This window comes from Saccopteryx leptura, chromosome 2, assembly GCF_036850995.1.
Source record: "Saccopteryx leptura isolate mSacLep1 chromosome 2, mSacLep1_pri_phased_curated, whole genome shotgun sequence".
Classification (NCBI taxonomy): Eukaryota; Metazoa; Chordata; class Mammalia; order Chiroptera; family Emballonuridae; genus Saccopteryx; species Saccopteryx leptura.
This window is the reverse complement of record NC_089504.1, coordinates 351,130,452-351,194,260: the sequence shown is the minus strand read 5'-3', so window position 1 is coordinate 351,194,260 and position 63,809 is coordinate 351,130,452. Positions and strand designations below refer to the sequence as shown.

At 50.3% G+C, this 63,809-nt stretch overlaps 2 protein-coding genes and 2 non-coding genes across 5 annotated transcripts; 1 reads left to right on the top strand and 3 right to left on the bottom strand.

Annotated features, from left to right (window-relative positions):
- Positions 1-8,354: 8,354 nt before the first annotated feature.
- On the bottom strand, positions 8,355-8,543 carry LOC136396260 (U2 spliceosomal RNA). Its single transcript, XR_010749646.1, has one exon. It is a non-coding gene; the product is annotated as a U2 spliceosomal RNA (small nuclear RNA).
- Positions 8,544-12,258: 3,715 nt separating this feature from the next.
- TOB1 (transducer of ERBB2, 1) lies at positions 12,259-16,375 on the top strand. Its single transcript, XM_066364584.1, has 2 exons — positions 12,259-12,556; positions 14,440-16,375. Exon 2 carries the CDS (start codon positions 14,587-14,589, stop codon positions 15,610-15,612), a length of 1,026 nt encoding a protein of 341 aa, XP_066220681.1. The 5' UTR covers positions 12,259-12,556; positions 14,440-14,586; the 3' UTR covers positions 15,613-16,375.
- A 17,806-nt stretch (positions 16,376-34,181) lies between these two features.
- On the bottom strand, positions 34,182-45,311 carry WFIKKN2 (WAP, follistatin/kazal, immunoglobulin, kunitz and netrin domain containing 2). 2 transcript variants are annotated; one of them, XM_066364582.1, is made up of 2 exons: positions 45,201-45,311; positions 34,182-37,102 (listed from the first exon to the last, which is right to left on the bottom strand). In XM_066364582.1, the coding sequence occupies exon 2, from the start codon at positions 36,998-37,000 to the stop codon at positions 35,582-35,584; it is 1,419 nt and encodes a 472-aa protein (XP_066220679.1). In that variant the 5' UTR covers positions 37,001-37,102; positions 45,201-45,311; the 3' UTR covers positions 34,182-35,581. The 2 variants fall into 2 exon arrangements, with proteins under 2 accessions (XP_066220679.1, XP_066220677.1); XM_066364580.1 differs by lacking the exon at positions 45,201-45,311 and adding an exon at positions 40,146-40,796.
- A 5,412-nt stretch (positions 45,312-50,723) lies between these two features.
- On the bottom strand, positions 50,724-50,799 carry TRNAT-AGU (transfer RNA threonine (anticodon AGU)). The gene has a single exon. It is a non-coding gene; the product is annotated as a tRNA-Thr (tRNA).
- Positions 50,800-63,809: the final 13,010 nt, after the last annotated feature.

The window sequence follows — 63,809 nt, the reverse complement described above, 5'->3', positions numbered from 1 at the left end:
GGTTTAAACTATACAGGAGGATGGGTGTAAGTTATATGTAAATAGTCTGTCATTTTATATAGGAGACGAGCATCTTGGGATTCTGGTCTCTGAAGAAGGTGCTAAGCAATCCCCCGTGGATACCGAGGGATGACTGTATTAAGACACTGAATGGCTACTGCCTGGCTTTCACGGCAATGCAGACCTCTTGGAGAGACAGGACACATACCAGCGCAATACAGTTAAATAACTAAAAAGGCAGTGTGTGCTTTCATGCCAAAATGAATGGCCCGACAGAGTGCTGCGGCCGTTCTGGGAGTGGGGAGAGGGGGTTGCGGACACAAGATTGCCTGTGTGGAAACCTAACCCCAACTGGCTTGAGCCAAAAAGGAACTTATTATTAGCTCATGAATACCTGACACCTGTTAGGCACTACTTCAGGTTCTCCTGGTCTCACCTTCTCTTTTTCCAGCTGCCTCTGCTGGGCCCAGATCTGCACAAACTCCCGCTGCCTCCACTCGGGCACAGTTCTCCAGCCCCTCGCCTCACACTGTGTCACCTGCCTCCTGTCCCTGACTCCCCAGTTGACACCAAAGTGAAGGACCCTACTTGGCTTCCAAAACCCAAAGCCCCGAAGTGTGGGCGAGTTCATGTCTGATGATGTGAATCCTTTGACCAGTGGGAGACGGGAGTAAGCGGACTCTCCTGGGACGCAGTTTCCGTGGCTTCCTGGAGCACTGCGGGAGTAAGCGGACTCTCCTGGGACGCAGTTTCCGTGGCTTCCTGGAGCACTGCGGGAGTAAGCGGACTCTCCTGGGACGCAGTTTCCGTGGCTTCCTGGAGCACTGCGGGAGTAAGCGGACTCTCCTGGGACGCAGTTTCCGTGGCTTCCTGGAGCACTGGCCCATGGAGTCAAACGATTCCTCTTTGCAGCAGCTGTCTCAGCAATGGCAAACTGAGTGGGTTCTCCCTCCTTCACTGTTTTATTTCCTTTGTTTCTTTGCTCTTTGGGCGACCTGTGCTTGCATATCCTATGGCTAAAAAAGTCCAGGGAGAGGTGATGCGGGTCTCAAGGCTGTTTCCAGACTTGGTTTTCCCCGTGGTTTACCTGGGTTAGCTGTATTCTCCAACAGATCGCTCCCCATGGTACTAAGATGGCCCCAACAATGGATGCTTCCACGGCCGTATTTCACAGGAAGGAGTCCTAATCCTCAACACCACAAACAGGAGTCCCAGGACTGAGAGTTATTGGCTCTGATAAGCCGACATAGGTCAGTGGCCTTCTCTGAACTAATCACGGTGGCCAGGAGAACGCCATGTTTTAGTTGTCTTCAGCTTAGACACTAAGTCCTCAAGGAAGCAATGGATGGAGACTAGGACAGAGAGATGGATGCTCAACAGAGATCAGGGCTGCTGCTGGAAGAAGGGGGGTATTGTCTAAAGTAACAACAAATCTCTGGCACAGACAGAAAGGCAGAGGAAGAATAAACCAATCTTTCTGGAGCCTCAGTAAAATTTTCCACAGAAAGTTTCTAGGTTTTCCAAAAACCAAAACTTCTGGCTTATACCCTCCATAGAATTGTTTCCTTTTCTTTTGTTCCAGGGTGGATAGAGATTGTGGTCCACAGGCTGGGTCTATTTCTAGCCTAAAAAAGAAACCCCAAAAAACTTATTTCATCTTCAGAATAACCACACAATTGAAGAATACTCTGTTGAGTGATGAAAGCAACTGAATGCACACTGACAGGCAATTCCTGTGACGCAGGCACTGTGCTAGGCTTCGGGATTCAGAGCTACATAACATATGTTCCCAAAAGAAGTCCAATAGTATCCTTTCCCTACTGAAAAGTCACTCAACCTCTTCCCATCTATCAAAGGCAACATTGCCAACTTCCTAGCCGAAGGCCCTCAGTAATCTGGCTTCTACCTACCCAGCCTCCTCTCAGGCATCTCACCTTCTGAACCTGTACATGAACCATTGTGAACCACTTAGACTTCCTCAAATTTCTGTGTTCTTTCATTGGATTAGACAAGTACGGAGCAAAGCCATCAATCAGTCAATATTGATTGACTGCAAGGCACTATAGAGCTCATGTGCATTGACAGAAAAAGTGTATAATGTTGTCCCTGGCCTAAAAAAGCTTGGAATCAATCCAACATAGGAGACAGAACATAAGCACATGGAAAATTAGATAACCTAAGAATTAAATAGCAATCTAAAACCACCGAGGCATGAGGTTCTGAGAAACATTTTGAAGGTGAACATGACAGAGTTGGGGACCCTGACTATGAGAGAAGAGAGTGTTAATGATTTTTACTTATGGTTTAAAAGCAATTTCACATATTTTCTTACCTGAGCTGAATAAAATTTCCACCAGATATAAGAAGCAAAGGAGTAGGACAAAGGAAAGGAGGGGAGAGGAGAGACGGGAAGAAGAGGGAATAGGAATGAAGACAATATTAACATCTAAGAGAGGTGTACAGTTCACAGAACATTTCCCAGGCCTCATCTCGTTTGATTCTCACACAGCTCAGAGGGTAGTCAGTGCTTCTATGTAGTTCATCAGGGCCGAGACTCAGGGCGGCCAAACCCTGCGGGATGCAGAGACAACCCTCTAATATCAGGTTTATGCCTTTCCGAGGCTCAGCTGCAGCTGAGATAGTGGGAGCCACGTTGGGTACATACCGTGTCAACACAAGAATGTGCAGAGTCAAGAGGGAATGTTTCTACCAGTTACCAGTACACAGTGTGAAATGTGGCGGAACGATCAAGGAGAAAGAGGACTGAGTAAGGATCATTAGAACTACGTTGTTTTGCCTGTTTCCATTTTGTTGAGTTTTAATTGAATGTAAACTTAAATAACCACATGTGACCAGCAGTTACCAGAAAGCATTCATTGATAACTTTTTTAGTCAGGCTGAATGTTAAAAGTTAAATAGATCAGAAATCAAGGTTCTAGGCATCAAAATCGCATATTTAAAATAGCTTGGCACGTTCTAGAGTAAAGTTTCGACTATTGTCATGTTCAACCACCTATGTGGCACACAACCTGCAAGACGCTCACATGGGTTGAAGAGACAAACACAGAGACTGCTGATAGGAATGCAGAGAAAAGGTGTGGATGGAAAAGTCACTGAAAGAGTAATCCAGGAGCTGATAAATATGGAAAAACATCGTTTATCCTACATATAACTAAAGAAATACACATTAAAACAACAGAGATGCCATTTTACTTATCAAATGAGCAAAAATATTTTAAAAATCAAAACAAAACACAACACCTTATCTTTGACCGAGTAATTTCACTTCTAGAACTATCCCAATGAAGTAACCAGAGAGGGAGTTAAAGGTATATATTAAAATGTTTGTTAAATAGAATTGTTTTTATTATTGAATTTTGTTAAAAATTTCATTTTATTGATTTTAGCGAGAGGAAGGGAAAGAGCAGGAGAGAGACAGTATCTGTTTCTGTATGTGCCCTGACCGGGTATCGAACCAGCAACCTCTATGCTTTGGGAGGATGCTAGCTACTCGGCCAGGGTACGATTGTTTTAAATACAGAAAAATTCTCAATGACTTACATTCTGAGCAATGATCATATAAAATTATTCACGATCATAGAATGCAGTCATTAAAATGATGATTATGATAATGCTTAGTGTCAAGTAAAAATAGGAACAATGTAATGCTAAGTGGACTGCAGGATACAAAACTGCATATAATGTAGAAACTCATTCAGAAAGAAATGGAGCAGATACAATGGTTATCAGTGGGTGGTGAGAGTAATAAGATTTAGATTATTACTACTTTCTGTTTCCCAAATTTTCTACAATGAGCATTTCTAGGTTTTATAATGAATAAGAAGCCCTGATATTTTAATTAATTTTTTTTTATTTGTTCATTTTTAGAGAGAGAAAAAGAGAGAGAAGAGGGGAGGAGCAGGAAGCATCACCTCCCATATGTGCCTTGACCAGGCAAGCCTGAGGTTTTGAACTGGCAACCTCAGCATTCCAGGTTGATACTTTATCTGTTGCACCACCACAGGTCAGGCAAAGCCTGATATTTTAGATGAGAAAAAATGTATTTTGTTTTCTTGTGAATCAAGTTCAGTTTTCCTTAAAAAATGTAACTATATTTTTTGAGAATACATTCAGCTTAAGTTGCGGAGCACTTAATGTGGTTTAAAAAAGACTAGACCTAGGTAGACAGTTATTACTTTTGGTCAGAGCCCTTGTCTCTGTGATTATCTTGTATTTGCCTGTGGTTATTGTTGGGGACAGAAAAGCCAACAGGGTTTTTGCAGTTTAGAGTTTTGGGGGACAGAGGTGTGGGGAACTGGCTGTAAGCTGACAGTCTGCCCAACCCCCCACCTCACTTGCCTGATTAAGTTGCAAAAGGCTAAGGCCTTCCCTACACCTCCCTGTTAGCTGTCATGCTGGATTATTTGTCTCATCCTATCCCCCTTGTTTCCCAGAAAGACTGGAGGCAAGTTTCTTCTTTGTGTGAAGTTAAGATGTTATGTTTGGTTGGGGTTTTCTGCACTTGGTAAAATTCTTGGGTTGCCTTGGAAATGTGATCAGAGATCTCACTGATTTGCTAATGGCCCACTTTGTCCTATAAATAAAGCAAGATGCGGTTTTTGAGCTCGCTCTGTTTTTGCTATCAGCTTTGCAGAGCCCCCCTCCACCCCCCGAATCCATCCTTTGATTCTTTAAGTGTATTTTCCTAATTTTGTGCTGCTCCCCAGGACCTGGAATTACTAGCCACGTTGGTTCACGACAGGTTATAAAGAAGGCTGCCACAGCTCCTGCCAGCACATCCATGTTAAGGCAGGGAAGAGGTGGAAATATTGCAGTGGCAATTTAAAAACATGATTCCAAATTCTTTGACAATCTCCCTTGACAAGTATGTGTGTGTGTGTGTGGGGGGGGGGGTCTATGTGCTTTGCTCTTGAATCTAGGCAGTTTTATGATTACTTCCACCAGTAGAGTATGGCAGAGTGATACTTTGTGACTTTGGAGGCTGGGTCACAAAGGGCCAGGCAGCTTCATTGAGGCTCTCTTAGAATGTTCACTCTCCAGAAACTTCCACTTGAGATGATTCCTCTCAGACGCAGCTGACGTACTTCCAGAAGAGTTCAGAGGCCATGTTTCGATGTTCCAATCAACAGTGCCAGCTGAGCCCAGCCTTTGGTTCATTCTAGCCCAGGTGCTAGACATGCAAGTAAAGAAGCCCTCTGATTCCTGCTGCCCGGTTCAGGAGCTGCTGGCCACGTGTAGTTATTTAAATTTATATTTAATTAAAACACAATAAAATAAACAGCAGTTCCTCAGTCACACTGGCCGCATGTCAAGTGCTCGATAGCCACAGGTAGCTAGTGGCTAATATTGGACAGCAGAGAGATGCAGTGGTGGGATTCAGCCGGTTCAGAACCAATACCTAAGTTTTTGTTGAGTTTGGCGAACCAGTTGTTAAAATGGCACTTGTAATCAAGGTTCTCTCTGAGGTAGGCACCTGGGCAGCCGCCCAATGTGGAAATCACAAATTTACATTCCTTGCTCTTTTTTGACGTTCATCCGTTCAACAGTGTATTCTAAGCACCCGTAGTCATGTTCATTCCGTCCATAGGGGAAAAAAATTGCAAGTGAGGATGGCAATCAAGAAGCAATATGGAAATATCTTAAATAGCCTGACCAGGCGGTGGTGCAGTGGATAGAGCATCGGACTGGGATGCAGAGAACCCAGGTTCAAGACCCCAACGTCGCCAGCTTGAGCACGGGCTCATCTGGCTTGAACAAAAAGCTCACCAGCTTGGACCCAAGGTAGCTGGCTCAAGCAAAGGGTTACTCGGTCTGCTGAAGGCCCGTGGTCAAGGCACATATGAGAAAGCAATCAATGAATAACTAAGGTGTTGCAACAAAAAAACTGATGATTGATGCTTCTCATCTCTCTCCATTCCTGTCTGTCTGTCCCTATCTATCACTCTCTCTGACTCTCTCTCTGTTCTTGTAAAAAAGAAAAAAAAGAAATATCTTAAATAACAGTTTTATTGTTTCTTGTCAGTGTTATTTAATATTTTTATTAATATTATAAAACTCAGAACAGAATTAGTTTTGTGTACCTCTTTTATTGTTCTTATTTAAGTATTAAATTCATGAAATAATAAACTACATTTTGGTATATCATTTTTTTTTTTGTACTTAAAATGGTCATTAGGGCAGGGAACTGGTTACTAAATTATTTGAATCCCACCACTGATATAGCATGTTTTTATCACTGGAGAAAGTTCTGCTTCAGATGACGCGAGTGTGTGAGTCTTCTCAGCCGAAGCTCCAGACATTGTGGAGTGGAGACAAGCCACCTAACCCCCTGTGTCCTGTCTAAATGCTGACCTACAGGATCTGAGAACATAATCAAATGGGTGTTTGCCTGACCTGTGGTGGTGAAGTGGCTGGAGCATCAACCTGGAATGCTGAGGTCTCGGGTTCAAAACCCCAGGCTTGCCTGGTCAAGGCACCTATGAGAAGCAACTATGAGTTGATGCTTCCTGCTCCTCCTCTACTTTCTCTCTTACTGCCTCCTCTCTCTAAAATCAATAAATAAAATCTTTTAAAAAATAATAAATATAATGGATGTTTTATGTCACTAAGCTTTGGATAGTTTGTTATGTGGCTTATAGTACCTGGAACAAACTCCTTTAATAAGAAAAACAAAGCTTTCTCAGAAACCATACAAACTGACTTCTATTTATGTCTCATTGGCAGAACAATGTCACAAGGCCACTCTTACTGCGATGAAAGCTGGGATTTAGCTCTTAGAGGCTCTTCAGTCATGAAGACAAGGGGAAGGAGATGGGGCATGAAAAATAGGTGAGCTAGAAACAGTGTCTGCTACAGTAGGAATATATCTTTATATCTATACATTTATATCTCTGTATAGCTACATCTAGATGTATTCTCTCTATAAATATATATATATATCCAGATTTATATCTATATTATATATCTAATTATATAAATAGATTCAGAATTGCAGGACCATGTATCTATTTTATAAAATAGAATTTGTTATGTATACTGTAATTAAATCAGAGTAAGAAGAACGGCACATAAAAGCTACAATCTATGCCTTAAATTTATTTAAATGTAGCATTACAATAAAGCCCTTTCCATTTTTCTAAAAAATACTGTAGTGTGCAATGGATGAAATCTAGAATTATTTATTTAAATCTAGAATATACTTAAAGTCTCTAAGCCCTGGCCAGTGGTTTGGTGGATAGAGAGTTGGCCTGGCATATGGACATCCCAGGCTTGATTCCTGGTCAGGGCACACAGAAGTAACTATCTGCTTCTCTCCCCTCCTTCTCCCCCTCCCCCCTTCTCCTCATGCAGCCAGTGGCTCAATTGGCTCAAGCATGGTCCTGGGCACTGAGGATTGCTTCATTGGAGTGCATCAGCCTCAGGTGCTAAAAATAGCTTGGTACTCAAGCATCATCCCCAGATGGGTTGCTGGGTGGATCCCTGTCAAGGTACATGCGGGAGTCTGCCTCACTATCTCCCCTCCTCTTATCTAAAAATAAAAATCAAGTACAGTACTCTAATAACATTGCTCACAGAGGCTTTAATGTTCATTGGACTTAGAATGTTATGAACACTGTATCACTTCTAGAATCTGCAACTATAATCTCCAGCTGAGATAAAAATCTTCATCCTTGGTTAATGAAAAGAAATTGCAAGATTTGGTTTGGATTCTTGTTCCTCAGAATAATAGGGATTGGGCAAGCTAAAAGGAGACATTCTGTCAGACCCACTTCCTTCAGTGGAATTGCCTGTTCCAAAGATAAATGGTTTTGTTTAATATACCTACTTATCTTTTAATTGAACAGTCTGTGTTCTTGTTTCTTTTGGAGAATATATGGCCCTCTTTTACTTTCCCATATGAGAAGCCACAGGAAACCACATTGAGGTTTACTCAGTCATAAGTACATCGTGTCCTTTGAGAAATGTTTAGGAAAGAATTGGTTTACTTGGATTTTAATAACTCGGTGATTAGTTTGCAAGTGTTCCTTATCAATGATGTTTAAAATGTGCATCCTATGATTCATGTCACTTAAAAGAAGTAATAGTGATAAGAACAGCATTACCTTTGGATGTTGCCTAATTTTCAAATAAAGATAAAAGATTGATTCCCTAGAAATGGAATGAGCCTTAGTAAATACACATCTTGTGATGTTAATTCTGTAATCCTGTCTAAGTTTACAAGGAAACAGAATGAGAATTAAAAAGTTAAGGACATACTTGTTTCAGAAATCAAGGTGGGGTGTGTGAATGAGGTAATAATTGAGGGTAGTTTCAGGTACTGTAATTTTTTTGTGTGCGTGTGCAACCATTCCTGGAAGTACTGCAATACCAGGTCTATGCGTGGAGTGGACGGAGCAAGTTCCTATTCCATCTCCTAATTCCAAAAATCCATTTAATATATTGTCCTCAGATAGAGGACATATCAGATATTAAACTGATAACAGATACTACACTTGATCCTAGCCAAGAGGCCAAGAAGCGATGGCACTGTAATTTTCAATAATACTAGAACGTATTCCTTTACCGAATAATCATTACCTTTAGTGTAAGGCACCCGCTCCAGGAATGTGGACAGCAGGGGCTGGGATTCCCAGTGACTATCACTTGCCCAGAGAGAGGAATATCTGTTGATTGTGGTATTACCTGGGGACTAATATCAAATTCTTTCTCCCCTATAAATGTAAATAATCATCAAGCAGTCCCACACAATTCCAAAATAAATGTTAAATAGCAATAAGCCATATTAGAAAAAAAAAGCCATATTAGGGGTCCTTTAAAGTATAAAATTTGGATAAAGGGAATTCTATACCCCATGACTGGCAATATTGGAAGGCTATGCATCTGCTTTCTTTTATTTGCAATCTATATTTGAAAAAGAACTACATTATTCGCTTTAGGGACATTGAGTTTTAAATATAGATGCTTTTTTGCCTGACTTGTGGTGGCGCAGTGGATCAAGTGTTGACCTGGAACGCTGAGGTCACCGGTTCAAAACCCTGGGCTTGCCCAGTCAAGGCACATATGGGAGTTGATGCTTCCTGCTCCTCCTCCCCTTCTCTCTCTCTCTCTCTCTCTCTCTCTCTCTCTGTCTCTGTCTCTCTTCTCTAAAATGAATAAATAAATATAAAAAATAATTTAAATATGGATGCTTTTTTTTTTTTTTGCATTTTTCCGAAGCTGGAAACGGGGAGGCAGTCAGACAGACTCCCGCATGTGCTCGATCGGGATCCACCCGGCTTGCCCACCAGGGGGCAATGCTCTGCTCATCTGGGGCATAGCTCTGCGGCAACCAGAGCCATTCTAGCGCCTGAGGCAGAGGCCATGGAGCCATCCTCAGCGCCCGGGCCATCTTTGCTCCAATGGAGCCTCGGCTGTGGGAGGGGAAGAGAGAGACAGAGAGGAAGGAGAGGGGGAGTGGTGGAGAAGCAGATGGGCGCTTCTCCTGTGTGCCCTGGCCGGGAATCGATCCAGGCCAACGCTCTACCACTGAGCCAACTGGCCAGGGCCAGGATGCTTTTTAATTGAGGTTATTTAATCTAACCCTTTTGAAAGATGAGAGAACTGAAACTGATAGAAACAAGTGAAAATCATATATCCCAATCCCTACCATTGGGTACTTTCTCCAGGATGCGATAGGGTCTCAATGTGTGTGTATGGGCTTATATTTATATTTGGTTTGAAACCCTCTCATACCTTGGGACTGAGCAGTAATAATTCAAATTTTGACATCTAAATTTCTGATTTAAACATTCTATTTATGCCATTCATATTTAATCAGCACCTATCAGATGACTGCTCTCAAATTCAAAATTTAGGATTATAGATCCCAGGGGGCATTTGGAAAAGAGCATTTTCATCTTCTCTTTAGAGAATTCTTGAAAAGTATGGATAAACTTGAAAAATTACAATTCATCTATCTTTAGACATTTAATCTCAGCCGAGCCTAATATGCTGTTCTAATTATAGTGATATAGTTTCCAAATTATAAAGCAAGACACATGGCCCAACACATGGTCCTGGAATTCTGAATGTTTGTACCAAACATTCAGAGTAATATTTGCTTAATGGTAAGAGAAATTCTGCTTTGGAGCACAAGAAAAATCAAGTGTTTATCTTGGTAAGCTCTTCCCAAAATAACCTACCTAGTTTCTTGCAATTTCTGTGCTAATCTAATTATAAAATTAAAAATATTTATTTTTTATACCAAATAGGATTAATGTTCATTATAGGAAACAACCAGAAAATATAAATGAGCAAAATAAGAAAACACCTAACAAACAATATATTATAAAATTCTTTGATGCAAAAGAAAGGGCATTTTAATTTAAAATGCTTCCATACTTTCACAATCAAATCCCACTCTTCCTTGTTTGTAGCTTTAAAAAACCCCAGAATTTAAAGAGTCACCGAGTAAAACTTTTGTGTCCTTAAAACACGCTGCCTGAGTTTTAGGAATCTGAACAATAAACATGAAATCGGTCACCTGACCCTACCACCCTCATCTCATTCCACACACCCATCTTCCCTCCCTGCTCACACGCATTGGGACTTCAGAAATATCCTTTTTTTCAGTTCGGTTCTTTCTACAAGGATAGGCGAGATGACAGAAAGGTGCAAGAGTCTGGGCAGAGAAAAAGGCTACATCCAGATTTTGCGTCCATAGAGCGCAAAGCCTCTAGGCCTAACACAAGAGGGTTTGTGCCCAAGCTGCTCTACACAGCCGGCTCCGCGGACACCCCGCTCCTCCTTGGGTTTCAGTTTAACTTCCTTAAGCAGGTTGAGAATGCAGGCCCCACAGTTTTAAGGGCAAGGCGGTGCCCCAACGGGTATTTTTCCCGGATTCTCTCCTTGAGTGCAGAGAGGGGTGTGGGGAAGACTAAGCGATGGGCGTTTCATTCATTGCTCCTCTTCTCTTCCACCCTGTCCTCCCCACAGACTTTCCCCTTTTCCCAGTGCGAGTTTGACGTCGGTATCCAGGATACCAGACAGCCAATCGCTTGGTTGCCAGGGGAGACGCATGGCCAATCAGGCGTCGTTGCTATCTGTAATATTTTTAGCGGAGAGGGACTCTCGGTTCCACTCCCAACGTCAGCTTCGTGTATTTCCCTGGTGCAGGTTGTGAAAAAGGGCGCTCGTCCTCCTCCTTTGAATATCTCTCTCTCTCTCCCCCCCCCCGCTTTCTATTTACCCAGACATATTTCAACCGAAAATGATCTTAAACGCACGTTACAAAAGGCACACTGTTTGTGTGTTTGTGTTAAAAGTAGGCACTTGAAATACACGCATACATACTTAGATACGTTTGCAATTTGGCACGGAGAGCTGGGATGGGACATTTGGAATAAAATGCGAATTTTCTTACAGTCACACCAGCCCCTACAGCCGAGTTGTTACCGGGTTGCACCGGGAGGTCTGACGTGCGATACTGAAGCAGTTAAACTGTCACCTGGGCGAGAGGTGTGGCCTGGTGATCTCCCTTCCCCACCCCCAGCCTGACACGGCAGCTTTGGGTTCTGTAGTTGCCACCCTCTGGATGGCAGTTGGTTTAGGCCCCTGAGGTGATTAATATCCAATTAATCGGATGCACGAGTCCCTGTTATAGTTCGCCCTTTTTCTAGGTTCTTCTGGGTGCACAGGAGGCAGACTTGGTGGCTTGTCCACGAGTGTGATTTTCCTTGGCCACAGTACCATTCGGGTAGGACACTTTCTGTAAACTCTCCCCTCCCTCTTGGGGCCTTGGACTCTCCTCCCTGTTGCCCCCGCCGCCTCGCCACCTGCTTCGCTCCCCTCCCCCTTCTCCTCGGCGCTCTCTGCCTAAACCGAGCGTCAGCCGCCCCACCCCACCTGTCACCTTCAGTGGCACGTCTCTTCCCCAATCACTATCCAAGGTTCTTCTTAATCCCGCCCACAGAGACTCCACATCTTCAGTTTATTGGCCACCTGGAGCCAGAGGGGTGCGGCCTTTCCCACTCCGGCCCTCCACCGCCCTTCAAGACCTGGCAGGCATTACTTGGCCAATGGCGTCGGGGGGCCGGGCAGGGGCGGAGCTAGGCGGCGAGGGTCCGGCGAGCTGGTGGGAGGGCGGGGATTGGTTACACCGCCCCGAGCTGTGTGACGCGAATGGGCGCGCGCGCACCCCTACGGGAGGGGATGGGGGGGCGGGGAAGAGGATATAAAATGAGAGGTGGGGTGCGCGCCGCGGCAGAAGGAGCGAAGCTCTGGCCCGGCGTGGTGTGTGTGCACTCAGGGGACGCTGGGCCGGGCACCGGGCTGCGTGGAGAAGTGAGCGCGCTCGCTTGACCCCGTCCCCGCCACCCAAGTCAGAGGGGCGACCTCTCGAGGCCAGCACCAAGGCCCCGTCCGCGCTCCGCTCCCGGCCACGTCGTCGTGCACTCCGCCGGCTCGCCGCCGCCGAGCCCCGCGTGCCCCCGCCCTGCCGCCCCCTCTCCCCCGCCCAGCGGCGAGGTCTGTGGTCGAAGCAGCCCCGAAGCAGCCCGTAAGTATCTGGGGGAGGAGGAGGGGCTGCAGCGGCGTCGAGCACCGGGCCCTCGGGCGCTCGGGGACCGCGGCGTCGCGCCCCCGGAGCGGAGGGGAGCGGCTCCGAGGGGCCCCGGAGCCGGAGGCGGGGCTGGCTGGCGCGTCGGGCTCGCCTCACCTCGCCTCGGCCCGGGCCGGGTGACCGGGCGGCCGGGCAAGGGCGGCCCGAGGCGAGCTGATGGCAATCGGGGGTTGGGGCTCCCGGAAGGAGCGGCGAGCTCCGGGGAAGCGCTGGGGTCCGCGGGGTCGAAAATGGTGCTGGGGAACCGGTGCTTCCCGGGCTCTGGCCGGGTCCCAGGAGCCGCGGGGCGGGGGGCGGGGAGCTGCGGGTCCGGTTACGGCGGGGGGGAGGGGAGCAGCTGACCCGGGGCCGCCGGCGCCCCGACCTGCCCGGGTGCCCGCCCCAAGTGGTTGCTTTTCCCTTTCTCGTGGCCTTCCTCCTCCCTCCGCTCTCCTCCGAGGGTACTTGTGCTCTCTTCCTCCGCCCCATCCTCCTCCTCCTGCTGCTGCTGCTGCTGCTGCTGCTGCAGCTGCTGCTGCTGTAGCGCTTGGGTTCCGAGGGCTGTGAGCAGAAATCTAATGAGACCCAACTGGCTGTTTATGTAATTCTTCACACTCTTGTCTTAAGGCGTTCCTTTAAAACTACCTTCCGCCGAGCCTGAATTTCTCTTGCCTGCACCTTTAAGCAATTTGGCTCAATCAGCTGCCTTCGTCGACAGTCAGGCTTTTGGCGTGGAAAGTGTTTGTAGTTTGGGGGCAGGCAGGGAGTCTCTTCCCTTTGTCACCACGACTGTGGAAAATGGAACAGATGGATGAATACCAGCTTGAGTTTTTAAATGTCCTTTTAAATTAACCTCAGTGTACAAATAGATCTCCTTTGCAAATATCTTCTGTTTGCCCTTGATCTTTCCTTATCCCCACCCAGTGCTGATCCAGCAAACGTTTAAAGGTCGACCTTATCGTACATGACTCTCCGGCTGTTCTCTTATGGGGAGGGAGGGAGGTGGTTTTGAAAGTCAGAATAAAACTCAGAAACCCTGTCCATTAAACAGATTAATAAATAGAGATTTGAAAGGAATTGTTGCTTTTGTTATACGTGCTGTTGAGGTATTTTCAGATTTAGAAATATATACATTGAAAAGAAAAAGTACAAAGAAGCTCAGTTGTGTCCTCTTACTAAGACCTCAACAGTATAGAATAATTTCTATATAAGAGCATATGAAATAACTATAGTATAATGTATAGGTTCATAATTATCATTCAGTAGAATGGTAATTCATTGAGTATTTAGTACCTTTAATTTTAGCCTAATATACTTTGGAAATTAAAATAATCTCCCTACTTTATCAAATTTCTAAATGTTTAACAATGGAGATTAAAGTACTACAGTATGTTTACAAAATGAACAGAAATACAGAATTCACATCTGAATTAGTGAATAGGAATATTACTGGCTTCTAAAACTGGCATATGTAGGTATGGAGGTAAAGTGGATGGGCATACTGAGTATAGTTTTCAGTAAATATTGTGAGAATTAAAGGAAGTAAAAAAAAGGGATACACTATAATTTTGAGATATTTTTTATTCTTAGAACTCTAGTCAGAAACAAAATTATAGGGTTAAAAATATTTTAACTGTAAATTCTTTTTCCCCTATGATATTTTGAACTTGAATAAATAATTTCCTATTGTATGTTCCTTTATTTTGTGCTGCTTATATTTTTCAGACTTTCTAGCCTGTTAGACTTTTTCAACAGTGAAATTATTCTGGGGGTAAAAACAGGCTATGAGACCTACAGTTATCTTATTTGTACATGTTTGCTTTTGTTTTGTTTTCTTTAAGGAACAAGACCACTCAAGGTGAAGGATAATCCAATACCAGCACTTTGAATGAAAATTTGTTTCTCTGCCACAAACTGAACACTTTTTTTTTGGTGTGTGTGTGCGTGTGGAAGTTGAAACACAAATCTAACTTTGTGGCATAGCAGCTATGCAGCTTGAAATTCAAGTAGCACTAAATTTTATTATTTCATATTTGTACAATAAGCTTCCCAGAAGACGCGTCAACATTTTTGGTGAAGAGCTTGAGAGACTTCTTAAGAAGAAATATGAAGGGCACTGGTATCCTGAAAAGCCATACAAGGGATCAGGGTTTAGATGTATACACATAGGGGAGAAAGTGGACCCCGTGATCGAACAAGCATCCAAAGAGAGTGGTTTGGACATTGACGATGTTCGTGGCAACCTGCCGCAGGATCTTAGTGTTTGGATCGATCCATTTGAGGTTTCCTACCAAATTGGTGAAAAGGGACCAGTGAAGGTGCTTTATGTGGATGATAATAATGAAAATGGATGTGAGTTGGATAAAGAGATCAAAAACAGCTTTAACCCAGAGGCCCAGGTTTTTATGCCCATAAGTGACCCAGCCTCCTCAGTGTCCAGCTCTCCGTCACCTCCCTTTGGTCACTCTGCTGCTGTAAGCCCGACTTTCATGCCCCGGTCCACTCAGCCTTTGACCTTTACCACTGCCACTTTTGCCGCCACCAAGTTCGGCTCTACCAAAATGAAGAATAGTGGCCGCAGCAACAAGGTTGCACGTACTTCTCCCATCAACCTTGGCTTGAATGTGAACGACCTCTTGAAGCAGAAAGCCATCTCCTCCTCAATGCACTCTCTGTACGGGCTCGGCCTGGGTAGCCAGCCGCAGCCACAGCCGCAGCCTTCCCAGCCGCCGCCTCCGCCGCCGCCGCCGCAGCAACAGCAGAAAACCTCTGCCCTTTCTCCTAATGCCAAGGAATTTATTTTTCCTAATATGCAGGGTCAAGGTAGTAGTACCAATGGAATGTTCCCAGGTGACAGCCCCCTTAACCTCAGTCCTCTTCAGTACAGTAATGCCTTTGATGTGTTTGCGGCCTACGGAGGCCTCAATGAGAAGTCTTTTGTAGATGGCTTGAATTTTAGCTTAAATAACATGCAGTATTCTAACCAGCAATTCCAGCCTGTTATGGCTAACTAAAAAAAGGAAAAAAAATGTATCGTACCAGTTAAAAGTACAAGTTAAAATGCTCGGGCCCAAGGAGGATTTTTTTTCACCTCCTTGAGATTTTTTTTTTAAGCTTATAGTAAAGATACATTCAAGCTTGGTTACAAAAATAAAACATGCATCATTTTTCATTTGCCAACCAAGCACAAAGTTATTTTATACTGACTGTATATTTTAAAGTATACTCTCAGATATGGCCTCCTACAGTATTTAAGATATAGCAACGACATGGCTGATTTTTTTTTTTATAAAAAATTGGCACTAATAAGTGGGTTTATTGGTCTTTTCTAATTGTATAATTTAATTTAGTACAAAGTTTGTAAAATATCAGAGGATATATATATTGTTTCTACGACATGGTATTGCATTTATATCTTTTTACTACAGTGATCTGTGACAGCAGCAGCTTCATGTTGTATTTTTTTTACTGAAATTGTAAAATATCCATCTTAAAAACATCAACTATTCTAAAAATTGTGTACAGGATATTCCTTTAGTGGTGGAATTAAAATGTACGAATATTTGCTTTTTCAAAAAATGTATTTTCTGTTAAAGGTTTAAAGATTTTTGCTATATATTATGGAAGAAAATGTAATCGTAAATATTAATTTTGTACCTATATTGTGCAATACTTGAAAAAAATGGTATAAAAGTATTTTGAGTCAGTGTCTTACATGTTAAGAGGGACTGAAATAGTTTATATTAAGTTTGTATTAAAATTCTTTAAAATTAAAAATGCTTTCTGTGGTCTTTTAAGCCTCTGCCAAAGATTTATCTTGATGTTGTAAATGCTAATGATGCAGAAAGGTCTGACTCACTGAATCACAAACACAATGGAAAGCAGTTGCCCTACGGTGCACCAGATAGTAGTTGGCTATCTAGAAAGTAGTCCTATCAGAGCTCCATAGCCTGACCTATGCTTGTGGCCACTTTATAATTTTCAGCAACTCCCTTCAGTCCGTATGCGTCTCCCGTGATAGGGACGGTGTGCTAAGGTTAGTCAACCCTATTTTATAGGAAGTTTTAAAATGTGTCACGCTGACATCCAAGAGAGGTGATAAAATGAAATTCTCGTGTAATCTGAGAGGATTTGGTCCAAGTGTGTGTGGAGAGAGACCACTGGGTCAGTCTTCTGCTTCTGCCTGGGAGAGGGACAGCTTGCAGGGTTGACTCAGACAGAGCAGCTGACCTAACTTACAAAAAAAAAATTAGTTGTTTACTAATCCTTTTACTTAAAGTTCAGCCATTGTATGTGGCTGCATAATTTATGATTGCACTCTGTTCAAGATTGGACAGGTTGCTAAATGTTAGCATTTGTGTACACTTTCCCAGCAAAAAAAGTTTGCAATAGCCAGCCTGCTGGTTGGGGGGGGGGGGGGTGTTAAAGGTTAGTGATGGATAATGTGTCAAATTCTATTGGTTAGGGATGGAATTTTTTTAAACTGATGAGCTGGGAGAGCTACTATTTAAATGATGAGTCATTTCACTGTTTAATTGTCCATTGTTAGTGTTGACATAGTAATCCTGACAAAATTGTCTTGAATGGGAAGAAAAAATACCATTCTCTGTGCTTTTATAGTAAGAAACCAGCACTGTCCGGGTTACTAGGGAAATAAATTTGGTGTCAAATGAGTTTTTTGGACACCAGTCTACAAAAGCCTTTTGTCTGTTACCCATGCAGTTTAGAGCAATAAAAAGTTTTAAGGAAACAAGCACTGAAAATAACAGCGAGGCTGTTCTGTCAGCTCCATGGTGAGGCCTTTGTCCTTCAGTGGACAGAATGAGGCTATGAAGAAGGATTGGGGTAGTGAGGAGGACCGGCTGAGACCCAGTCTGCCGACACTTAACAGTTAGGGGCTTTTGTGATCACAAAGTTGGAATAGCTATAAGAACAACCAGAGTAATGGTTTTAAGTAGAGACTTTTGGTTGAAATTATAGGCTTAACTTAGAAGAAAACTGCCTTTTTATAAAGAAAGGCTCAAGTTAATATTTTCCTGAAAGAATAAGGCAGCAAGTCAGTAGATAGGCAAGAGATTTTGTAAAAATCAAGTTGTAACAATCCGCAGCACTAATATATATACATTTGGATTTTAAATAATAGAACATAACTTAAGTTAAACTATCAGATCTTAAGAATGTGTATATTGACAATCAGGGAAATTTCATATTGGTCTGTATGCTCATGTGGCCCTTGAGAAGGACTAAATTTTATCTTGATTGGTTTCAAGAAAACAATCATTTGATTTGAGCTTGTGTCTGAGGATTTTATGATTTAAAAAAAATTTTTTTCCCTTTCTTTTGAAAAAAAATGGGGGAGAAAGAAAGAGAAGAAGCATCAACTGGTTTCTCTTAGGTCCATTTAGATGTGTCGTCATTGCTCACCTTGCATCCATACCCTAACCAGGGTTTGAACCCTGTCCACTGAACCACCAGCCGGGGCCTATGATTTATTTTTTCTTTTTAAAGAATGAGCAAAGGCTCTGTTTTCATGCCCTTTTTTGCTTATTAGGAATAAATTTTTTAAAGGTGCTTTTGGCTAGCACACCTTATAAAGTTACCTCTTAATCTCAAATCTTTTTCTCTACAGTCTGCCAGCACACTTTGACCCTCTGTGTGATACTGTTTTAGTTGACAGTTTGATGAGTTACATTTTATTAGGTCTTTCCTATCTTTTTACTTCTATAACTATTGATACTGGAGCAGTCTCGGACTGGCCTTAACCTGGTGTCCAAAATGCTGCCTTACAGATTGTGAGCCTCATCAACGAGTGAAGAAGATAGTACTAAAAAGTAGCTCTGGGTTTGGAATATTCCTTACCGCCCATCTTTTACTAAAGTTGGGTGTATTGTTAATCCCCTTTGAATAGCTTTAACCTCTGTTGAAGACTGTAGGCCTTCAATCAAAATGCCCCTTAAAGATGATGGCAATATTTACTATGCTTCTTAGCTTTTGAAGGCGAAGCTAAAGGTACCCTGAGTTTAAAATGTTTTCCTGATGTATGTTGGTATTAATTTCATTCTCATATAGATGGTTTATATACTGGCATTTTAATTGAGAGATTTATTAATCTAGCCAGTCTTTAGGATTGGAGTTATTTTAAAATGTCAGGAACATAGAAAAGAAGTGTCTCTCTGGACACACTTAAGCTAAGGAAGTAAAATGCTGGTTGGAGAGTTTCCTCCACACCCTTTCCCTACACAAACAGCAAATAGCATAGGCATGGCACAGCAAATACAGATGCTTACTTGACTAGAGTGTGTGCTTTCTGTCAGAGGCAGGGTAACAGCCAGTGCAAAATCAGATCAGAGCACAGCCTTGTTAGAAGACAAGTATGTAAAATTGCCATTGCTGAATAAAACCCATTTATATTGTTTAGTATGCCAATCAGAAGATACTACCTTCATGTTTAAAGGACCTAAGTTCAATATCTGTGTATGTTCATTTGGAAAATTAGTACAGCACTTGTGTTGAAGTCTTTTTTTTTTTTTTTTTTAATTTAAAACATTCAGTCACCAAATGCTCATATAGCCTTTACTATCTGCCGGGACATTTCAGTCTAACGCTCTCCCAACTGAGCTATTTCGGCAGCTACCGGGACATTTCTAACCTAGCTGACTGAAGCAGGGCTGAGACACTGCTTAACTCACCACGAGTGCAATGGTCAATTCAAATTCAGAGAGTTGGGTTCCAGAGTTCATGATCGGAAGCTCTATGCTTTGTTTCCTCAGATTGGTGGCTATTCTGATTTGAAGTCAGTGGAATAAGACCATTTTTCCTGCATTAGCCACATGACTTGCAGAATCTCTACAAGAAAGTAAATGGGGGTGCTCAGATGTCATGATGTTTTGAGAGAGATACTTTGTATCTTTGGTGATAGTCACAGGCTATCTGAAAGTATTTTTAGAAATCATTAACAATGCTCTAATTTTCTTGTGTAAATTACTTCTTTCATAACCACAGGATGAGTAAGGACTATAGATTTAGTGGCCCTGCCACTTCTAAGTAAAATTGTAAACATTTGACCTTCTGTAGCTATTTTCACACCATTCCTTACCTGTGTTTATTGATAAACACAATAAGGAAAGGCCAAGTAAGTTACCGAAATAGTTTTCAGCAGTGTGTTTCTAGTACAGGGGTCCCCAAACTTTTTACACAGGGGGCCAGTTCACTGTCCCTCAGACCGTTGGAGGGCTGAACTATAAAAAAAAACTATGAACAAATCCCTATGCACACTGCATATATCTTATTTTAAAGTTAAAAAAACGGGCCTGACAAGGTGGTGGCGCAGTGGATAGAGAGTCGGACTGGGATGCAGAAGGACCCAGGTTTGAGACCGCGAGGTCGCCAGCTTGAGCGCGGGCTCATCTGGCTTGAGCGAAGAGCTCACCAGCTTAGACCCAAGGTCGCTGGCTCCAGCAGGGGGTTACTCGGTCTGCTGAAGGCCTGCGGTCAAGGCACATGTGAGAAAGCAATCAATGAACAACTAAGAAGTCGCAACGCGCAATGAGAAACTGATGATTGATGCTTCTCATCTCTCTCCATTCCTGTCTATCTGTCCCTGTCTATCTCTGCCTCTGTAAAAAAAAACAAAAAACAAAACGGGAACAAATACAATATTTAAAATAAAGAACAAGTAAATTTAAATCAACAAACTGACCAGTATTTCAACGGGAACTATGGGCCTGCTTTTGGCTAATGAAATGGTCAATGTCCGGTTCCATATTTGTCACTGCTAGCCGTAACAAGTGATATGACGCGCTTCCGGAGCTGTGACGCGTACATCCCGTGTCACTGGAAGTAGTACTGTATGTGAGCAACACCACATTTTGCAGCACCGCCACATACAGTACTCCTCTCACTGACCACCAATGAAAGAGGTGCCCCTTCTGGAAGTGCGGCAGGGTGGGATAAATGGCCTCAAGGGGCCACATGCTGACCGGGGGCCATAGTTTGGGGACCCCTGTTCTAGTACCTATGATTTGTTTTGTTACTTTAAAAAACTATCTTTTTTTTTTTGTATTTTTCTGAAGCTGGAAACAGGGAGAGACAGTCAGACAGACTCCCGCATGCGCCCGACCGGGATCCACCTGGCAGGCCCACCAGGGGGGGCGCTCTGCCCACCAGGGGGCGATGCTCTGCCCCTCCGGGGCATCTCGCTCTGCTGCGACCAGAGCCACTCCAGCGCCCGGGGCAGAGGCCAAGGAGCCATCCCCAGCGCCCGGGCCATCTTTGCTCAATGGAGCCTTGGCTGTGGGAGCTGCGGGAGGGGAAGAGAGAGACAGAGAGGAAGGAGGGAGGGGTGGAGAGGCAAATGGGCGCTTCTCCTATGTGCCCTGGCCGGGAATCGAACCCCGGTCCCCCGCACGCCAGGCCGATGCTCTACCGCTGAGCCAACCGGCCAGGGCCTAAAAAACTATCTTAAGGTACACCTTTGTAATACATGATTTCTATATGTATAGATTGTTTGGTTTTTTGCTTTTATTTTAAACATTAAGGAAGCTAAATGACTTCTTGTTTCTTTTTTAATTTTTATTTATTCATTTGAGAGAGAGAGAGGGAGGGAGAGAGAGAGAGAGAGAGACAGGAACATCGATCTGTTCCTGTGTCTGCCCTAACCAGGGGTTGAACGGCAACCTCTGAGCATCCGGATGACACTCTACCAACTGAGCTATCGGGGCAAGGCATGATCTCTTATTTCAAACTAGTTCTGAAAGCCTTTCTTAAAGAAATCAAAGTGTATTTTAGTTTAAAATAAAAACTGGTTACATTTTAGAAGCAAAAGCTATTAGGGATGAGCTTACATTCCCTGTAGCATTGCTCTTAGTTTTGAACATGTTTAAACTGCACAGTGGCCTTGGCCGGGTGGCTCAGTGGATAGAACGTTGTTCCAGCCCACCGAGCAAACAAGTTTGACCTCTGGTCAGGGCACATGTGAGAAGCAACCAGTGAGTGCACAGCTGAAGGGAACAACTAAGTAGAAGAACAAGTTGATGCCTCTCTCTCTCACATCCCCTTTCCTCTCCTCATATCAATGGAAAAATTTAAAAATAAACAAACAAACAAAACTTCACAGTAATCAGAAAAGCCCATTTTAAAAATGGCTCAAGAATTTCTGGAGTTTCTCTATGGATTAAATCATGTTATACTAAATGCCTACTATTTAGCTTTTGGGTTAGTTAGAATTTGATTGGACCAAATATTAATGAACCTTTAGTTGGGCTTTTGGAAGTTTAGATTGGGCTAAAAATCTTGTCATTAATGGTATTTGACTTGTAAACAATAAACTACTACTAACCATTTCTCAATATTTGAGTTTTTAGATTTGTATTTTGGAAGACTTGTTTTATACATATAATCTGTAAGTGGGGCTTTGAGATCACCTCACAATTGGGCAAGACTTAGAAGAAAACAGTTAGCCAGGAGGCAGTTCATGTACAAGCTATTTAAAATTATGGGTCTAGTTTCTTCCTTAAGCATGTTAAGTCATTTGACTGAGATGGCTCAGTTTTTTCATCTGCAAAATGGGTACCCTGATATCGATATACTTCCTCAGGAAACTACCTTGCTATGAAAAGTTGTCATTGAAGTAATGGAACATATTCTTAGGGGCTTACAGTTTTTAGAAGCCATGAAGTTTAGAATTTTGCCCATGTTTATTGCCCTTTGAAATCAAAAAAGTAATTGAAGACCATAACTTTTTATTATATCAATATTCCATTGTCCAGTCTATTATTTGCATCAAGAGACAAATAAAAATTCTACAGTAATATCCTAAAAGCTATTCTATTCAGGTTTCAGTAATAAATGCCACTGAGTCTGTGACTTTAGTTTTGAGGCACTGATGGGGAAACCAGTGTTTCAGCATTCTTTTTCATACAATCAGCAAATTGACTTAAGCCCAGCATACAAGTTGATGCTCCTTTTGGGAGTAGCCAAAAACTTTGGCTAAAGTGCCCATGCTGTCGTGAAAAGTAGTGAAGTGGTTGTTCCTATTTAAATAATCTGGCTCAGGAAGGGGAGTTAAAAATGCAGCTCTGGCAGCAGGTATGTCATATGGAGAACGGTGCCTGCTTTATTTTGGTGCAGGTAGAAAAGAAGAGAGGGTTTGCTTCACCGAAGGGAAAAACATTGAGGACTTGGAAGGAAAAACACATTCCGTCTGGCATTAGGAGTACTTGACTTCACTGATAAAATATGGCCAGTGTGCAGAACAGAGAACAGGTGTAAAATATTTTTAGACAAACCTTGACGTATATTGTAGGTCGCATCCCTTCTCTCTACTGCTCAAGTGTTTCAAAAATAATTGTGGAAAAACCACATTTACAAAATAAACTAGATACTGCTTTGGGGGATTTTTTTTTTTTTTGTACTGAGTGTTAAAGTCAAACATAAACTTCCTTGCCAGCCTCCAGGTTGCAGCTATTTTTAAATGCCGGTTCTCTGCACGCCCTTCCACAGCTCTCGAGTCCCCCTTCCTCTTCCTCCCACGGCGCTGCTGGGAGCTGGGGGGGGGGGGGTGGTGGCAGCACAGCCTCATTCGGAGCATGAAGGCTGGGTGATCATGGCCCCCTAAACCCGATTCAGAGTTTGAACAATTTGTATTCCTTTAAGCTAGAGAGAAATGGGACCAGCATGGGCTTGGCATCAGTCTAGCGTGGTTTCTAGCAAATGGGTATAAGTCGATGACTTCTGGATACCTATAGAAGGGAATGCCGAAGACTCCTACCAGTGTGGTGTAAGAAATCCTAGGGCCCCTTCAGTCCAGAGTCCCGATGGCCTCGGACACAGGTTCCGTACTTCTAGGCACAGGCCTTTTTCTGTTTTGCACTAAATTCAGGCCCTCCTTTCAGATCGCTTTGCTTTGCCACCCGTCCACCACCCGTCAGTTCATTTCTAGTAAGGACAAGGGTTGAACTTCGATTTGTTTTGTAATGAGCATGCCTGCTCCTTTCTCATTCTAGTTGTCCACATCAGCCTGCTACCCTCAGAGCTCTTTGCCCAAAAAGAACACTCCTTGTTTGGTAAACTGCCATTCTCAAGTTCAGTAGAGCCCTGGTGACTTGCTTCCTGCTACCTCTATTTCCAGGAAACATGATGGGGATCTCTAAACCACTTCAATCCAGCACCCAAGATAGCTGCAATCCCTGGGAAGCCTTTCTAGCTACGGAGGTGTCATTAGAGGCCCTTTAACTGAAGCCTTTCTGAAGCCTTTGAGAACAATCCACGATTCACACGGGCTGTAAGGGGTTTTTACCTGAGGCAATTTCATCTTTCTAAATTTTACAAAAGATTGTCAGAAAGGAAGGAAACTTTTTTTGTAACTTAGGAAGAAGTGGTTTTTGTTGTTTGGGGTTTTTTTTTGGGGGGGGGAAGGGGACTCTCGTTAATCATCGGAACCATATCAGTTAAAAAGAACTTTTTAGATTCTCTGTAGAAGGGATGGGGGGGCAGGTGAATTCTCATCTCCCCTGGAGCGTCCTCCAGAGGAGAAGAGTTGGGCAGCAGGTAGAAAAGAAGCCAGGCTGTGCCTCCTGTCTCTGCCCTTCCTTCAGGGCCTGGGGAAGGGACGGTCCTGGAGTTCAGTTGCTCTTGATGGTGGTCTTGCAGAAGTTCTGGGGCCTGGGACAAGCACTCCTCGTCCAGGCACAGCACACTTTTCTGAGGAGTGTGCGTTCCCTTTCGGACTTTGAAGGAGGGCAGGGGAGCTGCACCCGAGCCCTGCATGCTGCCTATTGAATGACCGTGATTTTGATATTATCACAAAGCCATAGGGAGTCCAGAGCCAATAACCAACCTCAGAAGCTCAATAATGATACTTCCCTAGTGTTTACTATTCCTAGATATGGTTCTAAATTACTTACATATTTTTCACTCGCTTGAATTTCCTAAGAACCCACTGAAAGTTATGCTATTTCCCTCATTTACAGATAAAGAAATGGATGCAGAGAGCTTCTGACAAGGTTATAGCCAATAGAGCCAGGATTTGAACTGTGAGGTTTTGTTTCCAAAGCCTGTGGTCCTTAACCATTCTCCATCCTGCTCCTGTGTGGTTGACCTCCATAGGAAGGCTTTACAGAAGACCCGTACTTGTTTATTTAGGAGAAATTATCGAAAATAAACTCTGTGCCAACTCTCTCTCCCTAGAGTGCCCAGCATGGTCCTGTACCTGGTTGTTAACTCAGCCACCCCAAAGTCATTTAAAAATCAGCCTCTGCCCGGCACAAGCAGGAAGGGGAAATTTATTGCAAAACCACGGAGGAACGGGGGAGAAGCGCTTGGGGGCCGCGTGCGTGTTTTATTTATCCGTGTCACCGCTATAGTCTGGCTGCTTGGGTGCCTTGAGGAGACAGCTTCACGTAACTGAACTCTAATTTTAGCAAAAGAGTGATACTGACTTATAGCGGCTCTGGGGTCAGATTCTATCCGGGTCCCTAAGTTATCTCAAACAAAATGAGACCACATTTAAAACAACCCCTGTATTCATTCACTCAGCACATTTATTGAGCATCTACTGGGTTAGGAACTGGTGGTGATGTATGTACACCTTTAGGACCTTCCAAGGAGTTTACATTCTAGCAAAAGATAACATACACACCCAAATAATAGAATACAGGAGAAGGGGAAGGTGTGAGTAAAAAGGAGAGAGATCATGCCCATCTGAGGGGTTCTAGGTCAGGGGGAAGTTATCAAACTCATGAAGAACGGGTCGTCCGGGCAAGCATGGGCCCCCTCAAATTTCCATACCAGTGGAGGAAAAACTTGGTCCGTCCTGGTTCTTTTTCGTCATCTGATGTGTCCACAGTGTGAAGAAGGCAGGCTGCTAGCCCCCGGTGGGAAGGCAGAAGAAATCAGAATTAGAAGATTTACTGCTAGTGCGTCACTCCCAGGAGAAGGTGCCTTTGCCTTTGGCCATTTTAATTTTCTTTCATTGTTCCAAGCTTTGTACAGAAACGTGAAGGAAGTGGTTTAGAACTTTTTAATTCATCTAACGCAGAGTTGGAGTGGAGAGGTCAGGTGAGACATCCAAAGGAAGGCGTGAGGTAGTGACGGAGGGACTGGGGCAGCTGGCTCTAGTTCCCTCTCTCAAGACATTTCAGTTTGATGGTTGTCCTAAAAGCCTCCTCAGGCTAGAAGCTCCCTCTAGGGGTCATCTCATTTGTTTTCCTACCTTTAGAGACAAACTGTTCTTTTCAGTTGTCAGGGTTCACAGCAGATAACGCCCTTCCAGAAGCTTGTGTTGGTAGAATGTGTGTGTTCACAGCACAAACTCAGACACACACACCCCGCTCACTCCCACTTGTCCCCCCCCATACACACACCAGACTGTACTCTTGGCCAGGGTAACGAGTCTGTTCAGAACTCAGTTGTTCCATTTTCCAGTTCGGTTTTTGTGACTGCTCAGATTATCTTTGCATTTTGAGCAAAAATCAAAGAGTGAGGCTTTGGAGGGAAAGCTTTGGAGGGGAAATTAAGCCCAAAATGAACAGCCCCAAATAACTTTTCCCCTGGGCCACTTTCCTTGGGCAATGCCCTTCCCTAGGCTCCCGTAAGTTTCCTCTGTGGCTGAACACTATGTCATCCACTGAAAATACTGCCACAGGCTGGCCAAGCCCCTTCATGTGACCTGGGTGCTCTGGACGTAGCATGGATCTTGCTTTGAAGCAGAAAACACCAGTACTCAATCCTCAGCATCACTAGCAGGAACAGAGGTCTGGGCTCCACAGTTTCCCCTCCAGAGCCCTTGGTAACTGCCAGGAACTAAGTAGGAATGTTCTGCAGCAGTACAGGGGCTCCAACACAGCTCTAACAAAACTGCTTGCAGCAACGCTGTGCAAGAAAGAATATGGACTTCCGGGTCAGCTTTTAAACTGAACCCCACGCTCACCTGTGAACAGGTATGCCCTGTGAAACCTTTTCAGCCTCGGATTTCCTACTGCAAAATCCTTTCTGTCGTGGTTAGTGTGAGGATTATGTGGGGTATATAAAGCATAAAGCACGATGCCCTTTCCCTTAGAGAACTGGGGCTCTATACTTCTGAGAGGGGCTGAGAATTGGACATCTTTATCTTGTCCATCTCTCTATCTCTATCATCTATATCCCTCTATCTCTATCATCTCTCTCTCTCTCTATTTCTATCTATCTCTATCTCTCTATCTCTATCATCTCTATCTCTATCTCTCTATCTCTATCATCTCTATATCTATCTATCTATCTATCTATCTATCTATCTATCTATCTATCTATCTCTGCCTATGGCTTAGATGGAAGGACATGGTCTCAGAACTGGCCTAAATAAAACATGTCTTTTCATGAGAGTCCTAGGTCGTAAAACCTGGTGGATTAGCAGGGAGAAGGAAGGAAGCAAAAGTGAGAGCAAGCCATACGTCACTCTTCTTGACTGCGGTGGGAGACAGCAGACATGTGGTTAAGTGCAAGGGCTTAGGAGTCACATGGAGGGACCTAGGGACCTTTCCTTCTCGGCCAGGGACTTTGGGCAAAGTTTCCAATCTCTCTGAGCCTGTTTCCTCTCTGAACTGGAGAGAATATTAAATGGAGGTGAGTAATATACACCTCACAGGGTTGTAAATGGTTAATGAGATAATGTGTGTTGAGCACGTATTAGGTGCTGTGCGCCATTAGTAATGGAAATGATTAACCCTGCCACCCCGCACCTCATTGGCAAAGGGCGCCCACCTTCTATGAGGCCTGTAGTGGGCGGTGGGGGCGGGTCACCCTCTATGTAAGTCTCTCTGAAGTTGCATTCTGCCCCTTCCAAACACCAGCTTCTCCTCTTACTAGGGCCACAGGGGGAAACAGTTGGTGTGAGGACTGTGAGGGTTGCTTTGAGTCTGAGTTATTGGTTACACCAGGACCCTAAGGCTGTTCCCCCTGTATTCTGTGACCCCTTGAGGTGCAGTGAGATGAGGAGTGGTGCTTGAAATAAGGGGTCACGAAAAACTGCAATCAGTGCTCCGAGTATTGCAGCTGGGAACGATGGGTGGAGAAATGCTCCCAGCGCCTCTGTGGAGGCCCCGGGGTTCCCCATCTCCACCTCAGTACTGCACTTTGTCTCTGCTTGCTGGTCCCCAACCGTGCTCTCCTTGGCTACCCTCACCCCTCTCCCTATCCCTTTCTCTTCTCTCCTCTCTGTGTAACTTCATCCTGGACTCTTTCCTTGTTGACAAAGGAGATTGCATCTGTTCTCACTATGTGGTCCAAGGGCATCTTTGCGGAGAGGGTTCTGTTCTCCACTCCTGGTTCTTATTCTAACTATGGGCAGGGACATGCAACATTTCTTATCCCCAATAACTATGGGTACTGGGTTTTTTGTTTGTTTGTTTGTTTGTTTTTACAGAGTCAGAGAGAGGGATAGATAGGGACAGACAGACAGGAAGAGAGGGAGAGATGAGAAGCATCAATTCTTCATTGCAGCATCTTAGTTGTTCATTGATTGCTTTCTCATATGTGCCTTGACTGGGCACTGCTGCAGAGTGAGTGACCCCTTGCTCAAGCCAGCGACCTTGGGCTCAAGCCAGTGACCTTGGGCTTCAAGCCAGCGACCTTTGGGCTCAAGCCAGCGTCCATGGGGTCATGTCTATGGCCAGCAACCCCGCGCTTAAGCTGGTGAGCCCGCACTCAAGCCAGATGAGCCTGTGCTCAAGCTGGCGACCTTGGGGTTTCAAACGTGGGTCCTCTGTGTCTCAGTCCTATAATCTGTCCACTGCACCACCGCCTGGTCAGGCTGTGGGTACTGTTATTATTCCATTCTTACAGATGAAGATGCTGAGACCAAAGAGGTGCTCTCACAAAGTCACAGAGCCAGTGTTTGAGCTGGGCAGTCTAACACAGAGCCGTGCTCCTTCATGTCTCTGACCCTTTTCCATGGCCACCCACCCTGGGTACCAAAGAGATTTGGGAACCCGATGGCCTAAAATATCTGGCTCTTCTTTTTAAAGGCTTATGCAATTCAGTTATGGAGCAATGACCATAAAATAATTCTTAGACCCTTTAATGAGCACATCCATGCAGGAAACAAGATGCTAGCTGCATCATGATGTCTCTGAAGAGTTGTTGAGTCACTGCCCCCCTGGTACACCATGACTCCTGCAGCTGTCATGGCTACTGGGCCATGCCCTGAGAGGACTTAGCTCCTAGTCCCTACTGTCACCTTCCTATCAGCCACCTCTCTCCCTCATGTTTAGCTTAAAGTTTGGTACACTCATCTTCCTCTGTGCGCCATGACTGATGGGGCTGGGTGGGTATACTAATCTGCATGCCTCTAGGAACTCGGGGATATTGAGAAAAGCCATCAAGAACTGAATTTGTGTGAAGGCCTGTTAGCCTTCTAGGGAAAAAAGATGAGGGAATTTTGAAGCTGAGATTGCTGTCCAGAGACAGTGGGGTGATTCCAAGAGCCCCTTGTGGCAATGGAGCCAATGAGACCAAAACCAGCAACTGCCTGAAGATGTGAGAGTCCCGAGTCTTTGTCAGGACAGGCGCTTGGAGCCAAAGGCCATATGGATCGCTCCCCCCTTCAGGACCCCTCCCCCAATACCCTTACATAAAGCCCTCTGCCAGAGAAGACAAGAATTACTGGTTCATCCTTTATAACAGAGCTGTTCAACAGAATTTGCTGTGATGACAGAAATACAGTGTGTCCGTAAAGTCATGGTGCACTTCTGACCGGTCACAGGAAAGCAACAAAAGATGATAGAAATGTGAAATCTGCACCAAATAAAAGGAAAACCCTCCCAGTTTCTGTAGGATGATGTGGCAGCATGTGCACATGCGCAGATGATGACGTAACACCATGTATACAGCGGAGCAGCCCACGGCCATGCCAGTGGAGATGTGGACGGTACAGAGGAAAGTTCAGTGTGTTCTGTGGCTAAATTCAAATCCGTGACCAAAGTGCAACGTGAATATCGGTGCGTTTATAACGAAGCGCCACCACATAGGAATAACATTACTCAGAGGGATAAGCAGTTGAAGGAAACTGGCAGTTTGGTGGAGAAACCCCGTTCTGGTAGGCCATCAGTCAGTGACGAGTCTGTAGAGGCTATACGGGATAGCTACCTAAGGAGCCCTAAAAAATCTGTGCGTGAGACCACATCGAACTGCACTGAATAGGTATGAAACTGGGAGAGTTTTCCTTTCATTTGGTGCAGATTTCACATTTCTATTGTCTTTTGTTGCTTTTCTGTGACCAGTCAAAAGTGCACCATGACTTTACGGACACACTGTGGTCTATGCTTATGTTGTCCAATATGGTAGCCGCTAACTACATGAAATGTGGTCCTTACAATGTAGCACAGCTAGTGAGACTGAGAAGCTAAATGTTTAAATTTTATTTCATTTGAGTTTATTTGTAGGAATTCAATACTAGCTGTATGGAGAGAGCAGCCTTATAACCTTTCTGTAAAGCCTTGTGGCCAGAGGCCAGAGACCAGGCAGAAGCGGCAGTTACGAATGTTCAGAGACCTGCCATTTGGGGTCCTCAGTCTTTAACTGCCATGATTAAAATATGTATGTCACCCTGGAAAGAATATAGGCACTAAAATCAGACAGACTTGGGTGTGAATCGTGGCTCTGTCACTGATTAGCCCTATGACCCAAGGTCATAAGGCATGTTTCCTTAAACATCGAGAGTCTAAGATTCAGCACGAACAATAATACTTGTGAGGTTACAGACTTCCTCCATAAAGTCTATAGGGCTTCCTTCATTCATGCAGCCATTCATTCCACAAATATCTATCCAGCACCCTCTGAGGCCAGGCCTTATGCTGGGTATATGGCAGTGACCAAAGCACCCATTGTCTTTGCCCTCCTGGACATTTTAGCCCGGGCGGGATACATGGTAAAGCGGTAAAATCTAGCTTGAAGAGGGTTGTGAGGTTAAACTGGACAATATGTGTACCGTGCCTGACTCAGCATTGTTCGCACTCCAGTGTCTGTTCCCTCTCTTCTGACACTGTGCTTCTCCCCCACTGCGGGTCCTTGCTGGGCCCCTCTCTGCTTCCTGGTACTCACGGGGAAAGAGGACAGAACCACCACCATCCTCTGACAAGAACCAAATGCGTCCCTCACAGGAAGACAGAAGACACAGACGCACAATCAGGATGGGGACACCGTAAGCCCGTCAGGTGTCTGACAAGGTTCTCAAGACTTGAAAAGGCCAAGAAACACCCAAGCATTCCATTCACCCCAACAGACATGCTTCAGGAGGGTCCAGTCTGGGACGTGGTGGAGCTGAGTCCCGTTTCCTCCTCATTGAGAGTGGCCAGGGTGCTGCTGCAGACCCGGATGGCCGAGTTGCATGTCCCGGGGCAGGTTGGGATGTGGACACAGAGACTCCAGCCCGACCCTGAGAGAGAAGGGCTGGGAGGGTCAGCAGTCAGCAGCCCAGGAGGTGGGGAGGAGAGGGCTGGTCAGCTTGCCTACCTGCCGGCCCAACCCTCTCCCTTAGGCGACGGCCAGTCAGAAAGCTATTCTTCCTCCCTCCTGACCCAGCCAGAGAGGGGAGTGTCACTTGACTTTGGGGCACATTCCAGAATGAGGCCACAGCCAAAAATAGAACCCAGGAGCCCTGCCACCTAGCCTGCCTATATTAATCACACATTCCCAGAGCAGGAGTAAGACGTGGGACTCCTGGGGAGGTGGGCGGCGAAGGAGGTGGGGTCAGGACCCGGTGCTGGGGAAGGGTGGGGAGACCCCAGAGAGGCCCCTGCACCCCCTTGCATCGAGCCGCACCCCACCGACCCTCAGTCCCGGGGCCCTTCAGTGAATCTGTCGTGGGCTGTGTGCGATGCGCCCACAGACCTGCCTGAGCCCCTGAGCAGCGAGGCCGGCTCGGCTCGGGGTCAGTGCAAACCCAGAGGGAGCCAGGACTTGTAGAGGGGCGTTTGTAGAGCCTGGGAGCGCCGAGGCTCCCCCAGGAGCAGCGTCCTGAAGGATGAGTAGGCATAAGGCTGATGTCTCACTCAGGAATCTAGGCCATGGCTGCTTATGTGTGTGATAGAAATACCACATCACATGGAAAGGTCAGAAGACAGCCCAGGAGTGCTGTGTGTGCCGCTGACAGAGGCAGGCTCTTTGGAGATCTTTGGGGTCCTGCTGGGATTCCACATTGCCCAGCCTACTGTGTGTGTTTGTGTGTGTGTGTGTGTGTGTGTGTGTGTGTGTGTGTGTACACACTGGGAGAAATAGTGTAACATAAGCATTAAGAACTCTGAAGTCTGCCTAGGTTCAATACTCGGCTATGCCCGTTTGCAGCTGGGTGATTGTGGGCAAGGGTCCTATCTCCTGCCTCAGTTTCCCCACTTGCAAAATAGCATCTTGTCTCATAGAGTTGTGATGGAGACGAGAAGACACAATGTCCAGTGCCTGTCACATAGTAAGTGCCCACTCAGTGTTGGTGTTCTAACAGGACAGCTGGACACCGGGCGCTCTCCTAGCCGAAGGACATCACCACGTGGCTGTATATTTATTCAGTTCCTTTCCTCATCAGTTTCTGCCGCTGGTCCCTGCTCTTCAGCCCCACTGTCCGGGGGGTGACATCAGACTATGGAGCAGCTGCCCAGACAATAGAGCAAAGTGTCCTAGGAGGCCAGGAGAGGCGGAGAGTGGAAAAAGCCAAGCTGTCCTGCTCCGGAGGCGTTGGGGCTGGTCTGGAGACGGCGGCGCCTGACCAGGGCTCTGGAGAGGCAAACAGAGACATGGACTAGAATGGGGCGGGGCTACAGATGCGATGAGTGGGGAAGTGACCAGTGCAGGAAGCAGGTGATTCTGGCCTCAGGCCTGAAGGAGGACGTGGTCCCCATAGGTCTGGCGGCCCAGGCTGGGGCAGGTTTCCCAGACGGGGTGGGTTCCCTGGCAACCAGGCTCTGACCGTCCAGTTCGGCCTTTGCCGAACACCTACCAGATACCAGGTACTGTGTAAGGCCTTGCCAGAGACCAGAGACTCGGGCCTGGTTTCAAGGCTAGAACAAGAAATGCCGTGTCCAAAGTCATAGCAGATTCTCAGTCATTCATGCCCTGCGTGCCCCTACTTTCTGAATCCCGAATCAGCCTGTGTGGCGTGATCGGGTTGGATGACCCTGTGAGCAATAGAATAGGATATTTGAACTTGAAGCTGTGTGGTCACTGGAGCCGCAGGAGCCGAGACCCAGAAGGACAAGGGGAGGCTCTGGATCCTGGAGCCTATTCTTAGCCAGGGTGCTGCTGAGGGCCCAGGGCAGACATCGGTGCCAGGCTCCGTTTCCTAAGCTTTACTGTTTGACAAAATGAAAAAGGTTGAGCTCCCCAAGTATCTAGAAAGAGCTCTTACTACCCTCTGTTTTACAGACCAGGATGCTGAGGCTCAGAGAGATAGCAGAGAAGTGTCCGAGCCCAGCTTCTGACCAAGGGGTGTCTGACTCCACAGGCTGGGCTTCCTCGCTCTGCCAGGCTGGGGCTGGAGAGTGGCGGTGGTCCCAGGTGTGGGGCTGTGGGTGGGCAGTGAGCTGGCGAGGGGGAGCCCAGAGATCAGACCCCTCTGAACCTCATGTCTCCACCAGGTAGCTACAGGCTCAGGCCCCATAGCTGTGCCAGTGTTGGGGGGATGTGGGGAGGTGACAGGTGCCAACATGCCAACACTCACCTTCTCAGGCTCTAAGGTCATGTGACATTTACTGGGGCACTTCGGCCTATAAGCATATGCAACAGAATGTCTCTAAGCCCCAGAGGTGGGTGAGGAGTTGAGTCCTCACCTCCCTAGTTCCTGGACCTGAGCACGGAGGGGCTTATGGCTGGCGCTCGCACCTTCTGATGGCTAAGTTTTATGCTCAGCATTTTTCCAGTAACAACCTAAGGAGTTGCCTCTCTTCTCTCTCAGGAAGCTGCTTACCTTCTCTGCCCAGGCCCCTCCTTAGTGCAGGGAATTATCTCTAAGGAGGGCTGGGCTGGGCTGAGCCTGGATTCTTCCTCGGGGCTATGGCCCAGGAAGACCAAGGGGCATGGGCAGGGGACAGGTGTCCCTTGTGCTTACCTGGCTCCCAGTCCTAGGAACTGAGAGCCACATGCTCTGAGCACACAGAGGGCTTGGGGACCGGGCCTCACCCTCACCCAGAGGTCTCCTAGGGAGTCGCGGCTGGCAGCCTGCCCCTCCCCACCCCATTTCTGTTCCCTTTACCTGCCTCTGGTCCACCATGCTGTCATGATGGGGTGAGGGGCTGAGATCCAAGTCAAAACACCTGGGCCTAAGCCCCACACCTTCCTGCCTCTGTGTTCTTCGGAAGGTCACCGGGCCCGAGTGCCAGAGCCAACTTGACCGAAGTGCACAGAGCTCTTGTGAGCGCCACAGGTAAGGACCCTCAGAGCTGCAAAGGGGGCCAAATATTAGCAGCATCTCTCTGTCACCCAAATATGGTCCCATCAGCCAGACTTCCCTCCTGCGTGGTCACCAAAGCCAATGACACCACCCACTCTCTCCCTACCACACAAACACACACAAACACACACATATGCACCCACACACATTTGCACAAAGGAATCACACAGAAGGCCTGTTGATACTATGAGCTTTTAATTGCTGTCTTCCTCCCTACGACGGAGGAAGAAACAAGGACACCCCACCATGACCTTCAGTTTTGGAGGGGTTGGGTAGAATGAAGGGCTGAGGAAGGACTGGGGGGCAGCGGCAGAGCTGACAGTGGGTTTTCCGAATCCTTCATCTAGCAGTGGGTGGCTGGACCTGCACAGGAAGTCCAAAAACTAAAATCACCAACAAGCTGCCACATCCCCAAACCTGGCATCCCAGACCCCACACAGAACCTCTGTGTAGGTCCCCGCAGTTCCTGAGGCCACCACCAGATGGGAGTATCGAGCAGCATTCCTTCTGTTCTGCAGCCTGCCTCCCCTCCTCCCTCCCTTCCCGTTGGGTCCCCAGCCCCCTTCCCTGCCTGCTTTTCCTCTTCCTTTTTTTCTCTTCCTACCAAAACAGGTCCTGGGGCTTCTATCTGCTCCATGTCCGAGGAGGCCAGTGACAGAGGAAAGCACACTGACTGTCAAATGAAACCGTTTGACAGCTGGGGGGGATGGGGCAGCCAAGGGTCTGCCGCTGGGGGAACCCCTGGATTTGGACTTTTGTGTTTCAGTCACTGTGAGCTGGGGGGTGACTAACCGCTCTTTGTGGTCCTAGCACCTGGCACCCAGGAAATGTTCAGTAAATGTTCGAGTTAGACTGAACAGAACTGAATTCATAAATCAAAAAAACAATAAACCAATCAACAAAGCCAAGGAGATGAAGCATGAGAAACGTGTCTTCTGCTGGTGGCCTCAGAGACCGCAGGGCCAACCTGACCGAGGTGCAGACTGACCACGGCCCAAGGGCACCCGGCGAGCAGCCTCCGCTCAGGGCAAGCTGTGTGCGGGGCTGGACCGTGCCACCTGCTTCCCACTGCCCATGAGCCCCGAGGACAAAGTGGCCTCTGCTCAGAGTGGTCTAGGCAGCTGTGGGGAATTTGTCCCATGAGCCTCTGGACCCTCCTTTCTCTTCTCACCTACCCCTTTTGCAAACAAACTCATCCCATGATTCCTGGGACCACCTTGCAGCCGCCATGTCTAGAACCCTGGCTGGGAGGCTGGCTGGGGATAGGGCAGCGGGGAGGGCCAGGGGAAAAGGGTGGCCAGCAAAGCGAGAAGAATAATGCCCACGCAGATTGGTCGTCGGGAATAATTCGGAAGTGTCTATTGACTTCTCCTTTTGTCCCCCTCGGCTAAACAAGATATGAGCCCCTTACTGAACCCAAAGAATAGAAGTTGATCTAAGATCCTCTGGTGGCTTTCTCTGACTGCTACTCCTCTGCTGGCCTAAGCTGTCGAATCTGACCTTGCCCAGTTTGCTAACTGAGGGGCGTCAGGGTGGGTAGGTGGGGAAGGGACACGGCGGGGGCAGGGGGGGCTTCAGTGCGAGCCCGGGAACTCCTTGAGGACGTCGCAGGTCTTCTTGTGCATGACCTCGCGCAGCTTCCGAACCCGCCGGGCGCTGGACGCCCCCACGAAGCTGTCGGGCCTGAGCATGGCCATGCCGCCGTCCACCTCCCCCATGATGATGAGCGGCGTCTCGCCCACCGTCACATTGGGGCAGGGGCAGGTCCAGTCCACGTGGAGCAGAGTCACCTCCAGCGGCTCCCGTCCCAGGAACTTGAGGCCCATCTTCTCGTCCTTCAGGACCTCGTCCACGGTCACCAGAGCGCGGCCGGAGTCAGGCTCCTCGGTCAGCTCGGAAACGCGGCCCAGGATGACGAAGTCGCTGCGACAGAAGCTGGTGACGAGCTTCTGCCTGGGCTTGCAGGCCTGGCAGCGCGGGCCGCCCCAGGGGAAGGGGCAGGCCTCCTCGCAGGCCTCGCGGCTCTCGAAGTTGTTGCCGTTGCCCTCGCAGCCGCCGTACACGAAGGACTGGCACTGGCCGGCCGGGCCGTTGTAGGCCCAGCGCGGCGCGTAGGCCTTGCAGGGCCCCTGCAGGGCGGGCAGGGCGCACACGGCCCGCGGCCCCCGCAGGCAGGCCCGCACGCACGCCTCGTAGGTCTCGAAGTGGTTGCGGTTGCGGTGGCAGTGGCCGAAGGTGAAGGTGAGGCAGTTGTTGGCCTGGGCGTCGAAGTGCCAGCGCGTCTGCTCCTCGCCGCAGTCCTCGCTGTCGGGCGGCTGCAGGCACTCGGCCGCCGGGAAGGCCGTGCCGTTGGGGCCGCTGTCCGCCGTGGCGGCCGCCTGGCCCGCCCGGACCACCGACAGCGGGAAGTCGGCGCGCAGCACCCCGGCCGCGTTGCGGGCCATGCAGGTGTAGATGCCCGCGTCCTGCAGCTGCGCGTTGTAGATGACCAGCTGCGCGATGTTGGTGACCACCACGTTGCCGCGCACGTGGTTGGGCCCCATGACCACGTTCTCCCGATCCTCCAGCTGCTTCTCCCAGGTGACGTCAGGCCGGGGCCGGCCGGCCACGTCGCAGAGGAAGCTCACGGTCTCGCCCACGGTGACCGACTGGTGCACGGGGTGGTTGAGCAGAGCTGGGGCGGCCACGTCCAGCCCAGGGGTCTCCGGGGAAGCCGTGGTGGGGTGCGCGGTGGTCTCCGGAGGCGGGGGGCTGGTGTTGGGCCAGGTGAAGTGGTAACGGCAGGTGACCACGACCAGGGTGATGCCCTTGGAGCAGGCCTCGGCGTCCATGTAGCAGCGGTTGTAGTAGGTGAGGCCGTCCGAGGCGCAGGTGAAACTGGGCTCCTTCTCACAGCGGTCCTTGCACTTGCACACGGGCTGGCCGTCCCAGATGTCGCACTCGGAGCCCTGCTGCAGACACATGAAGTGGTCGCACGTGGCCTCCTTGGGCATGCCCACCGGGCCCTTCCTCCCCGTCACGTCCAGGTAGCGGGCTGCCACGCAGCTCTTGGTCCCGCACACGTTGGGGCAGCACTTCTCGTAGGTTTCGCACTCCTGGAGAGAGCCAGATCAGAGGCCTGAGCGGGGAGCTAATACCTGTTCCTCTGTCGTGAGTAAAATGTTTTTGCTAATAATAGCTATGTGGACAGAACACTTACTGTTTACTTGCCAGACCCTCTTCTAAAAATGTTTATATTTGCCAACTTATTTAATGCTCATCGCAAGCCTATCAGCATTAGCTGGATATTCTATTTTCCTCATTTCACAGATGGTGATAACTGAGGAACAGAGAGGTTAGGTAACTTACCCAAGGCCACACAGCCAGCAGTGTGAGAAGTAGTCAGCCACATCCCTCTCAGAGGGGACTTTCTCTTACTACAATTTTACTCTTTTTTAGTGAGAAAGAGAGATTGAGAGACAGACAGACAGGGAGAGACAGACAGGAAGGGAGAGAGATGAGCAGCATCAACTCATAGCTACAGCTCTTTAGTTGTTCATTTATTGCTTTCCCATATGTGCCTTGCCCAGGGGGCTCCAGCTGACCCAGTGACTCGTTGCTCAAGCCAGTGACCTTGGGCTTTAAGTCAGCAACCTTTGGGCTCAAGCCAGCAACTATGGGTCATGTTTATGATCCCACGCTCAAGCCAGTGACCCAAGCTCAAGCTGTTGACCTTGGGGTTTCAAACCTGGGTCCTCAGTATCGCAGGCCGGTGCTCTATCCACTGCCCCACCGCCTGGTCAGGCCTTACTACAGTTTTACAGGTGAGAATCCAGAGCCTCAGAGAGATGACGCCAAGTGCACAGGGCTGGGACATGGAAGGAAGAAAGGGGCTTCAAGCTCCAGGTGGAGGGAATTCTAAAATGAAGTTTTTTTCCTTCTCTATCACATATATCATGTAGCAACCTCAGAGAAATTCTAGGGGGGAACAAATGCCTTTTGTCTTTTTTCCACTGGGGTGAGGCTGCTCCGGTCGAATGGAAGAGGTCAGACCAAACCTCGAGAAGGAAGGGTGGGACACCGCTGGGGCAGATGTTCGGGGCTGTCCACACGCACTTTAGAAGCTGTGGGCTCTACGTGATGAGGGCTCATGCTCATCCAAAGCCAAGAGGAGGGGCAGGCGGGACAGACCCAGGACACCCGGCCCGCCACCGTGCGCTGCGTCAGACCCTGGTGCCCAGTTCCCACGTGGGGACATTTCATGGGGAAATCAACAAGGGAAAACGTCCCCTTGGGTGGCAAAGGTCAGCAAGGCTGTCAGAGGACTTTCACGGTTGTAATTCCCTCGATTCTTTGTGGAGCCACATAAGGCATTAGTTTAATTCCTCGAAATTAGCAGCACGCTCCGGGTGGACGCAAACAAAAATTTCACGTGGTGTTTTCGACAATAACACATCATACCCACTGGGCCGGCGGGCACCGCTCCTAATCCTGCCTGGTAGTAGCTCTTTGAATTACTCCCCACTAGGCCTGGCCTCTTGCGGCCCGGACTTTTCTTTCAGCCTCTGACATTCCACATCAGCTAAGAGGGGGAAAGAACCCCCACCCGGGCTGTGCGAGCCCGCCTGCCTGACTTGTTTACTGTTTTCCCCCTCTCGGCTCAGAATGAGGACTTTGTTTTGCAGCCCTTGCTTGGCATAGGCTTCTAGGCTGCACCAGGGGAGGCTTTTGGACAGGGATGGGCAGCTCTCAGAGCTGGGGTCTGAAGGAGAAAGACCCAGTGGGGGCTTGGACGCAGGAGGGGACCTGGGGGTATGCAGGACAACCTGCTCTGTGGCCAGAGGGCCATTCCGGTCTCTAAGAGGCTCTGGCCCTGGAAGCTCGGCAGGACTCAGAGGTCCAGGAAAGGCTGGGTCCTCAGGGACCACGGGGAGGGTATTTGGGGGCATGAGACATCTAGAGGGAATTCTTAGACCTTAGTTTTCCTTAAAGGCCCAGAATGTACCCATAAACTGTCTGAGTCCCCAGCCCCACACAGGTGTCTTCTTTCCAAGGCACATGACATCAGCCAGAGTCTTGCTGTCCCCTAATTGATCAGGCCAGTTTGTGCCAGGGAAACAGGTGCCCCTGCAAATGTGGCCAACTGAGGGCGCGACGTCAGCAACATGGAAATGCTCTGCCCCCCCCGCCCCCCGCCTCCACACACACACACTCTTTATCTTCCCTTCTCTCCGCACCACCAACTGCTCACTGGCAGCACCGGGCTTGAGAAGCCTGAGAATTGTCCCCTGGGCACTGTGAGGCAGAGGCAGAAATCTCTCCAAGGGATCCTGTGCTCTCCTGTAGGTTATATGAGTTTGGCAGATGGAGCACCAGGGTCTCTCATGTTCCCTGGTGATGTCCAGCCCAGCCCTGAGCCCCAGGAGCTGGCCAAGCTGGCAGGAAGTGCCTCTGCCCAGGCAGGTGCCAGGTACCAGCAGGCTCTTAACTGCTGGGCAAAGTGGCAGGAATGACCATGGACTCAGGAGCTGGGCGAGAATTGCCCTTGAACCAGGCCTGCCCTGTTTGCTACAGGGTGCTCTGATGAGGGAAGGGAGGACCGAGAAATCTGGCAGGCTGAAATTTAGTCCATGTCCCTCCCAGGTGACACCCAGAGAGTCTATTCAGAGCAGTTCCTGCCCGCCTCCCGTATCAGCCTGGTCTGCTCCCAGCGTCATAGTCCAGACTCCTCGGAAGATGGTCTGGAGGCCAGATGAAGCCTCGGCTTTGTTGGGAGACAGATGCAGGCTCCAAGCCCATCCCTGGCTAGGGGCCTCTGGGCAGCTTGCTGCACCATTCTGAGTGTCTGTTCTCACCTGTCAGTGGGCTGCTGACACATGTGCCTGGCATGGGCCTGGCTCAGAGCAGCCTGCAGCAAACGTGAGACCCAGAATTCGAGGACCCTCAGTCCCTGATGAATTTGAATGTCGCACTCACCTCTGCTTCTGGGCCTCAGAGTTAGACCTCACACCCTGTTTATCCCCATGTGGTCTGAGGCCTGAGTTACTTCACGTCCCTGGGCCCTGCAGGGCACTCCTGAGCTGTCTCCACCCTGTGGCTTCCACTCTTCGTCACTGACACCCTGTGCAGTCCCCCTCAGGCTTCCGGGTCCCCACTCACCTGGTCCGTCTCACACTCCCGCCTGCAGGTGCTCTGCGCATCCACCCAGAGGTTGGGGTTCATGTCGTTGGGGCAGATGCCAGCGTGGGAATAGCGGATGGGCGGCAGTGCCAGGCCTCTCAGGGGCACCCCGAGCAGCAGCAGCAGCCCTGTCACCTGCCCCCAGTGGGACCAGAACCGGTGGCACCCCAGGGCCCACATGGTGCGGTCTGCAGTGGCCAGAGACCTCCCCTGCGACGCTGCCAGGGGCTGGGGCCCCCCGGGGCCTTCTCCTCCTCTGGGGCTGCAGACACCTGCACTCCGCCCCCAGCAGGCTCCCCGGCTGCTGGTGAGGCTGCGGCTGCCGCGGCTGTCTGCACCGAGTCAGCGGAGCCCGCTGTTCTGCGCGGCCTCGGAGAGAAGAGAGGTCTGTGCGAGGAAAGCCCCTCTCCTGAGCACACAGGGAGAGGAGCCCGGCGGGGCCTGGCCCGGATCTGTGTCCTGGGCGCCACTCGAGTGGGAGCGAGCTGACCTGATGCCTGTCACGGGCAGGCTGCCGGCTCCTCTGTCCAGTGGCTGATCACAGACTTGTTGCAGAAGGGGAAAAAAAAAGCTGGAAGCAGTTTAGGCGGCGTATCTGGCACGGTGGGACACCTGCTTGTTTTTGACTCCAGGAGGCCTTTAACCCCTTCAAGGGCCAGAAATGGCATGTGCTTTGGTGGGGGGGTGGGGGGAGCTGGCTCCAGCACACGCAAGCTCACTGCAGAGGAGCGGTTTGTTTCCCTTTCCCCCTCCTCGGCCGGTCCCCCTCCTCCCCGGGCCACCTCTGAAGAACACACAATCGCTTGTTACAAGGAGGGACCTCAGCGGCAGGGTTAGCATCACCCGGCCTGATAGTACATTTGAGAGCAAATGACGTGGAAAAACAACAAGTTCACGGCCATTCCAGGGCGGGCCGGAGCGTTGGCCACGCTGTGTAAGCCGACTCCCACCCCAGCACCAGGTCCCTTGGGAGGGGGGTGCGCACGGACAGCTCCCTATCTCTCTGTCTTGGGCACCATACGTCTCAAGTTCCAACTTCGATGAATCTCCCCGAAATCGTTCCGGACGCGCATACCAGATACGCTCCGGCTCGCCGGCAGCCGCGACAGCGCGCTTTCCTCGCTCCTCCACTGACAGGCTCGTGGCTCCGAGAAACCCACGCGAGTTTCAGGGCGGCGCTGGGCGGCCCAGCGGCCCTGCTGTGTGTGTGGCTCGATGACTGCATTCCGTGAGTTCTTTTGGGGTGTCAGGCAATTTTCAGTTGTCTCCCCCCCACTTTATAAGGGAGAAGGTTCACGGCCCGCGAGAGCGAGGCCGCCCACAGTAAGCAGTGACAGCAATACTGATGGCTAATACATACTGGGCTCCTCACAAGTGCCAGGCGCTCCGTAGGCACCATCTCATTGAATCCTCACGACCAGCTAGCTGTGTCTTCATCGTAGAGCGGAGAAAAGGATGCCCAGAGATGCCGGACAACTCACTGGTGTCGCACAGCTCTGTGACTCCACGTTAACACGGGCAATGGGGACACGGGTCGCGGGGGACGGGCAGGGACCTCTGGAACCCGCTCCGCCCACCCCCATCTGTCAGAACTGCCATCAAGGTACAGCCCAGACTCTGGTTTTTCCAGGCTGGACAAAAAGTCTGCGACACACCAAGGGGGCTGTATTTGGGAAGGGGGCTGGAGGAAGGGCCGGAAGCTGCTGGGAGTGGGCGTGGAGGTGGCTTCTCTCCCATTTGGCAGGAAATGGCTCCTATCTAAAATGCCACCGGAAAAGGGACAGGCTGAGTGCTTTGGCAGTCAAATGCTCTTGACTTGGTGAGTCGATCCTCAGGGGATAAGAGATGGGGAGACAGATCCCTCAAGGAGAGGGGCACCTTTTCAAACGGTAAAGGATTTGGGGAGCGGCATCTGAGCTGCTATGTCCCCAGGATGAGGTGGGCACCGCACCTGTCAGGGCCAGAAGGGACCTGGGAGGTCCCAGCCCTGCTCTTGTTTTACAGATGGGAAAACTGAGTCCTGCACCCACGCCCTCCCTTTCCTAGGTCCCCTCTCCCCTCAGGGCTAGATGTCACCATCTAATTTGACTGCGAGAAGGCAGCGTGGCCATTGTTTCTACCCTGCAGACCTTTTCCCTTCCTCTCGGGGTGGTGTGTTGCCTTCCCCGCACCTGAGCCAATTCCTTCCCGTCGTGCGGGTCATTCTGCAAGATCTGTCTTTTCTGCATATGTCAAAGAGTTAATGAAGGGTGTCAGATCCTAATCCTCTAAATTACTGGAATAAACTTCCCTCCGAGGCCGGTCCCAGTAATGAAGCCAGACAGCGGGTGACGCCGCCTGCTTTGAATTCTCTGTAATTTCATAAACCCGTGTTCCAGCTGCTCGGAGTGGGGCCCCAGCACACGCTGGACGAACGCGGTCTGTGCAGCCTCCTTTGACATCACAAAGGGAAATGGATGGTGACACATTTCTAAACAGGACTTAAAAAAAAATGTCATAGCCCCATTACGAGAGGACAAGCACCCAGGGAGAGGAGGAGGGTTTCTGGGGAGTCGCTTGAGAGCATTAGAGGGGGTGAGGGGATGAAGGAGGGACACAGAGCGGAGGTGGGAGGGAGGGGGCCTGCCGCAAAGCTGGGACAGCTGACCTCCGAGGCCGCTGCTCCAGGTTGATGGAGAACGCCTCGCTCAGCCCCGTCCTGCGGAGAGCCAAGGCCTCTCCGACCCAGGGCCCCACGCCTGGCCACGCTGCTCTGAGACCTCAGAACAGTATTGGGAAAGAAGGGGCCCTAGAACTCCATCTCTCTCCATCAGCCCCTTCCAAGTCCCCCACCAAAACACAGCTCAGAATAATAAATAACATCTGATCAGGGCGTGGAGCCCACACAGGGTTTTCACCGACATCATCACAGCTGACCCTCTGGCTGGTCCCGGGAGGGTGCCGGGGAGAGGCTGCTGTGAGCTCTGGTGAGCCAGAGGAAACCAAGTCACCGAGGGGTTAGGCTGGGCCTGCCGGATGCCGGGGCTCGCGGCCTCCTCTCCCAGGGCCCCGTCCAAACTCCCAGCACCCTGAGGAAGGCCCCGCTGGAGGAGGGCCCCTGCCAGCCGCCCGCCAGCCCCGCCTATTCATAAGCTTGTTCTGGAAGTGCTTTGAAGTCTCTTCCTCCCGGGCTCCTCCTTCCTGCAGCCCCCTGAACCAGGCTCGGTCTGACTCTGTCTCCCTCCAACCTTCCTGGGGGGCGGCGTGGACCCCACCCTCACCAACCCTCGGGGAACAAACGAGGACTCAGCTGCCCACTCCCACTGCCGGTCAGGCCAGAGCTGGTCTCTGGGGGATGGAGCCTTGGCTGGGTGTGTCTGCCCTCAGGGGTGTCCCCTGCGTTTCACCCTGCCCAGGGACACTGGGCACAGCTCCATTAGAGAGGGTGGGGCTCTGACTTCCTCTCAGAGAACCCCCAGCCTGCTCCCCTGTTGAAGGGCAGGGGGACCCCAGACCCTTCACACCCTCCAGGATAGTTTCAAGGCCTAGTTCAGGTGCAGCTGGGGCAGTGAACTCTGCTTGACCCTTGACCTTAGGTTCACCCTCATCATCACCATGCCTGAGCAGCTAGGGCCTGGGCAGGACAGCAGAGCTGACACCGTTTACCAAACGGGCCAGGCCTCTTCCCCCCCGGGAGACCCCGGCCACACACGTGGTGGGGACGGGAGACCCACAGGGCACCCCGCCAGCACCGCAGTGCCCTGTCATCCATGCGCAGACCAAACCTCTTGCCCCTTGAAGCATTTCCTTCCTCTTTTCCAACTTGATGCTTTTGAAGCACCTACTGTGTGCTAAGTTCTGTTACATAGAGAGATAGATGCAGTCCTTGTTCAGAGAGAAGGCACAGTCTTGGCCAGAACACAAGCGTGCAAGAGCGCGTAGAGGAATAAGTGAGGTCCTGGAGCAGTGAGGAGGGACAGAGGCCGAGGGCTACGGCTCAGCCATGACCTGGGGGGGTCCTGCAGCCTGAGCGGGAGTCTGTGGCCCGCCGGCCGAGGAGGTGGGTTCTTCCACTTCTGCCTGGAAAGGCCTGGCCCAGGACACAGCCTTCTCCGCCAAAGCGCTCCCTCCTCGGGGCCCAGGCCTGCAGAAAGGGGAGGAGAGGGAAGTCAGGGGGTGTAGGAGATGGGGTGGGGGTGGGAGCTGCAGGTCGTGCCCCACGAGGGGCAGCCCCAGCAAAGCCAAACCAGCAGCCCATTTTGGGACCCCAGACCTGAGAAAGTAATGCTTTCTCCCAAATGGATGGGAGAGACCAACCCCCTGGGGGGGGGGGGTCTTCCTGTGCTGATCCTGTCATTTATGCATATTTGGGGAGGTGGAGGGATTTGAGAAGCAGGGTTTGGGGTTCCGGGGAGGAGGTCTTAGTGAGGGTGCTCAGATGGGTTCCCAGGAGGCCTGGGCTGTCTTGGTGAAAGGCCGTGATTAGTCAAACCCGAGCCAGGGATTCAATAAAGCCAGCTGCTCATTACCCAGCTGGGGACCCCCTGCCCGAGTGGCTGTGGGCCTGGGTTACATTACAGTGCTGTGAACTCTCCCCTCCGAGTGAGACGGCACCGGGCCTCGGAATAATTATGGGGCCTCAGCAGATGGTGGAGGTGGACGGCCGGGGGAGGCCTTCAGCTGTGGGACACGTGACCCACCGGCATCTGTGCAGAGCAGGACATGGGGGGGTCCACGCTGAGCCCCGGGGGAGGCGGCACTGAACCCAGATCTGAGCGTTAAGGGGTTGGGCGTGGTGGGCATGGCCCGGCGCCTTGGGCCAGCAGGGCCTCCTTTAGACTCTTGCCTGAGCCAGGGGGGCCTGCTGGTGGGGCCCAGTCTCTGGCAGCTGGAGTATGCTGTCTGAACAGATCTATATGTTATGAAGCAAGAAGAGGAGCCACAACTTCAGGCTCAGCACAATTCTGGACACCGCCAAGCCCTTAAGTGCCTCCCTGGAAAGGTGGGCGTCAAGGTGCCGGGTGGATTTCAGCCCCATGTCGGCCCCTCACCCACTTGGGCAGCTCCATGGTGCTGGGGTTGAGCACCATGCAGGGACTCGGGACTCCTGGGTTCTCACTGTGCTTTGCCGTCATCCACTGCGTGACCACCTCCACGTCCCCATCCGAGGCCCCTTTCAGCTCCCTCCTCTGTGATTGCACGTCCTGATTCCTCCAGCTTTGCCTTGGTGGAATCTGCTTGACACAGCCCCAAGCAGCTCTGAGCCAAGACAAACACGGGAGAGAAGAGGCTCGAAGGCGGCGGGGATGCGGGGCTGGTGTCAGTTCCACAGCTCTGCTCTGCTCTGCTGGGGGCGGCGGCCCCTGTGTCCGCTCCTCCCGCCTTGAGGCCCAGTAGGAATGCTACAGATAGGGGCGTGGCCTCCCGCCCGCTCAGGCCTGCCCTCCCCTGGAAGCCTCCCCTGGAAGCCTCCCCTGGCTACGCAGCAGTCCACACTCCCCCGCTCCTGCCCTTTCTGCCTCCCTGTTCCCTTCCTTCAGATGAGAGAAATGAGCTCTCCGCTTCCTGGCTCTCCCTGCGTACCCGCACGCTGCTGAGCAAAGGGGCACACGTTGTCTAGAAACAAATGCATCCCTAAGACCCGTTTTGAGGGTACGGAATGCACGCTGGTTGTGGGGGGAGGGTGGGTGAGAAACAGGCCTTCCCCCGACTGAGTGATTTCAGGTCTCTGCCTTCGGGATGGCTTCCCCACACCTTCACAGTGGAGGCCGAAGCGTTGAACCTGGACCACCACGAGCTTCTGCCTCAGTTTACTTCTCCAGTCGTATCTTTTGTTCCTCTTGCAAACTCTGGAGGCTTCCATATTGCCCTTTCTGATCTTCAATAGTTGCATGTGCTCTCTCCCCTTCAGGCCCTCACAGACGTTGCCTTCTGCCATGGACACTTCCCCTTCCGCTGGCTCTAGCTGTACAGAATTTTTAATGTCCTCCAAACACACCAATAAAGTGCTATGCTGCCCTGGTTGGCTGGACCGGTTGCTTGTAGTATTGAAGCTCCTGCATCCCAGGAAGCCCCTTAGTCCCAGGCTAACCAGAACAGTGGGTCACTGCCGTCCAGGCCTTTCTCTCTGCCTGAAATGTCCAAAATGCCCCGACTTCGGGACAAGAGCAGGAAACATGCTGGCAGGGCAGTCCAGCTGCCGGGGGTGGTCTGTCTACCCCCCAGGGCATCCAGGTCTGGGTCGTACAGTGAACCAGGAAGACCGCACTTCCCTTGCCAGGGACCCAGAGTTAGCCGGAGACACAGCCCCAGGCTGTGTAGCAGGGAAGGGCGACAGAGGCCCAGGGTGGGTTGGCACCTGGAGTGTGGCTCCAGCTGCAAAGTAAGTGCGACAGTTGGCATTGGTGCCAGTGAACTGAGACAATGGTCCGGGGGGTGACTGTAGATGGGTGTCACTACTGTGGTCGCTGAGAAGGGGACAGGCATGGGCACGGAACGGGCATGGGCACAGGTTCTGTGGCAGGAAGAGCCCAGTGATCCTGAGGGTTAAAGATAAGCACTCAAAATTACTGTCAATTAGAAGTGCATTTGGCAGCATGTAACAGGGACCCTGAGTAGCTGTGGCTTCAATAATGAGTTTACTTTTTTCACAGAACAAGAAGTCCAAGGCCATTTAGCTAATTCCTCAGGGCCCTGGCTCCTGTCTTTTCTCTTCTGTCACCTTTAGCATGTGGCTTTGTCCTCAACACTGATGATGGTTGCATCCCTAGGTACTCTCTCCTTTCAGACTCAGATTGGGGGGGGACCAAAGCCCCTGGAAGCATGTCTGTTTATTCAGGAAGGTAAGCTCTCTTGAGAGCTTCCCAGCCACAGCGCACCGGCCAGAACTGTGTCACACGGCTCTAGCGGCAAGGGAGTCTGAAAAGGTGATGGTTCTAGCTTTGCATCAAGAGAGAAAAGAGCCGTGATTGACTTCTGCGTGGACAATCCACAGCATCTGCCACATGACCTTTCCTAGGACCCATCGACTGGGATGATGTCTCATTTTTGCAGCCTCTGGTCTTGTCTGTAAACTAGTTTCTGCTTCTAGAATCTGATTCAATTGATGTGCAGGACAAATGAGGATTCTCAGAGATCCCTGTGGTTGTGAGATAGCAGTGACCTACACTGAGCTGGCTGAGCCAGCCTCCCAGCCCCTGGACGAAGTTGGCAGGGTGCTCCACACAGTGGAGGATGGGGTCAGCTTCATGAAGCAGATCTTTTTTTTTTTTTAATTTATTTATTTATTACAGAGACAGAGAGTGAGTCAGAGAGAGGGATAGACAGGAACGGAGAGAGATGAGAAGCATCAATCATTAGTTTTTCATTGCGTGTTGCAACACCTTAGTTGTTCATTGATTGCTCTCTCATACGTGCCTTGACCGCGGGCCTTCAGCAGACCGAGTAACCCCTTGCTGGAGCCAGTGACCTTGGGTCCAAGCTGGTGAGCTTTTGCTCAAACCAGATGAGCCCGCGCTCAAGCTGGCGACCTCGGGGTCTCGAACCTGGGTCCTCTGCATCCTAGTCCAACGCTCTATCCACTGCGCCACCGCCTGAAGCAGATCTTGCTGACGACTGCAATCCCCAGTGAGAAGCTGGGAAAATGGAGTACCCGGGAAGAGGGCTTTAACTCTCCTCAGTGGACAGTGAATGCCTCACAACCCAAACCCTGCTCTAAGGAAGTGTGGTAGGCAGTTAGACAGACGTGAGCTGAGCAAGGAATAGGCCAGGCACAGTGTAGAAAACCCTGGGTGCCTAGCAACAGGCAAAACTTGAAACAAGGACCTCACCCAAGGCTAACTTTCTCCCCTCGCATGTCGGGGCTCATGCAGCTCGGACCCTCCCCTGACCTCTCCTTCCCTGGCATGCTGCTAGTCATGCAGGTCAGACCCCCTTAGAGGGGGAACCATCAAGGGGGGGGGGGCTGGAGAAGAGGCATTAAGCCCCCAGGACAGTGAGGTTCTGATCCGCATCAAACACATCTAGGCCTCCGTGTGTTTCAGCTCCAGACCCAGAAAAGCAGCAGAACCAGACAAGCTGACCTCGGGACCAGCTGCGTTGACTAATGACCCCTGTCCTGGCACCTGGGAAGCTGTCTAGATCCTATATTATTGTCACATCAGCAAAAAGCCCAACCATTTTTTATATATATATATAAGATTTTATGGGGGGAGAGGGGATGAGAAGTTTCAGCTCATAGTTGATTGCGGGTCATATGTGCCTTGACCAGGCAAGCCCAGGGTTTTGAACCAGTGACTTCAGCATTCCAGGTCGATGCCCTATCGACTGCACCATCGCAGGCCAGGCCAAAAAATATATTTTTTGATGTGCCACAGAATTTTAGTAATTAGTTCATGTGTGCCATGAGATGGAAAAGATTAAAAATCACTGAGATCTAGTCTTTGCCCTCAGGAGGTTCACAGTCCAGGTGGGGAGAAAGGCATAGAACGGCTCATTGTATAAACAAGCATCCAGTTCACACTGGTGCATGCTGGGAAGAAGTGCGGGAGGCCAGGGCATATAAGGAGGGACGAGCGAGCTGAGCAGAGGAAGTAGGGTCTAACAGAGGTGAGGAGAGTCGGAGCCAGGACAACGGCAAGGCCAAGGTGTCTGGAGCCCTGAAAGAGAGAGAAGTAACCAGTGGCCGAGGTGGCTAAGGTAGGTGGGGTTTGATCCCTCTGGCTTCATATAGTGTGGAGAGCTTTGACTTAATTTTAAGGTTAGACTCTGAAAGGTGGCAAGTATTAGACGCAGACAGAGGCGATGAGTAGGAGGGCAGGAAGTCCGTATTGAGGCCACTGTGCCCAGGGGTGGAGCACTCTCAGATAGACCCTAGGGACCTATCACACACGAGGGGGGGGGGGCAGCCCTTTGCTCGTGGGTTGGAGCTGGAGAGGGCGATGGAGAACAGAGGACATGGCAGCCACGCCCGTTTCCCGCAGTGACTGCAGGCGGACAGAGAAATGGCTGGCCGACCAGTGACTGCCCTCTGCTTCCTTCCAGTCAGTGAGGGTTATATGCGAAGGGGAGGAAGGGGCCAGGAGGGGAAGGAGGAGGAGGAGAAAGAATAGATGGATGTCCCTGAAAGTAAAAAAGAAAGACTTGCCACCAAGGGTAGCCCTTGCTTAAAAGAATCAAAACTGACTGCTGGGTTTCATCACAACCTCCTCCAATCAGCTGCAGCTGAGGAAGGACCAGAGGTTTTGAGTGGCTTGGAGGCCAGACCCTTGCCAGACCCCAGTGAAGACTCTCCTGCCCGGAGAACAATGGAACTTGTCAACTCTGCAGAAACCTGTGGATTCGGGCTACCTAATCCAGAAGGCCAGAGGTCAGTGCTTAATTAGCACAACCCACCATGACCTACACCTTGGAGTTCCTCCTACACTCCTCACTTAATTGCTTCCCTGGAGTGTGTTCTCTTTGTTGTTTTACTCTGGAACAGAAACTGATGGTCAAGATGGTCTCAAAGTAAAGACACCCAGCGGGGCTTTGATGGCCAGAGCAGTTGAGAACTGAACCCAGCAGCGGAAGCCTTGCTCTGCCCTGCGGGGCAAGAGGGCTGGTGGCGTCCACCTAACTTTCAGGGGGAAGATGCTGAAGGGGGGTCTCTGGACTGAACCGAGCCTATCTTGAATGTGTGATTCTTGGAGAAGAAAGCCCCTCTATGGCAGGGGCTCTCAAATGTTTGGACAACAAGCCAGAGTAAGAAATACATTTTTCATTGTGAGGCAGCACACATATTCATACGCATACCTGAAACACAAGTTTTTTACGAATTGCGGTTACCCTTTCTACATGCGATGCCCTCTTTTCAAAAGTTGAAGATCACTTGGGAGACTTGGGAACAACAAAAGGGACGGGGACTTGGGGACTTCTGTAGTCTCCATCAGACGACTCAAGGTGGCAGGATACAAGATTAATCTACAAAAGACCATTGCTTTCCTTTATCCCATCAGTAAATAACTGGAACTTGAAATTAAACAGACACCCGCCCCTCCGAGGAGCAGCATGGGACCGGACGTGTGAGCGCCTCTGCTTGGGCCTTCCGGCCCAGCCACCGGCTGAGCGTGGCGGGGTGACTCTCCCGGACAGCGCCGCCCGGAGCAGGGAAAGCCTGGCTGAGCCCTGCCCAAGCTCCTGGGCCACAGAATCACGAGCAGATGAAATGTTTCGTGCCACCAACTTTTGGGATAATTTGTCGCATAGCAATTTATTTTATTTTATTTTATTTTTCATTTTTCTGAAGCTGGAAACAGGGAGAGACAGTCAGACAGACTCCCGCATGCGCCCGACCGGGATCCACCCGGCACGCCCACCAGGGGGCGATGCTCTGCCCACCAGGGGGCGATGCTCTGCCCCTCCGGGGCGTCGCCATGTTGCGACCAGAGCCACTCTAGCGCCTGAGGCAGAGGCCACAGAGCCATCCCCAGCGCCGGGCCATCTTTGCTCCAATGGAGCCTTGGCTGTGGGAGGGGAAGAGAGAGACAGAGAGGAAAGCGCGGCGGAGGGGTGGAGAAGCAAATGGGCGCTTCTCCTGTGTGCCCTGGCCGGGAATCGAACCCGGGTCCTCCGCACACTAGGCCGACGCTCTACCACTGAGCCAACCGGCCAGGGCATAGCAATTTAATTTAAAAGTGGAAGAGGCCTGTAGGAACAATGCAGAGGCCGGTTTCCGCTGCTCAACTAATGATAAGCAGAAGTCAGACACCAGGATGCTTGCAGAGCAGCCCTTGCAGGGGTCCCCAAACTTTTTACACAGGGGGCCAGTTCACTGTCCCTCAGACCATTGGAGGGCTCCCACATACAGTGCTCCTCTCACTGACCACCAATGAGAGTTGCCCCTTCTGGAAGTGCGGCGGGAGCTGGATAAATGGCCTTAGGGGGCCAAATGGCCATAGTTTGGGGATGCCTGCGTGTGAGATGGGACAAGGGACGTTACAGCCCGTCCCTGCAGCACTGTCATTAGAGGGGCCTGGAGCGAGGGCTTGGAGGGACGCACCGCACCCTCAACAGATCCCACGTCCCAGCTCTAAGGGTGATCGATGACTAACGAATTTACTCAGCAAGCATCTTTGAGGAGCTACTGTGTCCTGTGCTAGACTTAGAACTGGGAAGCTGGGGGGAAACAGGAGAGTTGTGGCCTCCGTCTCCATGGACTTGCAGTGTTGGCGTAGGTCACAGACACCAGACAAACACACACATGAGTATGCATGACCAATAGATCATGGAAGGTGGTGCCGGAAGGGAACCCGCCAGGCTACAGCGCCGGCCGCCCCCCGCCCCCTGGGCCAGCTCTCCACCCAGGAAGGCGAGGAGGTCAGGTGGAGTAGAAGCTCGAATTCCAGGGAAGCGTGGTGAGGGTTAGAGCCCGTGTCCAATGCAGAGCAGGGGTCAGAGAAGGACTTCTAGAGGAAGGGATGTTGACACTGGGCCCTGGAGGACGAAGCAAAGGAAACCAGGAGAGGAGGGAACAGCACATGCAAGAGCTGTGAGGTGGGAGGTGTCACAGAACATCGAGGAACTGAAAGACAGCCAGGGTGACTGGAAGAGGAGCAAGTCCAGGCGGGACTCAACTCAGACGGGACGGTCTCTGACCCCTGCCTACACCAGCAAGGAGGCCCTGATTTTACCTTCCACTTAAAAACAGGTTTCCAGGCCCTGACTGGGTAGCTCAGTTGGTTAGATCATCGTTCCGACATGCCGAGGTTATGGGTTTGATCCCTGGTCAGGGCACATACAAGAATCAACCAATGAGCACATAAATAAGTGGAACAACAAATAGTTCTCTCTTTATCCCTTTCCCCCTCTCTCTCAAGTCAATAAATAAAAATGAAATAAAATAGCATTTCCTTTGCACTTTGGATTATGTTTTTGGCAAGGGTTGAGGTAGAGGTTTGAGAAAACAAACAAACAAAACGAAGGCAACAGGCAGCTAAGTGAAGGAAGCCGCGTGACATCTGCTCAGGCACCGCTCTGGCTGCAGCCACCTGAAGACGGAAGAACCCGCCCCTGTGTCAGTGTTTGGGCCTCTCCTGTGAGCATGGAGTAGGTGAGTGGTGGAAAGCTTAGGCACGCTTCCCAGCGGCCAGATGGTTGGGGACACAGCTGGACAAAGAGCAGGGCAAATGGGCCAGGCCCGTTTATCAGGAACCACCAGAAGGACTTCTTGCCAGTGAGAGGCTGGGGGGATGTGCCCCTTTAACGCTGAGCTCAACTGGTGGGGCAGAGGGCAGGGGAGGGGTTTCCCCAACAAGATTGAAGAGGCAGCCTGGCCTGTGGTGGCGCAGTGGATAAAGCATCGACCTGGAATGCTGAGGTTGCAGGTTCAAAACCCTGGGCTTGCCTGGTCAAGGCACATATGGGAGTTGATGCTTGCTGCTCCTCTCCCCTTCTTTCTCTCTCTCTCTTCTCAAAACTAAATAAATAAAAATAATTTAAAAAAAAAACAACCCTGAACTAAGATTGGAGAGGCATTGTTCCTAACTGGTCTCAGTGGCAGGGAGGTGGGAGCCAGCTGGGAGGTGAAGAGGGAGCAGGAGATGCTTATTAAACAAGTCCTGGCCCTGGCCGGTTGGCTCAGTGGTAGAGTGTCGGCCTGGCGTGCAGGAGTCCCGGGTTCGATTCCCGGCCAGGGCACACAGGAGAAGCGCCCATCTGCTTCTCCACCCCTCCCCCTCTCCTTCCTCTCTGTCTCTCTCTTCCCCTCCCACAGCCAAGGCTCCATTGGAGTAAAGTTGGCCCAGGCGCTGAGGATGGCTCCATGGCCTCTGCCTCAGGCGCTAGAATGCCTCTGGTTGCAACAGAGCAACGCCCCAGATGGGCAGAGCATCGCCCCCTGGTGGGCATGTCCGGTGGATCCTGGTCGGGCACATGAGGGAGTCTGTCTGACTGCCTCCTCGTTTCCAACTTCAGAAAAATAAAAAAAATAAAAATTAATAAAAATTTAAAAAATTAAACAAGTCCACCCCTCCAGTGACCTTGAATCTGCCCACCTGCTCAGTGCAGCCTCAGGTGTGCAAGGGTCAGGGGAGGTAAAGATGCCACCACTGAGGTCAGAGGGCATTACAGCGTTGGAGTGGGGTTCAGTGCCTGATCCTCCTCCCCGTGGGGTTTCCCGAAGAGGCAGTGCGCACACGGCAGGCAGGAGGGACGGCAGGACCTAGCACAGCACAGCTCTCATTGATCTTGGTGTCTGAGTCACTCCCCGCTGCCGCCGCCACCGCCGTACAGAGACTGCTAGGAAGACAGAGCCTGGCTGAGAAGGGCGCTCAGGAGTCTCGGGCAGGCTTTACCTCCCAGCTCCCTCTCCGGGGCCCAAGCCACGTGATCAAGGCTGCCCGACTGGCCCTACAGCCAGCCACAGGGGGAGATCCAGGACCAGGAAGAGAGGGTGGCCAGGCCCCCACCAGCTCTGCCGTCACCGGGACAGCGGCTCCAGATCTGGCTGCCACGTGGCCAAGAGAAGAAAGAGAAAGGAAAGGACCTGCCCGCTTTCAAGGAAGAGAGGAAGTGCAGAGAGGGCGCGTGTTAAGGAAAGTAACCCCATTCATAAGCAAACTGTGGGCAAATGAATGTTCTTGAAACCCACCCAATGAGATGAGCTGCCCTTCCTCTCTTGCCCCCATCCTCTCCACCTTCCATCCTGTTACAACTGAGTGTCCCTATGACGTATGGTCAGGGCTGCCACCCGTGGGTTGGATCCCTATGCTTCTCGCCCCTTCCACCTTCTTAGGAACCTGACCCTATCAGTTATGTTTTCTCTCTCGCAAACACTCACCTCCTCCTCTTACCTGGATCATTTCCATTAGCAGTATTTTTTTGTTGGTGGTGTTGTTTAAATTTCAGTGAGAAGCCTGACCAGGCAGTGGCACAGTGGATAAAGCATCGGACTGGAATGAGGAAGACCCAGGTTCGAGACCCCGAGGTCGCCAGCTTGAGCGTGGGCTCATCTGGTTTGAGCAAAAATTCACCAGCTTGGACCCAAGGTCGCTGGCTCAAGCAAGGGGTTACTCGGTCTGCTGAAGGCCCACGGTCAAGGCACATATGAGAAAGCAATCAATGAACAAACTAAGGTGTTGCAATGCTCAACGAAAAACTAATGATTGATGCTTCTCATCTCTCTCTGTTCCTGTCTGTCTGTTCCTATCTATCCCTCTCTCTGATTCTCTCTCTGTCTCTGGAAAAGAAAAGAAAAAGAAAAGAAATTTCAGTGAGAAGAAGGGAGGCAGAGAGACAGACTTCTGCATGTATCCGGCCAGGATCCACTCAGCAAACTCACTAGGGGCGATGCTCTGCCCATCTGGGGTGTTGCTGCTTTGCTCAGCAATGGAGCCATTTTTTTTAGCACCTGAGGCAGAGGCCATGGAGCCATCCTCAGTGCCCAAGGCCAACTCACTCAAACCAATCGAGCCACGGCTGCGGGAGGGGAAGAGAGAGAGAGAGAGAGAGAGAGAGAGAGAGAAGGGGGAGCGGTAGAGAAGCAGATGGTTGCTTCTCCTGTGTTCCCTGCCTGGGAATCTAACCAGGACATCCAGACACCAGGCCAACGCTCTACTGCTGAGCCAACCAGCCAGGGCCTCCATTAGCATTTGGACACACTCAAGTCTCTCCCATCCTAAACAAATAACAGCATCATTCTCTCCAATACAGGGTCTTCCTCCATCGACAACCCTGCCTCTCTCCTTCAAAGTCAATCTGCACTTTTTGTGTGTGTCTCTTTTCTCACCTTCCAAGTCCATCTCACATCTCACTCTTCTGCACACTCTGAGCCAGCTTCCCACACCTCCCTTTGCTACCACACCTGCTGCTAAAGCCACCGGCGGCTGGTCCGGCCCTAAGTGACACATCCAGTCCTGGTTTTCTGGATCTCTCTGCAGCATGTGACATGTGGGGGCCATTGCTCTTGTGAAATGTTCCTTTCCTGGCTCCCACCCACCTCCCCGATAGCTCCTGCCCCTCTCCTTTCCCCAGACCTTGTCTGCAGGGGTTTGTCAAAGCTGCACCTGTGACCCCCCTCAGGTCCTGGCACCACGCTGCCCCTCCCCCTCACAGCCAGGGGCTTTAGTGCTGGCTGCACATTAGGATCAGCTGGGGAGCTTTTAAAACATACCAGCACCTGGGTGCTCCCCTAATTAAACCAGAGTCAGGAGTGCAGGGCCAGATGTGGTAGCTTTAAAAGCCCCCAGGTGATTCTGAAGACGCAGCCCAGGTTTCAAGCCACTGCCCTAGGTGACCTCTTTCCCAACTTTACGGCACCAGTAGCTCTCAGAGTGGTGTCTGCAGACCCAGAGGCATCCAGAAACACCTTGGCTCCCCCAGAGGCATCGAGCCAGATGTCGTCTCTTCCCGGAAGGTGGTTCAGCATTTCTTCTCGGCTTTCTCAGGAGCCACTGCAGAGTCTGACGTGTTTATTCTAACAGTTCTTCCTCTCATCTATATGTGGTCTGTATAGGCATTTCCAAAATGGACTAATGAAAGAAGACACTTTCTGCCTGACCTGTGGTGGCGCAGTGGCGAAAGCGTCGACCTGGAACGCTGAGGTTGCCGGTTCGAAACTCTGGGTTTGCCTGGTCAAGACACATAAGGGAGTTGATGCTTCCTGCTCCTCCCTCCTTTCTCTCTCTCTCTCCTCTCTCAAATGAAAAGAAAAAAATCACTGCTTTCTGACTCTCTGACCTGGGGAACTGCCCCGCTTGTCTGGACAGCCTCACTCATCACACTGGACTCTGACGTCTTCCCCACCAGACTTCAAGGCTTTTGAAGGTAGGACTGTGTTTTAGCCACTGCTGTATCTGTCATGCCTCGCATGGTCCTTGGCATCGGGTAAAGTTTTGTTGGATGAATGATTCTGTAGGTGCAGTTCACAGAGTAAGCCACTACTGAGGTTGGTTCTCCTGAATGGATTCGCAGAGAGGAGACACGAGCTCTCAGCCTAGAAGCTGTGACTAGAAGACGAACCTATAATGTCTGCAGAAATGACTCGCTCATTCTCTGGGCATGAACTGAAAGGGAGGGTCTTGTAGAGAACCCCAAGCCTGGTACGCAGAGAGTCACCTGGAGAGCTGGTAGAGAACCCCAAGCCTGGTACGCAGAGAGTCACCCGGAGAGCTGGTAGAGAACCCCGAGCCTGGTACGCAGAGAGTCACCCGGAGAGCTGGTAGAGAACCCCAAGCCTGGTACGCAGAGAGTCACCTGGAGAGCTTGTGAAACTTGTCCTTATCCCACTGGGACAGGGAACTGGTCTTTTCACACATTCCCCCTGGTTACAGACCAGAGTTGTAAACAGCCCAGCACTCCCCAGTGGCAAAGTTAACATCACTCAGATATTTGAGAAATAAACTGAGGAAAAAAAACCTTGGAGCAAGAAAACTCACAAGTAACCCAGGCAGGAGACCACTCCCTGGAACCAGGCTTGTTCCCGCGCCCCCTGCTGGAGTGGGAAAGCCCCAAGTGGGCACCAAGTGATACTGCAGACAGCATGAGGGGGCTCACCAGTCCGGCAGCCTCTGCTGGTGGACGAGGAGACCTCCCGATTCTCTGGGAGGTTTCAGGAAACTATCTGAGTGATGAAGGAAGAATGTGGGGACTCTGGGCACAGAAGGCCAGGGCACTGAATAATGTCACACATAGGGACCTGTGGATATCAGCCTCATCTGGGGACTCTACAGCAACTCACACCCTCACCATGGGTCAGGAAAGCCTCAGGGTGGGGTTAGCAGGGGTTTCTAGGGGGCTTCAGGGTCCCCTCCCACCCTGAAGCCCAGCATCCTTTGTGATCCTGGCTGTGCTTGCCTAGCCTCCAGCCCACCTCTGCCCTGCCATGAAGGTTTTTCTCCCCTGCAATTCCTTCAAGAACAGACAGGGAAATGGGTTCTGTTCATGCAATGCAGCCCTGAGAGAGAGAGAAGTACTAATATGTGCTCTAACATGGATGGACCCTGAAGACCCTACACTAAGTGAAAGAAACCCGACACAGGACGGAGGTTGTCTGATTCCGTTTACATGAAATATCTAGAATCGGCAAAGGCAGAGACAAAGTCCATGAGCGGTCGCCTGGGGCTGGGGAGAGGAGGAATGGAAGATGGTGGCTCCAGTAGTTACAGCGTCTCTGCTTGGGTTCCTGGAGAGGTTTTGGAAATAGAGAGTGATGATAGTTGCACAACCTTGTGAAATGTTTATGTACACTTAGAAATGATTTCAATGGTTAATTTTATGGTTATAGGCCCTGGCCAGTTGGCTCAGTGGTAAAGCGTCGGCCTGGCGTGCGGGGGACCCGGGTTCGATTCCCGGCCAGGGCACATAGGAGAAGCCCCCATTTGCTTCTCCACCCCCCCTCCTTCCTCTCTGTCTCTCTCTTCCCCTCCCGCAGCCAAGGCTCCATTGGAGCAAAGATGGCCCGGGTGCTGGGGATGGCTCCTTGGCCTCTGCCCCAGGCGCTAGAGTGGCTCTGGTCGCAGCAGAGCGACGCCCCAGAGGGGCAGAGCATCGCCCCCTGGTGGGCAGAGCGTCGCCCCTGGTGGGCGTGCCGGGTGGATCCCGGTCGGGCGCATGCGGGAGTCTGTCTGACTGTCTCTCCCTGTTTCCAGCTTCAGAAAAATACAAAAAAAAAAAAAAAAATTTTATGGTTACATGTGTGTGTTATCATAATAAGAAGAAAAATCAAACAAAAAGAAACACAATGAACTGTGGGATTTCAGGGCATTTCAAGAAGTCCTAAGACATCCACAAACTTGGGGGAGGTGGGCTTCACAGGACAGACAAGTCTCTCTGGTGAAATGACCCCAGCCCTGCCCCTTGGTGTGCAGACGCTGGGGGAGTCGACAGAGGACCAGCAGGAATATTGCTGGAAGCCCTCTGACAGCTGGCAGTTACTTAACTGTTCCCAGAAGTGACCGTGAACCACATAGACCCACTTCCTCTATCTGAATGTATTCTTAACTCAACTTTCCCTCAGCCTGATCCCAAAAGTGCCCACCGGCACTTCAGTGCCACCTACCAGGAGAGAGAGGGGTGAAGGGAAGGGAACAGGAAGAGACAGAGGTCTTTATTTTATTATTATTTATTTTGTTTTATTTTATTTTATTTTATTTTATTTTTAGCAAGAGAGGGAGAGAGAGAGACAGAGAGGGATAGGCAGGGGACAGATAGAGAGGAAGGGAGAGAGATGAGAAGCATTAATCCTTCATTGTAGCACCTTAGTTGTTCATTGATTGCTTTCTCATATTGCCTTGATGGGGGGGGGGTGCTCCAGCAGAGTGAGTGATCCCTTGCCCCTTGCTCAAGCCAGTGATCTTTGGGCTCAAGCTAGTGACCATGGGGTCATGTCTATGATCCCATGCACAAGCCAGAGACCCTGAGCTCAAGCTGGTGAACCTGCACTCAAGCCGGTGACCTCGGGGTTTCCAACCTGGGTCCACATCCTCCCAGGCCAATGCTTTATCCACTGCACCACCTCTTGGTCAGGAGAGACAGAGGTCTTTACCAATCGCAGTTAAAATAGCTTAAGTCTGCAACGTTTCCAAGTGTATCTGACCCTGGGAACACACTCCTACAGCCTCTCCTGGGCCCTGAAGCTGAAGCTCCATTCACTTCACAGAAAAGCGCCTCCTGTCACTGAGGACCTCGACACGGGCAGTACCAGCAGAGCAGTGGGAACAGAGCCCCCCAGGATTGGCTGGGGAGACGAGGTGAGGAAGTGGGAACAGCGTGCCGTTGGTTTTGCCGGGACTGAGAGGTGAGGTGTGGCAAGGAGAGGCTAGCTGCAGGTCCCTGGAGGGATTTGCAGTGGAGCCACAGGTAGAGCAGGTGCCTGTGCTCATGGAAGTGAACCAGAAACCAGCAGCACAGGAACGAGTGGGGCTCAGCCGTGAAGTTCTGCGGAAGGAGAGAGGTGGTGGGTGCACCTTTAAAAAGACTAGAGATGCCCCAAAGTGTTCCTATACCCCCTCTTCCTCACTCTCCCACCCTAAGTTCTTTCTAGACCACCAAAGACCTCCCTGTCACTTACCTCACTGGCTCCCATTCGGTCATTCCGCAGGTGTTGAGGAGCAGCAGCTGGGAGCCAGGAGCCCTGTTAGGAGCTGACCGCTGCCCCAGGGCTCTGCAGAGCAGTGAAGGGGGTGAGCAGCAGGCTGGACACTTCAGACTCAGTTCCACCACGGGGAGGAGAAGCGGGCAGGGCGGCCAGTGAGCCAGACCAGCACGGCCCAGAGCACAGCAGAGGTCACGGGTTGAAAGGCGAGTCGGCACCTGGTGGGTGAGTAGTGAGTAGAGTGTTTCAGGCAGAGGGCCGATGGGCAGAGGGCAGAGGGCAGAGGGCAGAGGAACCGCCGAAAAACAAAAAGATTAACAACTTACCTGGCCAGGCGGCGGCGCAGTGGATAGAGTGTCGACCTGGGATGCTGAGGACGCAGGTTTGAAACCCCGAGGTCATCAGCTTGAGTGTGGGCTCATAGGGCTTTAGTGTGGGCTCACCAGCTGAGCATGGGGCTACTGGCTAGAGTGCAGGATCATCAACATGATCTCAGGGTCACTGGCCGGAGACCAAAGGTTGCTGGCTTGAGCCCAAGGTCGCTGGCTTGAGCAAGTGATCACTAACTCTGCTGTAGACTCCCAGTCAAGGCACATAGGAGAAAGCAATCAATAAACAAGTAATAAAACAACTAAAGAGAAGCAACTATGAATTGAAGCTTCTTGTTTCTATCCTCCTCTCTCTCCTCCCTCTCTCTCTCTCTAAAATATAAGAAAGAAAAAGGAAAACACTGATCTAATTCACAGATTGAATCAAGTCTTTATGCTGGTCAAGCCCATCAATGCTGTGCTGTTGCTTCGAGTCCAGACCCCTGACTCCAAACCTTCTTGCCATCGGGACCCTGCCTATGTCCTGCTCACCTCGTCAGCCTGCCCCATCTAGGTGCCTCCCGCCCTGCTGAGCAAGTGTCTCCTTGAAGGAAGTCCCAGGTCTCTGTTCCTTTGACTTGAAGTCCTGTATGGCCAGTAGCCACGGCCACCATCACAGCTGCCTGGCCCATGCAGGTTTGCATTTGATTCGGATAGACGGTAATGAAACAACGAAGCCAAGAACTGGTGGGCCATTAACTTTAATCCTAGCTTGCACCTGGCAGGCAAAAAATACACACAGTGGGCCCTGGCCGGTTGGCTCAGCGGTAGAGCGTCAGCCTGGCATGCGGGGGACCCGGGTTCGATTCCTGGCCAGGGCACATAGGAGAAGCGCCCATTTGCTTCTCCACCCCCCCATCCTTCCTCTCTGTCTCTCTCTTCCCCTCCCGCAGCCAAGGCTCCATTGGAGCAAAGATGTCCCGGGCGCTGGGGATAGCTCCTTGGCCTCTGCCCCAGGCACTAGAGTGGCTCTGGTCACGGCAGAGCGACGCCCCGGAGGGGCAGAAAGCATCACCCCCTGGTGGGCAGAGCGGTGCCCCTGGTGGGCGTGCCGGGTGGATCCCGGTCGGGCACATGCGGGAGTCTGTCTGACTGTCTCTCCCCGTTTCCAGCTTAAAGAAAACGAACAAAAAAAAAAAAAAAAAAAAGAAATACACACAGTGGTGTTAATCCAAATTCGGAGGGACCCGAAATATGGAAGACAGGAACAAGGTCCATCGTTTACACATCAAAGCTTTATTGTCTAGCTTGGCCAAGCAGCGGGAACTCCGACAGAAATCTGACGGAGAGCGCGCCGGGCCTTTGTTTTACCTAGTTTTTATAGTTTTGTAAGTGGGAAGTACAGAAGCAAAAATTGCAATTAGGAGCCCCTTACCACTATTGGTTATAGTCATATGTCCTTTAACATGATAGGACCACGTTCAACTTGCAAGCTATACATCATTTTGGGGAAAACAAAGTTTATAAGCCAACACAATGGTAGAAAGATGTCTCTTTACATATTAAAGGCATTCCTATATTATCTAGTGTTTATCTGCTATCTCTCTGTCCAGAGTCACACACACATTTACATAGGAGAGGTGGTTTCGGTGGGGACAAATGCCCGCAAATGACTCATTCTATAAGAAAAGGTTTATTTTGGCTTTTCTCTTCCTGCACCTGGCTAGCCATTCACCCCTTTCCCCACAGGTGTGGTGGAATGTCTGGGAATCCATGTTTTCCTCCCCTTGCATTTACATACAATGCCAAGGGCCATCCTGGTTATGCCAATCACACAGTACAGAGACTATTCTCACAATTTCTCTGCACACCTTAATCCAAATTAATAAAATGTTCTCCAAGCCTCCTAAAATATTAATATAATTCTGTAGCCTTTGGTACTTTACAACACCTGCGGGTGAAATGGCTCAGTGGCTCCTCAGTGGGAAAACACTTCCCTTTCCTTTCAGGGCTCCCAAAGCCACTGACTTATCCGAGTTTCCTAGAATTAAAGGTTTCTAGCTCACCAGCCTTATTCACCTCTGTTCCCCATCTCCTTCTCTCTGCACAAACTCTGCACAAACTGGCTACTCCTTCAGCACCCCGCCATCTTGGCTGCTTCTCCTCTCCTCCGTGTGGCCTTCCTCTGCTCTCCCCTCTAATACTAATCTCAGGAACCGAGAGAGAGCAAGCTCCCAGTCTGCCCCATTTTATAGTGTAGAAATTCATACCTTTAATCCAATATGCAAACAAGGAAGTCTCTGATACAAAGTCAGTTATCTGAGGCATAATGGGATTCCTCATGAGAGTGCACCACCCCACATCATGCAACAGTCAGTGGTGTGGGGAAAAACTTAAGTCTTAAAACTAAGCCTTAGGCTATAAGGACCTTGCCTGCTTACAGCCTGTTCCCCACACCCAATGCAAACTGTAAGCAGGCAAACATATATCATATGTACAAACTTATTTGACCAACAAGTCCCCTCTCCTAGAACACATTTCCCCCAGGAGAACCCCACTCTCCCCTCAGTAGTTATTCCAAACGACAGGTCCCCATCTCTCCAAGACGGGCCCCTCCCCTGCCCTCCCTCCTGTGAGTGATGCTAACCAGAGCGGTTCTCCTGGTTGCTGCAGTCAGCACTGCACCTGGCGTATGATAATGTGTGTGAACTGATGACCAAGCCGAGCAGACCCCAGGGTGGTCCTGAGGACACCCTGTGCTTGTCTAAGGGCCTCCTGCTGGAGCCTTACACCCATGCCCCTGCCCAGCTCCTTCCCTGCCACCCTGAGATGGAACTTGGCAGCCGGACCACCACTTCATTCCTGCAGAGGCAGGACCTGAGGGCCCTAGGGCTCTAAGCTAAAAAATCTTTGTGTTATCAGTACACGATCAATCGCTCACAGACGTCCTGGAAGGGAGGGACTGCTGGTTGTTGAGTCATAGGCTGTGAAAACACCCACAGGCCTGGTCTGCGGGTCGCTGGGGGCTGTGTGTGTGTAGTGGGCGGGGATGGGGGTGGAGTGGAGAATGCCAAAGTCCAGAGGGCGTTCAGGGTGGGGGCTTGCGAGGGAAAGGTGAATGAGCTCACAGTGTGTATGAGTTGAACTGTGTCCTCCAAAAAGTTGTGTTGAAGTGCTGATTCCCAGCAACGCAGAATGTGACCTTATTTGCAAATAGGGTCATTGCAGATGTAATTAGTTAAAACGAGGTCGTACTGGAGTAAGGTGGATGGACCCTTAATCCAACAGGACTGGCGCCCCTGAGAGAGAAGAAGAGAGGAGAAGAGGAGGTATGGACGCAGGAGGGGAGGACACCGCGTGAAAACAGAGATGGCATAAAGCTGCGACAGCCAAGGACCTCCAAGGCCTGCGGCGACCTCCAGGAGCCGGAGGGAGAGGGGAGGATGCGCCCCTACAAGGTGCCCAGCCGACACCTGAATCTCGAACTCTGGCTGCCAGGACCGTGAGATGGTCAGTGTCTGTTGTTGTACGCCGCCCAGTTTGCTTGATTGCGTCAGCCTAGAAACGAATGCACCGGCAAAGAGAGAGGCCTCGGGGCCCTGGCCGGTTGGCTCAGTGGTAGAGCATCGGCCTGGCGTGCAGAAGTCCCGGGTTCGATTCCCGGCCAGGGCACATAGGAGAAGCGTCCATCTGCTTCTCCACCCCCCCATCCTTCCTCTCTGTCTCTCTCTTCCCCTCCCGCAGCCAAGGCTCCATTGGAGCAAAGATGGCCCGGGCGCTGGGGATGGCTCCTTGGCCTCTGCCCCAAGCGCTAGAGTGGCTCTGGTCGCAACAGAGCGACGCCCCGGAGGGGCAGAGCATCGCCCCCTGGTGGGCAGAGCATCGCCCCTTGTGGGCGTGCCAGGTGGATCCCAGTCGGACGCATGCGGGAATCTGTCTGACTGTCTCTCCCCGTTTCCAGCTTCAGAAAAACACACACACAAAAAAAAAAAGAGAGAGAGAGAGGCCTCGGATTTGGGGGATATGTCTCTAATTCCTTACAGTGGTTTTTGACGCCTCTGTCATGTCTGATTCATATCCTCAGTGGTCCTTCCTATGAGGCTGACAGGAGCAGAGACCAAGTGATGGAACTGCTGGTCAGAGGACCGCCCAGCAGAGCCCAGGCCCCCAGACCCCTCCCCGTTCAGGGAGAGGAAAAAGGTGGCAGTGGTCATGACAGGTAGCACGTCTCACCCCCGGGTCCCTGTGCTAGCTCCACTCTAGCCAGTCTCACTGGTGACCTGCTGA

What these genes read in the sequence shown, in the direction of transcription:
- TOB1 (XM_066364584.1), top strand. Translation starts at nt 14,587, where the DNA reads ATGCAGCTTGAAATTCAAGTAGCACTAAATTTTATTATTTCATATTTG.
- WFIKKN2 (XM_066364580.1), bottom strand. Translation starts at nt 40,346, where the DNA reads ATGTGGGCCCTGGGGTGCCACCGGTTCTGGTCCCACTGGGGGCAGGTG. An exon ending in GGGAGTGTGAGACGGACCAG is followed by an intron (nt 37,103 to 40,145) that starts GTGAGTGGGGAC and finishes GGCTCTCTCCAG; the next exon opens with GAGTGCGAAACCTACGAGAA.